We start from the raw sequence: 65222 nt of genomic DNA, 5'->3' as shown, positions 1-65222 counted from the left end.
GGCACATTGTGTCAATTAGGGAAAATCTTCAGTAATTGATGTTATTGGCCTTTGCACAATTAGGTTACATAACTCAATATTATACTAAATAAAGCCCTTGAAGGACTTAAAAAACTTGGTTGAAGATTTTTGGCAACTTTGGGTTTTAACTCAGATCTAAAGTACTGTTCATTCAATGGCCTTCACACTTGACACAGTAGCCACAACTCCATATTCACCCTAATAGTTTTGACAAGGTTTTCACAAAGTAACAAACTTACCTATGGTACTGAATTCCTTAGTAAGGTTTGACATAAAGTTACCAAACTTCGTATTAGGAAGAGTTTATGGTGACCTTTCATGGGATTACTTTCGGGACCCTAGGGTCATGGTAAAGCTCATTGTTACTAAAAATAGAACGTGTTGGTACTGATTAACAAAAAGTTAGGGTTGACATATTGCGATAAAACTTGGTTTATTGGAAGAGTTAATGGACCATTAATTAGATTGCGTTTGGGTTCCCTAAGGTTAAGGTCAAGGACACTTCACTAAACACAGATAACTGTTTGGTACGGAAAAAATTTAGTTATGGATTACATATTGTAACCAAACATGGCATGTAGGAAGAGTTTGTGGAGAACTTCCATGCGAGTGCATTTGGGGCACCTAGGGTCAAGATCGATGTCACTGTTACTAAAAATAGAAAAAATAACAGTTGAATCTGAATCTCACAACGAAGGCTCAAGTTCTTCAGTCAATCAGTGAACACATAGTTTTGTAACATCGCGGTGTTACATGTTACTCTTTTTGATTTGACTTTATATTGCTTTTGACAGGCACATATTACATAATTATTGTATTTATTTCTAAGACAAAGCGGCGTATAGTCGAGCGCGCGCTGTTCTACGACTCCTCCTGTTGTTGTTTTCATGGCAGTTGGACTTTTATCATGGAACCATGTTTGAATGTTAATGTTATAGATACAGTAAGAAGCCGTTTCGCTAGGATGAGAACCAATTTTGTCCGAGGCGAAGCCGAATGTAAAATTGGTGTTCGTCCTAGCAAAACGGTTTCTTATGTCTGTAAGAGGACATTTTTGAAGAAAAAAACGAGTGACTGTGTCTTGACTTATACGACGATAAGTGTATTGCATATATTAGTGATCAAATAAATAAATAAATATAAAAAGATAAATAAAAATATTTTTCCGACAGATAAACATCAGATTTTTATCATGGCCTTTCTAAATACAATGTATCGGCTAGAGGGATTACTCGAAATTCTCGTGCACGGTCCGCTTACTTGTAACCGTAAGAAGACACTCGACTGGGGGTATAATGGTATAAACTAAAGCCTTGGACGTTCTGTTTTATGAACTGTAGTGTCTTCGCATTTAACTCGTGAGTTACACTACAGTTAATTTAGTCAATGTTTGATGTCATCGAATTTGTTCAATTTCGAATGGCTGCTAAGGCCACAACAAATTGATCATTTGTTCTACGGATTTTGCCCAAAAAAAGTAGGAGCGAGCGAGCGAAAAAAAACAAAAAAAACTTTTTTTTGAATTTAAGGCAAATCAGAGGCGAGCGCAAGGCGAAAAATTAAAAAAAATTAAAAAGTATATTTGTTACCAAATTTATCATACAATTATGTCAAGAAATGCTTTTTAATTGCAAACACATGTTCAGTTATTAATGAAAAGGTTTTGATTGTATCACAGTGACATGAAAATCTCTCTCAATATTTAACAAATGGCAATAAGGTCCAGTGCTTAAATATTAACTTCAATTTAAACGTGGATTATTGTAAAGACAACATTCCTCATAGTAAGATACAATTATTCGAAGACCAAAAAGAAAACTATTGTATTCATTCCGTAACTTACTATTACAAAAAAAACATTTTAGACTTGAAAAAGTTATTCATGATTTGAGCATTTCTAAATATTGGGTCAGGTCTAAATTTGAACCTCTTGAAGCACATGATTAAATTGGTGTCAACTACTAGTGACTTTGACATTTCAGAAGATGAAAATGTAAATAACACAGAGAACATATCTAAAAAAGACACTGTGGATTAAATTGCGGGACAACATAAATGAAGCAGTATCAAACAAATCTGCAAATGTGGCACCAGTCATTATATTAGAGCAGGTGGTGGAATAAAGATATTTCCCTTTAAAGAACCCGCCTTTACCCCGAACCTATGGTTTATAGGTCCGTGCCTTGAAAAAGAATATCATGTCGGCCTCCATAGCTTCAATGCCCATAAGAGGGTGAGAGTGGTCTAGTGGTATAGGTGTCCGCCTCTCACCTAGGAGGTTGTGGGTTCGATCCCCACCAGGGGTACTTTCTCATAGCTTCTCAAAAAAAGGACACAGTACTGGTTTCTGCCCAGGAAACGGACTCAAGAGTGATTCTATAAGCTATCAGCTTTCGTCACAATCGAGCTAAAAAAAATAGTATAAACCAATGCCCATAAGAAACAGGCCACTTTAATTACAGGCCATTTTATACAAATGGATCAAAGAAAACAAGTGGATAAAAACGAAGAATTGAGAAAATTAAAACAGTCATTTTACTTATAAAATGTTTTATTTTCTGATTTTACTGATGTTTTTTTATACTGTCCATGTGTATGTAATGCACTAGTCAATTGTAACCACGCCCCAAGGTCCGGGGAATAGCGGGGACTTTGATTTTCAGTCCAGCCAACCCCGGGTATATCCACTGCATTCACCCGGCACTGTGGGGCCACCTGGAAGGTAAAAACTTGGCCCATTTCCCCGACTATCCCTGGTATACCCCAGGACCTGGGGGGGGAGGGGGCGTGGATTGACTGGTTCATAAATTCAATGTACAGGCTGTTTCTAAAACATTTACAAGTCCTACTATTTTTATCTGTTTATAACGATTATGATTATATGAAAACTGAGAAATGCATTTTAGAAAATTTAAAAAATAACTCACCAAAACATGTCCAATCTGTTAAGTCGTGTGTCCGTGTATTTTAATATAAGTTTTGCACTCAAAATCCGATTTAGTTATTATTTAACACAACATTTTGAGTACAAAACAATGAATTACTTAAAACACACATAGATAATTATTGACTTCGACGCTGTGAAACTGTTGTTGTTTACTGAAGACTGTAATCCATTGACTTTGACACTGATTTTCATTCAAAACGTGTAATTTTACATTACGAAAACTGAAAGTAACCCGAAAATTAATACACTGACAGCAAGCTAGCAGCCAATAACAGCATTCGGAACTCCTCGGCCATTTTTTTCAAAAACAACCTCGGATGTATTTGGACGGTTTACATACTAAAAAAGTGGTACGTTTAAGTCCGCAGCAAGTAGATCGCGTAGTAATTTTATTTAGCAGTTAAACTTTGTGACTTAACTCTTGTGATATTTAATTATGTTTGCAATAAAACAATTCAATGGCAATCAATTTAAACTTAGATCAATAAATACAACTCTAACACACTACATTTAATTAATGATATAATTCAAATTTTTACGAACTACTTCAACTGATATACCTGCATACATCCGAGGTTGTTTTTGAAAAAAATGGCCGAGGAGTTCCGAATGCCAATAACAGCAGCCAATAAGGGACTTAGCAGCCAATAAGTACTTTTACCACGAAACACGAAATGTGAAAGGAATCTACTATTTTCCAGCAGCCAATAAGAACACCTGCCACACAACAACAATGTTTCAAAGAAAATATCATTAACGCAAATGGTTTATATAAATAAAACACGATGAAACATAATCAAAAAGAACCAGTACGAACAAAAGTAAACCATAAAATTAATATGTACTACAGTACTCAGTAGAGGCTACCCGCGGCTAAATAGTATCCGGGATAACCAGCTAATATGTTGATAACACATGGGGGAATAATTTAAATTGGATTTATTTTTGGCCCCAGATAACATAAACATTTAAAATATTACATCAGCTTTTTAAATATTATTACTGGCACAGTTTACCCCCATTCCCCCAATAAATACTGTACTTTATAATATTTGGTATTTGGTTTTTAATCCGAAACACCCGCTATATTAAGTAAAAATATGTATAATATGAATAGCGTTCTCGTAAAATTTGGTATCAAAATATTTAACCAACATTCTTCAATCGTTTTACTATGAGTTGCATTCTGGTTGTTTAGTCAGTATTTATATAAGAGCAATGCGATTGTTTACCCTCGCAATCAAGTAAAATCCTGTCCGCGAGCACGGTTTAATCTACTTCTTCTATTCTATTTGTACCACAAATACCTAAACATCTCGGTTTTGCCGAATTACGGCGATTTGCCGCGTGCATTTATACGGAATTAAGTCGTACGCAGAAACAGCAGTAACAGCAGATGATTGCGGTGACGACGCGCACCACCGCGTTGGCTGCGGTGGAATATATCGTTGCGATATTCCGCGATGACGCATTCTCTCCCGCGGTGGCAACGCTTTTTTTGAAAGAAAAAATCCCGCTTTGTTGATAGTGTAATTATCTAAGATTCATGCTGATCATATAAAGACTCCAGAAGACAGGGTAAGCATACGACGCAGACCCTTTAAAAAGACTATTCCCTGTAATCATTTAATAAGCGTAGTACTGGGGTTAGGAAGACCATATGTATCCTCCGAGACGGGGTCAGTGCATGGCAAAGAAATTAAGGAAATTGTGTTGTTAGTACGACAGCAAGATGCCGCACCTAAATCCTTGGGACCCCTTGTTACGACCAGAAGGAGGCAATTTGACGCTCTAAGACAGGGTACTGGCAATGGCTATGAACTGGCACCTACAAATGACTTCCATCTTAGGGTCAGCTTGAATAAATTGACCCCAACCTCTTGGGCCCTTTTGATTGAGTTAAACAAACACATTAAACTACTTTGGGTTGCTAATACGACCAAAAGGAGGCGATGTAACGCCATAAGACAGGTAACTGGCATAAAATGGACATCTGGGCTATCACCTAGCAGTGCCGCATGACTTCCATCTTAGATTCAGCCTAAACACAATTAACTTAAACGTAAGGGAAACTCATATTTGGTTAAAACAAGCACATTGACCTACTTTGGGTTGCTAATACGACCAGAAGGAGGCGATGTGACTCCACAAGACCGGGTACAGACATGAAGGGGACATAGAGGGCTATCACCTAGCACCGCCCAATAACTTCCATCTTGGGGTGAGCTTGACCAAAATCGACCCCCAACGTCCAGGGCCCCCTGTTTGGGTAAAACAAGCACACTGATCTACTTTGGGTTGCTGGAACGACCAGAAGGAGGCGATGTGACGCCCTAAGACCGGGTACTGGCATGTAGGAGACATCCAGAACTATCATCTAGCACCGCTCAATAACTTCCATCTTGGGGTGAGTTTGACCAAAATCGACCCAAACGTCCAGGGCCTCCTATTTGGGTAAAACAAGCACACTGACCTACTTTGGGTTGCTGGAACGAACAGAAGGAGGCGATGTGACGCCCCAAGACCGGGTACTAACATGAAGAGAACATCGAGGACTATCACCTAGCACCGCTCAATAACTTCCATCTTGGGGTGAGTTTGACCAAAATCGACCCCCAACGTCCAGGACCCCCTATTTGGGTAAAACAAGCACACTGAACTACTTTGGGTTGCTGGGACGACCAGAAGGAGGCGATGTGACGCCCTAAGACCGGGTACTGACATGAAGGGGACATCTAGGGCTATCACCTAGCACCGCTCAATAACTTCCATCTTGGGGTGAGCTTGACCAAAATCGACCCCCAACGTCCAGGACCCCCTATTTGGGTAAAACAAACACACTGACCTACTTTGGGTTGCTGGAACGACCAGAAGGAGGCGATGTGACGCCCTAAGACCGGGTACTGGCATGTAGGGGACATCCAGGACTATCACCTAGCACCGCTCAATAACTTCCATCTTGGGGTGAGCTTGACCAAAATCAATCCCCAACGTCCAGGACCCCCTATTTGGGTAAAACAAGCACATTGACCTACTTTGGGTTGCTGGAACGACCAGAAGGAGGCGATGTGACGCCCCAAGACCGGTTACTGACATGAAGGGAACATCCAGGACTATCACCTAGCACCGCTCAATAACTTCCATCTTGGGGTGAATTTGACCAAAATCGACCCCCCAACGTCCAGGACCCCCTAATTGGGTAAAACAAGCACACTGACCTACTTTGGGTTGCTGGAACGACCAGAAGGAGGCGATGTGACGCCCTAAGACCGGGTACTGGCATGTAGGGGACATCCAGGACTATCACCTAGCACCGCCCAATAACTTCCATCTTGGGGTGAGCTTGGCAAAAATCGACCCCAACGTCCAGGGCCCCCTATTTTGGTAAAACAAGCACACTGACCTACTTTGGGTTGCTGGAACGACCAGAAGGAGGCGATGTGATGCCCCAAGACCGGGCACTGGCATGTAGGGGACATCCAGGGCTATCACCTAGCACCGCTCAATAACTTCCATCTTGGGGTGAGTTTGACCAAAATCGACCCCCAACGTCCAGGACCCCCTATTTGGGTAAAACAAGCACACTGACCTACTTTGGGTTGCTGGAACGACCAGAAGGAGGCGATGTGACGCCCCAAGACCGTGTACTGACATGAAGGGAACATCCAGGACTATCACCTAGCACCGCTCAATAACTTCCATCTTGGCGTGAGCTTGACCAAAATCGCCCCTAACGTCCAGGACCCCCTAATTAGGTAAAACAAGCACACTGACCTACTTTGGGTTGCTAGAACGACCAGAAGGAGGCGATGTGACGCCCTAAGACCGGGTACTAGCATGTAGGGGACATCCAGGACTATCACCTAGCACCACCCAATAACTTCCATCTTGGGGTGAGTTTGGCAAAAATCGACCCCAACGTCCAGGACCCCCTATTTTGGGTAAATCAAGCATACTGACCTCCTTTGGGTTGCTGGAACGACCAGAAGGAGGCGATATGATGCCCCAAGACCGGGTACTGGCATGTAGGAGACATCCAAGGCTATCACCTAGCACCGCTCAATAACTTCCATCTTGGGGTGAGTTTGACCAAAATCGACCCCCAACGTCCAGGACCCCCTATTTGGGTAAAACAAGCACACTGAACTACTGTAGGTTGCTGGAACGACCAGAAGGAGACGATGTGACGCCCCAAGACCGGGTATTGACATGAAGGGGACATCCAGGGCTATCACCTAGCACCGCCCAATAACTTCCATCTTGGGGTGAGCTTGACCAAAATCGACCCACAACGTCCAGGACCCCCTATTTGGGTAAAACAAGCACACTGACCTACTTTGGGTTGCTGAAACGACCAGAAGGAGGCGATGTGACGCCCTAAGACCGGGTACTGGCATGTAGGGGACCTCCAGGACTATCACCTAGCACCGCTCAATAACTTCCATCTTGGGGTGAGTTTGACCAAAATCGACCCACAACGTCCAGGACCCCCCTATTTGGGTAAAACAAGCAGACAGAACTACTTTGGGTTGCTGGAACGACCAGAAGGAGGCGATGTGACGCCCCCAGACCGGGTACTGACATGAAGGGGAAATCTAGGGCTATCATCTAGCACCGCTCAATAACTTCCATCTTGGGGTGAGCTTGACCAAAATCGACCCCCAACGTCCAGGACCCCCTATTTGGGTAAAACAAGCACACTGACCTACTTTGGGTTGCTGGAACGACCAGAAGGAGGCGATGAGACGCCCTAAGACCGGGTACTGACATGAAGAGAACATCCAGGACTATCACCTAGCACCGCTCAATAACTTCCATCTTGGGGTGAGTTTGACCAAAATCGACCCCCCAACGTCCAGGATCCCCTATTTGGGTAAAACAAGCACACTGAACTACTGTAGGTTGCTGGAACGACCAGAAGGAGACGATGTGATGCCCCAAGACCGGGTACTGACATGAAGGGGACATCCAGGGCTATTACCTAGCACCGCTCAATAACTTCCATCTTGGGGTGAGCTTGACCAAAATCGATCCCCAACGTCCAGGACCCCCTATTTGGGTAAAACAAGCACATTGACCTACTTTGGGTTGCTGGAACGAACAGAAGGAGGCGATGTGACGCCTTAAGACCGGGTACTAACATGAAGGGGACATTTAGGTCTAACACCTAGCACCGCTCAATAACTTCCATCTTGGGGTGAGCTTGACCAAAATCGACCCCCAACGTTCAGGACCCCCTATTTGGGTAAATCAAGCACACTGACCTACTTTGGGTTGCTGGAACGACCAGAAGGAGGCGATGTGACGCCCCAAGACCGGGTACTGACATGAAGGGAACATCCAGGACTATCACCTAGCACCGCTCAATAACTTCCATCTTGGGGTGAATTTGACCAAAATCGACCCCAACGTCCAGGACCCCCTAATTGGGTAAAACAAGCACACTGACCTACTTTGGGTTGCTGGAACGACCAGAAGGAGGCGATGTGACGCCCCAAGACCGGGTACTGGCATGTAGGGGACACCCAGGACTATCACCTAGCACCGCCCAATAACTTCCATCTTGGGGTGAGCTTGGCAAAAATCGACCCCAACGTCCAGGGCCCCCTATTTTGGTAAAACAAGCACACTGACCTACTTTGGGTTGCTGGAACGACCAGAAGGAGGCGATGTGATGCCCCAAGACCGGGTACTGGCATGTAGGGGACATCCAGGGCTATCACCTAGCACCGCTCAATAACTTCCATCTTGGGGTGAGTTTGACCAAAATCGACCCCCAACGTCCAGGACCCCCTATTTGGGTAAAGCAAGCACACTGACCTACTTTGGGTTGCTGGAACGACCAGAAGGAGGCGATGTGACGCCCCAAGACCGTGTACTGACATGAAGGGAACATCCAGGACTATCACCTAGCACCGCTCAATAACTTCCATCTTGGCGTGAGCTTGACCAAAATCGACCCCAACGTCCAGGACCCCCTAATTAGGTAAAACAAGCACACTGACCTACTTTGGGTTGCTAGAACGACCAGAAGGAGGCGATGTGACGCCCTAAGACCGGGTACTAGCATGTAGGGGACATCCAGGACTATCACCTAGCACCACCCAATAACTTCCATCTTGGGGTGAGTTTGGCAAAAATCGACCCCAACGTCCAGGACCCCCTATTTGGGTCAATCAAGCATACTGACTTACTTTGGGTTGCTGAAACGACCAGAAGGAGGCGATGTGACGCCCTAAGACCGGGTACTGGCATGTAGGGGACATCCAGGACTATCACCTAGCACCGCTCAATAACTTCCATCTTGGGGTGAGTTTGACCAAAATCGACCCACAACGTCCAGGACCCCCTATTTGGGTAAAACAAGCAGACAGAACTACTTTGGGTTGCTGGAACGACCAGAAGGAGGCGATGTGACGCCCCCAGACCGGGTACTGACATGAAGGGGACATCTAGGGCTATCACCTAGCACCGCTCAATAACTTCCATCTTGGGGTGAGCTTGACCAAAATCGACCCCCAACGTCCAGGACCCCCTATTTGGGTAAAACAAGCACACTGACCTACTTTGGGTTGCTGGAACGACCAGAAGGATGCGATGTGATGCCCCAAGACCGGGTACTGGCATGTAGGGGACATCCAGGGCTATCACCTAGCACCGCTCAATAACTTCCATCTTGGGGTGAGTTTGACCAAAATCGACCCCCAACGTCCAGGACCCCCTATTTGGGTAAAACAAGCACACTGACCTACTTTGGGTTGCTGGAACGACCAGAAGGAGGCGATGTGACGCCCCAAGACCGTGTACTGACATGAAGGGAACATCCAGGACTATCACCTAGCACCGCTCAATAACTTCCATCTTGGCGTGAGCTTGACCAAAATCGACCCCAACGTCCAGGACCCCCTAATTAGGTAAAACAAGCACACTGACCTACTTTGGGTTGCTAGAACGACCAGAAGGAGGCGATGTGACGCCCTAAGACCGGATACTAGCATGTAGGGGACATCCAGGACTATCACCTAGCACCACCCAATAACTTCCATCTTGGGGTGAGTTTGGCAAAAATCGACCCCAACGTCCAGGACCCCCTATTTGGGTCAATCAAGCATACTGACCTACTTTGGGTTGCTGGAACGACCAGAAGGAGGCGATATGATGCCCCAAGACCGGGTACTGGCATGTAGGGGACATCCAGGGCTATCACCTAGCACCGCTCAATAACTTCCATCTTGGGGTGAGTTTGACCAAAATCGACCCCCAACGTCCAGGACCCCCTATTTGGGTAAAACAAGCACACTGAACTACTGTAGGTTGCTGGAACGACCAGAAGGAGACGATGTGACGCCCCAAGACCGGGTATTGACATGAAGGGGATATCCAGGGCTATCACCTAGCACCGCCCAATAACTTCCATCTTGGGGTGAGCTTGACCAAAATCGACCCCCAACGTCCAGGACCCCCTACTTGGGTAAAACAAGCACACTGACCTACTTTGGGTTGCTGAAACGACCAGAAGGAGGCGATGTGACGCCCCAAGATCGGGTACTGACATGAAGAGAACATCCAGGACTATCACCTAGCACCGCTCAATAACTTCCATCTTGGGGTGAGTTTGACCAAAATCGACCCACAACGTCCAGGACCCCATATTTGGGTAAAACAAGCACACTGAACTACTGTAGGTTGCTGGAACGACCAGAAGGAGACGATGTGATGCCCCAGACCGGGTACTGACATGAAGGGGACATCCAGGGCTATCACCTAGCACCGCTCAATAACTTACATCTTGTGGTGAGCTTGACCAAATTGACCTCAACGTAATGGCAACCTCTATTTACGTACAAAAAGCAAATTAACTTACTTTGGTTGTATGTTACGGCTAAAAGGAGGCAATGTGATGCCCAAATACCGGGTACTGACATGGAAGGGACACCCAGGGTTTTCACCTAAAAACGCAAAATAACATCCATATTCAGGTCAACTTGACCAAAATTGACCAAAAACGGCGTTGGATCCCGTAATTGGGTAACACAAGCTCATTGGACTACTTTGGGTTAGCAGTATGACCAGAATGAGGTGATGTGACGCCTTTAGAACAGGTACTGACATGTAGGGGACGACAGTATTTAGCACCGCCCATTAACTTTAATCTTGGGTCAGGTTTGCAAAACTCCACCAAAAACGTCTGGGCCGATTATTTGGATAAAACATGTACATTGACATACGTTTGGCTTCTGGTACGACCAGAAGGAGGCGACATGACGCCCTTAGATCCAGTACTGGCATACAGAGGACATCTATGGCTATCGCTTACACCGCCAAATAACTTCCATCCTGGGATCAGCTTCACAAAAATTAACTCCAACGTCTTACGAACCCTTATTTGAGTTAAGCAAGCACTTCAGATTGCTGTTACGACCAGAATGACGCAGGTGACGCTCTAAGACAAGGTGCTTGAATGTAGGGGACATCCAGGATTATCACCTAGCAATGCCCAATAACTTAAATCTTTGATCAGCTTGACCAAAATTGATCCAAAACGTCAGGGGCCCGTTATTTGGGTAATACATGCATATTGACTTACTATCGGTTTCATGTACGACTAGTAGGAGGCGATGTGACGCCCTAAAACCGGGAAAAGGTTTGTAGAGGATATCTATAGCTATCACCTTACACCCAAATAACTTCCATTCTGGGGTCAGCTTGACCAAAATCGACCATAAACGTTTGGGGATCCGCTTTTGGGTAAACAACCACATTTAACTACTTTGGGTAACTGTTACGACCAGAAGGAGGCGATGTGACCCCCCTCCCCCAAGACCGGGTATTGGCATGTAGGGGGCATTCAGGGATATCACTCGGTACCGCCGAATAACTTCCAACTTATGGTCAGCTTGATTTTGACCCTCAACGTCTGGGGACCCACTATTTGGGTAAACCAAGCACATTGACTTACTTTTAATGGCTGTTACAATTAGAAGGTAGTTATGGGACGCACTAAGACTGGGAACCGGCATATATCAATATAACTTTTGGAAAGCATTTTTAAAGACACTTTAATAAAGTAAAATAGATATACCTGTTTTATATTTTGATGGTATTATCCACGCATATTAACTTTGCCAATGATTATTAATAAACATTTGTTATTTTGTTTAAATGCAGAAAAGCCTTGCATGTCAACCAAACCTCCTGACCATATTTCATCAATAAAAATAACTCGTCTGATTCGAAATGTTCATTTAATTGGTTTGTGTAAATCATTTGCTAAGGTATCAGCTTACTTGGACTCTAACAAATCTACCTTGTTATAGTCATTTTTCCGGGGGGGGGGGGGGGGGGTTGTTACCGTTTTGTCACAGACCTACATTATACTTTGCATTAATAACTGGTGTGACAATTAAATTATATGCAATCTTTGCTTATTTTATTTCCCTCAAAATTGGCCCACAGTTCTTATTTCACGGTAAGTTTAATTTTTAAGAAAGCAATGAAAAAATCGCTTTATGGATGTCTTTTCTCTACCTTTTTTCATTAAAAAACGGCAACGGATTATTTTTAGAAAAGACATACTAAGGATTTAATAATTGTGTAAGCTTTTGTTTCTCTTTTATGCAATATGATGCCATTATACATTTTTTTTTATAAACGTCTTGATGTTTATCCGCCGTGATTGCCACCAACTTTAATAATTCGTCAATAATTGCAATAATCACATGCAAACTATTATTTCCTGCAGCATTCAAATCTATAGTTAATTCTATAAAGTCAAATAATTTATCCCGATTATTGTACAAATTCTTTCTGCATCCACCTTAAGAATATTAGATTCAAGATTGAAGATTCAACTTATTTATTAAGTAACTTGAACACAAATGCTCCTCAATACATGATAAATATAATACATTCAATTAAACATATATAAAACGATAACATGATTGGTTTGAAATCTCAGACATGAGAAAAGAACTTATAATCAATCTTTTAACATGAAACTTTAACATTAGATACTTTTACATTTCACTAACATTTCACTTACACAGTGAGGATGGCCTAACAACTAATTAGTAAATATTTATATAATAATTTTCATGATGAAAGCTAGATTTTTAAAGGTATATTATGGTATGCAAAAAAGCCAAAATGTAAACCTTCAATAAAGATCAACAAACAATATTTACAATGTTATGACGATGTTCAAATGCTTTAGAAATAAATTTGCACAAATTAAGCTGTTCGGAATAATTCGTACCTTGCATAAGATCAATAAATTTGATCATGCTAGGCCTAACGATATATTTTCTTCTCAAATACATTCTATATAAATTATCATATACATCACACACACAAACAAAATGAAACTCATCTTCAATGTCACCATTATTACATATGGTGCAATAACGTTCATGATGATCAATGTTATTTCCATTACGCCCAGTTTCAATACGTAACTGGTGAGACGAGGGTCTCAGTTAAGTAAGAGGAATTCGATACTTTGAAGAAAATGTATCCAGATACAAGCGTTCGAAAGAAGTTTTAAAATGTTTGTAAGTACACAAGACTGGGCTGTTATGTATATAATTATACCAAGATTGTTTAAATTGATCAATAAGGCGTTCTTTTAAAACTAAATAGAACCTGTTCACATCGACACAGCTAGGGTTTATCCACACATTTGAAAAACCAGTTGTGTTAAGCAACAGTTTTAAATTACTAGCCCAATTAGTTTTCCCTTTCGCACAATCTGATAAAAGATTATTATACAATGTACTTACGATAATATTATCGCTATTTAGTGTTTTACACCAAAATTTTATAATTCGTGTATGTCTTGTTATATACAATGGATATCCTCCTAGTTCACCATAAATTGACACTGTCGATGTGGACTGTTTAACATGTTAATAATAACAATAATTTACAAAACTACAGATGAACCCTTTCGATTTCCTTATTTTTTTCCAAATCCCCAAATTTCGCAAACGTAATTAAGAACTGATGAGACAAATGCATCATACAGTTGACATACTGTACTTGGTTTTAAAGGCTTATTTTTAACATTTGAAAGAAGGACATTAAGAGCCTTTAAACCTTAACCAGCAAGTGTCGATTGATTCAATATAAAACTTCCAGTATAACTAAATACCGTTCCAAGATAATTTGAAATCATCAACAACTTCCAAGTTACAGTCATTGTAAGTCCATTTTTCAATAATTTTAATAGGACCTCGTTTTCTAAACACAACTATTTTACTTTTATCTGGATTTACTTCTAATCCCCAACATTTACAATATGAATTCAACAAATTTAAGCTTTTTTTGCAAATCTTCTGGAGATTGTCCCATTATAACCATATCATCTGCAAATAACATAATATGAAAGATATTTCTTCTAAAGTAATACCTGAATCAATACTATCAAATGAATACAACTCTAGATCTTCTAAAAATAAAGAAAACAATATCGGAGACATGACTTCACCTTGCTTTAAGCCTACAGAACATTTAAAGAAATCAGAAAATGAGCTACACTTAGTAACACGTGCTCTTACCTTGGAGTACATATCGCGCATATTTTTCAACGTTTTTCCACGAACACCTACATTATATAACTTAACCCAAAGACCATTTCTATAAATACTATCAAAGGCTTTCGTAAACTCTATAAATTCACAGGCTAAGCGTTTATTTTCATTCAAACATTTACTTATAGCAGCATTCAGCACAAAAATGCATCAACTGTTGGGCGACCTTTTCTAAAACCGAATTGGGCATCACTTATAATATTATTATATTTAGCCCAATCTGTAATACGTTTATTAAGTATTCCTGATTTGTTTTTAGAGAAACAACTGACAAGCGTAATACCTCTATAATTATTTACATCAAGGGTATCATTTTTCTTAAACAAAGGAACTATAAAACCTTCCATGCATTGGTCGGGAAAACCCCCGGTATGAAGAATACCGTTAAAAATGTCTACCAAATAAGACGATAAAACGTCAATAGTTGCAACGAAGTATTCATTAAACAATTTGTCACCGGCGAAAGCTTTATTTTTCTTTAATACTTTTGTATATTTTCAATTTCCTGCACAGTGGTTGGAGTATCAAGCTCTTCAAAAATACAATCATTATTATCAAAATCATGATTATTACAGAACTTCTCTGCATTTACATTTGATGCAAGTTGGCATATCATCGTTCAAAGTTGAAAAGAAGCAAAAGAATTCATCAGTGCTGTAATCATTATTAGATTTCATTTTACTGAAATGCCTAAAAAATATTTTGGTTAACAGTGCCTTAGCTTTTCAATTGCCTTTATCTTATTAATTTTCAACGTCTTTTCTTCTTTTTAACAAGGCATTTATAAAGCTTTTCATTTTCACAAAATGATTGCCTATTTATTTCATATTTACAACTATTATATTTATTCAGTGCATTGATATACAGACGTTAAGCATTAAATCATTCTTCATCAAACCAGTCAGCCTTTTTACATACGCCTTGATCAACAATAGGCTTATCGGATACAATGGCTCTGCTACAGAATTAATGACATGTGTAAATGTTTTTATACAATCATTAACTGCAATACGACTATCAAATGTAACATCATTTACAATAGAGTTGAAAACGGGCAATTTTGCAATACTATTGCATCGATAAAAGTCACAAAGTGCATCATTCCATCGAATACTAGATTTGACATATTCGTGAGAATTATATATTGACCAATAGGTATACATGCTAAAATAAATCGGGGCATGATCTGACCACTCGTTAAATACACCAATGGTAAAATTATGTGCCAAATTAAAATCATGGTCACTTAACAGTAAATAGTCGATAACACCTGTTGAACATACGTATGTGAAATCCCCATTATGAAAATCATTACTTAATCTACCATTAGCAATGCGAATTGAACATGATTTACATAAGTTTAATAATTTAATACCATGACCGTTACAAATTTGGTCTTGTGAACGGCGAACAATGGGCCAATCCGGACAATACTCGTCATCATCAATACTGTGCACAAAACGATCACAATCAATGCAATCCCTTTTGTCCCCGTTTCCGACCCTCGCATTCCAATCACCTATTAACATAGTTTTACCAAGCATTTGATAATAACTAATATCATTTTGAACAATATCAAATAAATCTTTATTAATAAAATTATATGCAGGGAAACTCTCGACCCAAATATACACACCGGCAAGATATAAATCAGCAAGTTTAAAATACGTTTTGTCCAATTTTAACCAAACAATGGTATCAAAATGTTTTTTGACAATATTTACACCTTTTGAAATATTATTGCGGATATAAACTACAACCCCGCCACTATTTCTCTTCGCTGGACGATTTTGAAATATTCTAAATAAATTGAAACATTTAAAGCCACTTAATTCAAAATTAGAATTTTTATTTCCCCAAGGTTCAAAAAGAAAAATAATGTCATATTTGCAAATTAGATTAAGTTTTACTTTTAGTGGTTACATTCCAAAGAGTTGTGTTTAATCTTTTAAACATATGTTAGGCTTATTTCGAATAATCATTGTTTGGAATAAATTTGTTTGTTAATAGATCAATCAAATCAGAATAAACTTTTACATTTAATACAACATTGTCGCTGTTTTAGCAATTAATTCATTATTGTTAACTTGTTTAGAAATGTAATTGATAAACCGAGATATTGTTCACCATTTGTAGTTTTTGTGAGGCCTTTGCTATTTTTTTATTTTCATGCTGTTAAAAGCTATGGTGAAGATTAATCATTTCTTTTAATTATTTCATTTTTTAAATTATCACCTACTTTTAGTGGTTTAAAATTTGCAAATGTAGTAGTTTCTGCTGCATTTGTTTCTATACCAAGCAATATCCTGAGATAAACTTTTTAAATCATTACCAACATGTTTTTAACGTTTTGTTTTGTTTTGTTTTTCTCTCCATTATTCTTTATCGTATTTGGACAATAGTGTAGATAAGAAGGGTAATTTATAATGTTCAATCACATCTTTGTCAATACCATCGTTGTCACCTAGTACTGCTATCAATTCTTCTTCAATATTTTTTTTCAATCAGTTTCTTCTTCTGTTACTACTCCAATTTCTTCTTCTTTTTGTCCTTCATACTCATCTGATATTTGTTAAGATTCTCATTTGTCTTATGTTTCTTCATTTTGTTTATTTTGGTTCATGTCAATATATTCTTTTTATTTTTCATTCTCTTTAAACCATTTTAATATGCGATTGAATTCTTTAACATCACTGGGATAGGCAATAGGTAAACGAGAGGTTGACGATTTATTGCTTTGGGAATATCTTTTATTTGTTCACTTATTAAAATGTTTGCACTAAAACACGACTAAATGATATCAATAAGATAAACTCTGAGAAGTATTTCTCAACAAACCGAAAAATGAAATTACATTCTCTGCCCCAGTCCCACGGGTAGCGGCGTAACAAACAATCTTTTCAAAAAGGGGTTATACGAAAATAATTCAAAATACCAATAAACGCCATAAATTAGTATAAAACATAACAAAACATTTAAACTTCATGTAGCTTCCCTCAATAAATAAAATCGGTTTGTTCCCACTTTCCAAACCGTTTCTTTTTCTCACTTTATTTTTTTCAGCTACTAGTATCGTGTTTCATCCTGTTTAAAAATACTGATTGTATAATATAACTATATGTTTGTCACATGTTTTCAATGCATATCTAAACATACAAAAGTCTAAAAACAATTATGATGAGTCCCAATTAAGTTAACATTTCCGATAATTAACAGCTGGACACCAAGAAAGGGTCACTAACTGTAAGTCATAATTACACATAGTATATAAAGATGGTCAGTCTCCTCAGCATCCGTAACCCACCTAAAATGGCAATCGCTAGTAAATATACGGTTCATAAAGAATAGCAGAAAAACTCTAGTTGTCAATGGCTACATGTACAGCCTGAAAACCAGAAAACAGGAGAGACACTACTGCAACTGTTGAAACAAAATATCCGATGCGAAAGTCAACACTAGCACGTCCAATGGTTTACCGTGAGTAAAGGATCATTAATAGCTGCAAACTGGCGAAATAGACAGAATGCCATAATGTTGATATTGCTTCCCATTTAGTAAAACTAAAGATAATATAAATGAATGGGTTACATTAAAGTGTACGTTGTGTTATGAGTTAATAAATGTTTTATTTTTATATCAGTAAATACATTTATTGTAAATATTATGCGCTATTCATTTTAAATACCTTTAAAATGTGTCATTAAAAAGTAATTATATTTATTATGGCCAAAATGTTTATATTGATATAGTTATATCTACATTGTGCTATGTATTTATGTATTCATAATTTAGTATCATTTTTTCGTATTTTGTGTTCTTATTTAAAATTAACCCATTTATGTATTTTTTTGTTATTCTTAAGTTTCCGTCATAGTTAAGTACATTCTTGTATTTTTAATTGTATGCACTATTGTGAAATACAAATACCAATCACCTCTATAGTTGTGTTATTTTATGAAATTTGAGAACCACTTTCTTAAAATTGGAGAGGCAGTCAGACAGAGTTTGTTTATTGTTGTACACATAACAGTCTCTTGACAAAACATGACATGCCAAATACTAAATATGGCAACAGTGAAACATGGCAAATAACTATAAGGACAAATCAATTATATTACGGCTATATCGGCCTATTTCAATATGTAGTATATTTGACGACAATCTTAGCTTAGACAAAGCCATTCTTATTTTTGTGTGTAAAACATCTAGATATAATTCGTATATATATATATATATATATATATATATAATATATATATATATATATATATATATATATATATATATATATATATATATATATACATAGGGTATTACTGTTGTGAACATTTTCAGACCATAACTGTTTAAATTCATCGAGCACTCTATTCTTAAACACAATATGAAACTTGTCAAATTAACATAGTTTTGGTTTATCCACTCATACGAAAAAACAACATTTGACAAAGTCTTTACATCATTAAACCAATTATTACGATTAGCAAGACTGCCTAACATATCATTGTATAGCTTATTTATAATAATGCTATCTGAAATAGTCTTTCACCAAAAGTTTATTATTCTAGCATATCTATGTACATATAATGGATATCTACCTAATTCACCAGAAACGGCCATATTGCATGAGCTCATTTTAACCCCTTGTATGTTTGCCAAATATTAAGTGAATACGCTTCTTTTGATATGGAAAAACCCCACACTGCACATCCATAATTCAAGGTGATACTTACAAAGCGTCAAACAATTTGACCAAGGTAATAAAAAATATCAACCGTTTAAAGGTATTTATTGTCGTATAACCATTTTTTATTGTTACGTAGTTTCCTTAATACGAAAAGCCAAGACCTTTGTTTTATCTTAAATAACTTCTAGGCCCCATTTAACACAATATTCATGTAACGTAAAGTTATCAATGAAAAGGGCCAATAGTATTTGGGACATTAGCTCCCATTGCTTAAGGCCGACGGCACAATCAAAATATTCGGACAGCTTCATTTTTTACACATGAATTGACAATTGCATACATATTCTTATCAATTCCGAGCATTTTTCCATCAACTCCTGATCTACATGTATATAACTTTAACCAGAAGCTATTTAAGCTAGCACTATCAATGCGCGTTTCATATCAATGAAGGAAAAATCCAATCTTTGTTTATCATTAACATATTTTGCACAATTGCATTGAAAACAAAAACTGCATCTGATGTAGACCGACCCTTGCGAAATCCAAATTGAGAATCGCTCAGTACGTCATGATTTTCTGCCCAAAATTATCCAGTTCCTCAAACCTGCGATTTAAGTTTTCAAAATCATGATTGTAAAATCGCCTGCTTCATAGTTTTCAGCAGAAGGTTTATCATTTTGCAATGATGAAAAATAATTGTCAAAATCTCCCATACAAACATTTGTTATTTATATCCAAGCACGAGGCTTAGAATATCTTAGCCTTTTTATTTCTTAATTTTTATTTTCATATTGTCTACGTTTTCGCTTAACCAAACGCTAGTAGGATAGTCTGTAGTCTAACATAAAAAGCCTGTTATCATCATTTTTTGTTACAGTTTAGTACATTCAAAACATTTTTATACAAGGTTTTTGCCTCACTGCACTTTAAGTAAAACCAGTCAGACTATTTTTAAATGACTATTTTGTGGGCGGGTTATCTTAGGTCTGGTTGTGTCTTGTAATATGACTGGGAAAGATAAACAGGCACAGTTATTTTGATGCATGTCCCGAATAACATAATAAATTATGTCGTTTATATTTGTTTTCTAAAACATAATCGACTAATAGTATTTCCTTCTGTTGATCACAATCCCTTTCTGTAACAGGTATTAATTGTGATTATTCAATACAATTGCATTGAAATTAATTATTTTATTATAATAAATTAATGGCTTAAGTAACATGTGAATGGGCGTGTTTGTTTTACCAGAACCACTATTTCTAGATGTATTGTTCTGAAAGAAATTTCCAAGTTTATTAAAAATCACTAATATCTGAAATGCAGGACAAAATGCGCATGGATAAAAGATAGAATACAACAAAATGAGGCATTACAAACATATTGGACATAATAGTACATATATTTTTTCAGAGTTTCTAATACTTACTACATTTTTGAAACTTATTATTTCTGTTCAAACATTATTTACTTATGGAGGAGGACATAGTGTTACACTCTTAATGAATTTACATATTTATATGATTTTGTATTATCTTTTTCAATGTTTTTCATAATTTCTTTAAATTTCAAACCATTAGGATATTTCTATAATTTTCTCTCGATAAATCTTATTCTGTATTCTGTAAAAAGCTACATTCTAGTACATTATGGAATTCTTCACCAATACTGTTTTTATCACAATGTCCACATTTCCTTTCATTTAGTTGTATATTATTCCAGCTTCCTACTTCAGATTGTAGTCGATTATTTTTTTGTTTTCAACTTTACTAAATATTTCCAAAAAATGCAGTTTTTTACTAAATATTCTTCCAATTGGAAGCGTTTTTATACAGTCTATAGCTACTTTCTTAATGTATTTAAAGTAGAATACCAATCATTTATTTATAAATCATATAGTTTCATTTGACCGGACCTTTGAATATGTATGTGAAAAATTACAGAAACAAGTTCAGTAGCCAAAATATTAATCATAAACCTCGTTTATTGGCGTAATGTGCTTGGGAATTTATGATTATCCCAAATATTAATCATACAACAGTTTCCAGATATATTTTATGTGTTTTATCCATAGTTTTTTCTATCATCATGCATATACATGTATCTACTAAGCATACCAAAATATATCAACACTGGGAGTTGAGTATGGGTAATGTGGGACTATTAGCTTTGACCTATAACTGATCGTTTGTGTATCAATTTCCATTTGGTATCGCAATAAACCATACACTTTAGTATACTGCTTAACATATTCAATACATACTTAAAAAAATAACAGTACTTTTTCTAATATATGATTATTTCCGTAGCTACGCACTTCACATACATATACTGTAATCGTTTGTTCATTTTTCTTTAAAACATCATTTTGTAAGGCAATATATAGACATAATTGTTTTGCTTTTGTGAACAAACTTAACGTGGCTTTTTAGCTTGCTTTGCACTATATTCTTAAGCTTTACAAAAAGAGCCAATTCTAGCAAATAACACTTCTAGGTACTTATATTCAGACTCTATCAACGTTAAAAATAGCATTACAAGAGTGAATTCGTGTCGAGAAAATCTACCTCTAAACTCAAAACTCTTGGTTTGAGAGGTAATAACTGTGAGTCTATTTTTCGTCTGTATCGTTGCGGGGGCCTTTCACTTAAGTCTCTTCATTGGCGTGAAGATACCTGAAAAGGGGTTTGTTTCTCACTGGGACGTCACTTATATTGGCAGAAAGTGTTGCATATCTGTTAGGCGTCGTGAATTCAAGGTCCTCCCGTGTGTTATATGTTCTTTTAGGCAACACGAGCGTATCACTTTCTGTGTCATTCCGTTTATTCCCAACTTATAGATTAAAGAGAACTATTTTGCATTTTTCTCTGCAATTTGGATTCAATTAAAATCATTTCATGACGGGGAATAAATATCTTCGACGTTCCTCTATTTCTGAAGGAAACTGCTCGTTAATGTAAAGTCCTATTCGACGTTGGTTGAGTCTTTCTCCTGCACCAGGCACAACCTCACGATCACTGTATCGCTCTAACTTTGCAGTATTGGGTCTCGGTTTTCCCTGTTCAAAACAAGACTGAGGATGTAAAAAAATGATTTGTTTAATGTGATAGTTATAATAATAAGTGACGGATGAGATTAAATATTATTGTACGTTAATAAACATGGCAGATTGTATTCAATATGTCGGTCACATGGGAGTTGATTGAATGTTTTAAGTTTGCTAGTGTGAAAGCGCAAAATAAGTAGATTCACAAATCAATCACATGGCATAGTAGCAAGTCAGAAAGGGATTCACAGGGCAGTTGTCGCTCAATACAAGTGAATTCAAAATGGATCAACTGGTCTTTGACAAACATATTGAATACTACTAATCCGTGTGCATTCTAAGTCATGAAATTTAAAAAAATGCCATAAAGAGGCTAATATCAGTAATTTAAATGATCATTTCTATGGGTATGAAACAGTTTTATGGGGGATGGGGTCTCGGCCAAGGGCACTGACAATAAAAAATGAAAAAATGGTGTCCGCCTAATAACTTCAGTAAGAATTGATGGATAGTGCTGAAAGTTGGAGTTATGAAGATTATGTGAAGAGCTAGCTTGGAACTGCTTTTGAGAGGCTTAAGGTCAAGGTCACTGTTACTGGAATTGGTTTCCGTACAATTGCTAAAGTATGTATTGATTGATAGTTGTTAAAGTTGGTTTGTAGGTAGCTTATGTGTTAAGCTAGCTTGGGATTGCTTTTGAGGAGCGGGGTGAGGTAAAACTGAAGAACACTGTAAAAATATAAAAAGTTTCCGCCCGATATCTTAAGTGAGAATTGATGGTTAGTCTTGAAAGTTGGTGTGTAGATAGAAAATGTAAAGAGCTAGCTTAAAAATGCTTTTGAGGGGATAAAGGTCAAGGACACTGTTACTGAAATTCGTTTCTGTCCAATGATTTAAGTAAAAAATTAAGGATAGTGATGAAAGTTGTTGTGTACGTAGCTATGTTAAGAGCTAGTTTGGGATTGTTAAGTAGGGGGTAAATGTAAAGGTCACTCTTACTAAAATAGAAGAAACCGATTTCCGCTCAATAACTTAAGTAAGAAGTGGATAGATAATAATGCAATTAATGTGTAGATAACTTTTGTGTTAAGCTAGTTGCTTTCAAGGGAGCGAGGTCAAGGTGAAGGTAACAGTTACTAAAAATTAAGGCATGGTTTCCGCCCCAAACTAAAGTAAGAAATGATGGATATTTATTGATCAGTTTAAGTGTAATGAAGGTTGATGTGTCGGTACATTATGTGACAAGCTCGCTTAGGATTGCCTTTGACGGGGTGGGGTCAGGGTCAGATTAAAAGTCACTGTAACTTAAGATAGAAAAAATGGTTTTTGCCCGATTGCTTTAGGTTAATTCATACAAGAAAATAATTAGCTATAAATAATGACCGCAGATATTAAAGTCTTGATATCGCATTGCGGCGTTTTAAGTTCAATAACAACATGGTTGGCCAACTAAACAAAAATATGTGTAGAATTATTTTTGTTTATGATTGTTTTTGGAAATATTGTTTCTTATTTATGGATGTTCAATAAGAAACATGACAGACATACGCTATGAACTATCCCGGGTAGGAAATGTCGTTTAGCGTTCATTGATGTCATATCCTGGATTACAACACGGTTTATGTGACATAAACATATATCTATATATATATATATATATATATATATAATATATATCCATGTATAACGAAAGTCATAATGCATGTATGTATATTAATGTCAAAGTCTTTGAACTATCCGGGACTACGGCGATGATCTTTAGCGATCCATGATGTCATATCCCGGATTACAATGCTGATTTGTGATATCTACATATGTATACACTTGATGAAAGATTATTAATGACAGAGGCTTTGATAATTACCGCTTCAAATGGCAAAATTCGGGAAATGATACTTACACATTTATAGCTTTACAAAATATTATTCTATTTATTTTATTTAATTTAAATAATTAATTAAATTTATGAAAATATGTACATAATTATCTGTGACACTAGTTTATAAACCTAAAAATAAAAGCTATGTTAGCTCATTCAAACTAAAAGTAAACATATTCGATACTCAACAATACTTCTTATCGAAAAAACCTTGTTCCCCTCAAAGTTACCACTATTTACTCTAAGGTACCTCTTATCCTAACCTAAATGTTACCCCTGTGTAGCCTCCGATGATACGGACATCTGCTAGCACTCAATAGTTTGGTCATAGTAAGATGCTTTAATATTGGGGATCATTAGATGCGATTTGGGGATCCCAAATTTCAATCTATAAAGAATTTGAGGTAAATTTGGGGATTTTCTGTTTCTAAAAACTATATAATGCGACTGTTTCTGCTAAACAACTACTCTTTTGCTATTGTTTATTTTATTTTGGGCAATTTTTATTCGAAATTGGTGGACACACCCTCAAATACAAATCTGCGTCTAGGCTTCAAACCTGTTGTCTGCTAGCCGGTGTAAATCAATCTCCTACGCAGTATTCCCCCTTGACAAGCAGAAAAGATATCTGCTAGGGATGCAAACGAATGGCAAAATTGATATTCGAATATTCGGTTATTCTTTCGAACGAATATTCGATTATTTGATTACCAAAATATACCTTGTAAAAGTTGTTGTAAACTATTACAATATTCGCTAAAGTACTAGACGGGGCATTTCAGCTCTACTTTGTCGCAACCACTAAGCGCGGCGGACCCTGAATTTCACCAATTGAGCCTCTGAAATTCCTCATTTCAGAAAAATAAAAAGTAATACTTTATAAACAAAGAAAAACACAAAGAACTTTTAATTTATATTCCCCTGCCTTCATGTTTGTAAAAAACGTGAACTAAGATGGATTTCTGGTCAATTGGCGTTATGCGCCAATCGATGGTCTTTCCGTACGACGAGCATCCTCGTTCTGGGCTTGACCTCTAATTAAAAAAAATGGAAAAACCAAACCAACTTGGGAACTAGTTTATTTTAGAAATTTTAATTGATAGAGGCAATTTATCGAAAATAATTGATTTTTTTTTGTGTCAAGTGTCTTTCAGCCGGTTATTGTAAAGTTACGGGGACTTTTTATAGGACCCGACGATATGACGCGTGTTAAGTGTATTGTCATCATATTCACACCTCTGGCATTATGGACCAATCGTAAAAAACAAGACAACCGAATCTTAAAAACAACAACAGCGTTGTAGGCAAAATATTCATTACTATATTTATTAAACAAAAAAAAACACCTAACCGATTTTGACATTCGAATACCAAAAAAAAACCCATCGAATATTCAAATATTCGTTTGCATCCCTAATATCTGCATAAAGCTGGAATTCAGCGACATACACCTTTTAAATGCTTTTTCTTCCCCCTTTTCTTCCCCCTTCATTTGGTAGTTTTGACCAACTTGCAATTAGCCAAAGGATTTAGTTTAACTACAGATAGAAATACATAATTTACAAATAATTTCATTTATCGAAAAAATATTCTATTTTTTGTCCTTGGTCACGGGATTTGCATAGTGTATGTTCAAACAATATAGCATTGCATAAAAAATGATAATATGTTTAATGTGGTCAAACCAAACTTTTTCGACCACAATAGCCCATGTGTGATTGAAGAAATTCCAAATGCCTACCAACCTTGGAAAGTGGCATTACCAATCATTGATTTATATGTAAGTGTCAATGCTTCGACTACTCAAAAATAAGCTCCAGCGATCACATCGCCTCCTTCTGGTCGTAACAGCCACCCAAAGTAGGTCCATGTGCTTGTTTTACCCAAATAGGGGGTCCTGGACGTTGGGGGTCAATTTTGGTCAAGCTCACCCCAAGATGGAAGTTATTGGGCGGTGCTAGGTGATAGCCCTGGATGTCCCCTACATGCCAGTACCCGGTCTTGGGGCGTCACATCGCCCTCCTTCTGGTCGTAACAGCCACCCAAAGTAGGTCCATGTGCTTGTTTTACCCAAATAGGGGGTCCTGGACGTTGGGGGTCAATTTTGGTCAAGCTCACCCCAAGATGGAAGTTATTGGGCGGTGCTAGGTGATAGCCCTGGATGTCCCCTACATGCCAGTACCCGGTCTTGGGGCGTCACATCCGCCTCCTTCTGGTCGTAACAGCCACCCAAAGTAGGTCCATGTGCTTGTTTTACCCAAATAGGGGGTCCTGGACGTTGGGGGTCAATTTTGGTCAAGCTCACCCCAAGATGGAAGTTATTGGGCGGTGCTAGGTGATAGCCCTGGATGTCCCTACCATGCCAGTACCCGGTCTTGGGGCGTCACATCGCCTCCTTCTGGTCGTAACAGCCACCCAAAGTAGGTCCATGTTGCTTGTTTTACCCAAATAGGGGGGTCCTGGACGTTGGGGGTCAATTTTGGTCAAGCTCACCCCAAGATGGAAGTTATTGGGCGGTGCTAGGTGATAGCCCTGGATGTCCCCTACATGCCAGTACCCGGTCTTGGGGCGTCACATCGCCTCCTTCTGGTCGTAACAGCCACCCAAAGTAGGTCCATGTGCTTGTTTTACCCAAATAGGGGGTCCTGGACGTTGGGGGTCAATTTTGGTCAAGCTCACCCCAAGATGGAAGTTATTGGGCGGTGCTAGGTGATAGCCCTGGATGTCCCCTACATGCCAGTACCCGGTCTTGGGGCGTCACATCGCCTCCTTCTGGTCGTAACAGCCACCCAAAGTAGGTCCATGTGCTTGTTTTACCCAAATAGGGGGTCCTGGACGTTGGGGGTCAATTTTGGTCAAGCTCACCCCAAGATGGAAGTTATTGGGCGGTGCTAGGTGATAGCCCTGGATGTCCCCTACATGCCAGTACCCGGTCTTGGGGCGTCACATCGCCTCCTTCTGGTCGTAACAGCCACCCAAAGTAGGTCCATGTGCTTGTTTTACCCAAATAGGGGGTCCTGGACGTTGGGGGTCAATTTTGGTCAAGCTCACCCCAAGATGGAAGTTATTGGGCGGTGCTAGGTGATAGCCCTGGATGTCCCCTACATGCCAGTACCCGGTCTTGGGGCGTCACATCGCCTCCTTCTGGTCGTAACAGCCACCCAAAGTAGGTCCATGTGCTTGTTTTACCCAAATAGGGGGTCCTGGACGTTGGGGGTCAATTTTGGTCAAGCTCACCCCAAGATGGAAGTTATTGGGCGGTGCTAGGTGATAGCCCTGGATGTCCCCTACATGCCAGTACCCGGTCTTGGGGCGTCACATCGCCTCCTTCTGGTCGTAACAGCCACCCAAAGTAGGTCCATGTGCTTGTTTTACCCAAATAGGGGGTCCTGGACGTTGGGGGTCAATTTTGGTCAAGCTCACCCCAAGATGGAAGTTATTGGGCGGTGCTAGGTGATAGCCCTGGATGTCCCCTACATGCCAGTACCCGGTCTTGGGGCGTCACATCGCCTCCTTCTGGTCGTAACAGCCACCCAAAGTAGGTCCATGTGCTTGTTTTACCCAAATAGGGGGTCCTGGACGTTGGGGGTCAATTTTGGTCAAGCTCACCCCAAGATGGAAGTTATTGGGCGGTGCTAGGTGATAGCCCTGGATGTCCCCTACATGCCAGTACCCGGTCTTGGGGCGTCACATCGCCTCCTTCTGGTCGTAACAGCCACCCAAAGTAGGTCCATGTGCTTGTTTTACCCAAATAGGGGGTCCTGGACGTTGGGGGTCAATTTTGGTCAAGCTCACCCCAAGATGGAAGTTATTGGGCGGTGCTAGGTGATAGCCCTGGATGTCCCCTACATGCCAGTACCCGGTCTTGGGGCGTCACATCGCCTCCTTCTGGTCGTAACAGCCACCCAAAGTAGGTCCATGTGCTTGTTTTACCCAAATAGGGGGTCCTGGACGTTGGGGGTCAATTTTGGTCAAGCTCACCCCAAGATGGAAGTTATTGGGCGGTGCTAGGTGATAGCCCTGGATGTCCCCTACATGCCAGTACCCGGTCTTGGGGCGTCACATCGCCTCCTTCTGGTCGTAACAGCCACCCAAAGTAGGTCCATGTGCTTGTTTTACCCAAATAGGGGGTCCTGGACGTTGGGGGTCAATTTTGGTCAAGCTCACCCCAAGATGGAAGTTATTGGGCGGTGCTAGGTGATAGCCCTGGATGTCCCCTACATGCCAGTACCCGGTCTTGGGGCGTCACATCGCCTCCTTCTGGTCGTAACAGCCACCCAAAGTAGGTCCATGTGCTTGTTTTACCCAAATAGGGGGTCCTGGACGTTGGGGGTCAATTTTGGTCAAGCTCACCCCAAGATGGAAGTTATTGGGCGGTGCTAGGTGATAGCCCTGGATGTCCCCTACATGCCAGTACCCGGTCTTGGGGCGTCACATCGCCTCCTTCTGGTCGTAACAGCCACCCAAAGTAGGTCCATGTGCTTGTTTTACCCAAATAGGGGGTCCTGGACGTTGGGGGTCAATTTTGGTCAAGCTCACCCCAAGATGGAAGTTATTGGGCGGTGCTAGGTGATAGCCCTGGATGTCCCCTACATGCCAGTACCCCGGTCTTGGGGCGTCACATCGCCTCCTTCTGGTCGTAACAGCCACCCAAAGTAGGTCCATGTGCTTGTTTTACCCAAATAGGGGGTCCTGGACGTTTGGGGGTCAATTTTGGTCAAGCTCACCCCAAGATGGAAGTTATTGGGCGGTGCTAGGTGATAGCCCTGGATGTCCCCTACATGCCAGTACCCGGTCTTGGGGCGTCACAATCGCCTCCTTCTGGTCGTAACAGCCACCCAAAGTAGGTCCATGTGCTTGTTTTACCCAAATAGGGGGTCCTGGACGTTGGGGGTCAATTTTGGTCAAGCTCACCCCAAGATGGAAGTTATTGGGCGGTGCTAGGTGATAGCCCTGGATGTCCCCTACATGCCAGTACCCCGGTCTTGGGGCGTCACATCGCCTCCTTCTGGTCGTAACAGCCACCCAAAGTAGGTCCATGTGCTTGTTTTACCCAAATAGGGGGTCCTGGACGTTGGGGGTCAATTTTGGTCAAGCTCACCCCAAGATGGAAGTTATTGGGCGGTGCTAGGTGATAGCCCTGGATGTCCCCTACATGCCAGTACCCGGTCTTGGGGCGTCACATCGCCTCCTTCTGGTCGTAACAGCCACCCAAAGTAGGTCCATGTGCTTGTTTTACCCAAATAGGGGGTCCTGGACGTTGGGGGTCAATTTTGGTCAAGCTCACCCCAAGATGGAAGTTATTGGGCGGTGCTAGGTGATAGCCCTGGATGTCCCCTACATGCCAGTACCCGGTCTTGGGGCGTCACATCGCCTCCTTCTGGTCGTAACAGCCACCCAAAGTAGGTCCATGTGCTTGTTTTACCCAAATAGGGGGTCCTGGACGTTGGGGGTCAATTTTGGTCAAGCTCACCCCAAGATGGAAGTTATTGGGCGGTGCTAGGTGATAGCCCTGGATGTCCCCTACATGCCAGTACCCGGTCTTGGGGCGTCACATCGCCTCCTTCTGGTCGTAACAGCCACCCAAAGTAGGTCCATGTGCTTGTTTTACCCAAATAGGGGGTCCTGGACGTTGGGGGTCAATTTTGGTCAAGCTCACCCCAAGATGGAAGTTATTGGGCGGTGCTAGGTGATAGCCCTGGATGTCCCCTACATGCCAGTACCCGGTCTTGGGGCGTCACATCGCCTCCTTCTGGTCGTAACAGCCACCCAAAGTAGGTCCATGTGCTTGTTTTACCCAAATAGGGGGTCCTGGACGTTGGGGGTCAATTTTGGTCAAGCTCACCCCAAGATGGAAGTTATTGGGCGGTGCTAGGGTGATAGCCCTGGATGTCCCCTACATGCCAGTACCCGGTCTTGGGGCGTCACATCGCCTCCTTCTGGTCGTAACAGCCACCCAAAGTAGGTCCATGTGCTTGTTTTACCCAAATAGGGGGTCCTGGACGTTGGGGGTCAATTTTGGTCAAGCTCACCCCAAGATGGAAGTTATTGGGCGGTGCTAGGTGATAGCCCTGGATGTCCCCCTACATGCCAGTACCCGGTCTTGGGGCGTCACATCGCCTCCTTCTGGTCGTAACAGCCACCCAAAGTAGGTCCATGTGCTTGTTTTACCCAAATAGGGGGTCCTGGACGTTGGGGGTCAATTTTGGTCAAGCTCACCCCAAGATGGAAGTTATTGGGCGGTGCTAGGTGATAGCCCTGGATGTCCCCTACATGCCAGTACCCGGTCTTGGGGCGTCACATCGCCTCCTTCTGGTCGTAACAGCCACCCAAAGTAGGTCCATGTGCTTGTTTTACCCAAATAGGGGGTCCTGGACGTTGGGGGTCAATTTTGGTCAAGCTCACCCCAAGATGGAAGTTATTGGGCGGTGCTAGGTGATAGCCCTGGATGTCCCCTACATGCCAGTACCCGGTCTTGGGGCGTCACATCGCCTCCTTCTGGTCGTAACAGCCACCCAAAGTAGGTCCATGTGCTTGTTTTACCCAAATAGGGGGTCCTGGACGTTGGGGGTCAATTTTGGTCAAAGCTCACCCCAAGATGGAAGTTATTGGGCGGTGCTAGGTGATAGCCCTGGATGTCCCCTACATGCCAGTACCCGGTCTTGGGGCGTCACATCGCCTCCTTCTGGTCGTAACAGCCACCCAAAGTAGGTCCATGTGCTTGTTTTACCCAAATAGGGGGTCCTGGACGTTGGGGGTCAATTTTGGTCAAGCTCACCCCAAGATGGAAGTTATTGGGCGGTGCTAGGTGATAGCCCTGGATGTCCCCTACATGCCAGTACCCGGTCTTGGGGCGTCACATCGCCTCCTTCTGGTCGTAACAGCCACCCAAAGTAGGTCCATGTGCTTGTTTTACCCAAATAGGGGGTCCTGGACGTTGGGGGTCAATTTTGGTCAAGCTCACCCCAAGATGGAAGTTATTGGGCGGTGCTAGGTGATAGCCCTGGATGTCCCCTACATGCCAGTAACCCGGTCTTGGGGCGGTCACATCGCCTCCTTCTGGTCGTAACAGCCACCCAAAGTAGGTCCATGTGCTTGTTTTACCCAAATAGGGGGTCCTGGACGTTGGGGGTCAATTTTGGTCAAGCTCACCCCAAGATGGAAGTTATTGGGCGGTGCTAGGTGATAGCCCTGGATGTCCCCTACATGCCAGTACCCGGTCTTGGGGCGTCACATCGCCTCCTTCTGGTCGTAACAGCCACCCAAAGTAGGTCCATGTGCTTTTTTTACCCAAATAGGGGGTCCTGGACGTTGGGGGTCAATTTTGGTCAAGCTCACCCCAAGATGGAAGTTATTGGGCGGTGCTAGGTGATAGCCCTGGATGTCCCCTACATGCCAGTACCCGGTCTTTGGGCGTCACATCGCCTCCTTCTGGTCGTAACAGCCACCCAAAGTAGGTCCATGTGCTTGTTTTACCCAAATAGGGGGTCCTGGACGTTGGGGGTCAATTTTGGTCAAGCTCACCCCAAGATGGAAGTTATTGGGCGGTGCTAGGTGATAGCCCTGGATGTCCCCTACATGCCAGTACCCGGTCTTGGGGCGTCACATCGCCTCCTTCTGGTCGTAACAGCCACCCAAAGTAGGTCCATGTGCTTGTTTTACCCAAATAGGGGGTCCTGGACGTTGGGGGTCAATTTTGGTCAAGCTCTCCCCAAGATGGAAGTTATTGGGCGGTGCTAGGTGATAGCCCTGGATGTCCCCTACATGCCAGTACCCGGTCTTGGGGCGTCACATCGCCTCCTTCTGGTCGTAACAGCCACCCAAAGTAGGTCCATGTGCTTGTTTTACCCAAATAGGGGGGTCCTGGACGTTGGGGGTCAATTTTGGTCAAGCTCACCCCAAGATGGAAGTTATTGGGCGGTGCTAGGTGATAGCCCTGGATGTCCCCTACATGCCAGTACCCGGTCTTGGGGCGTCACATCGCCTCCTTCTGGTCGTAACAGCCACCCAAAGTAGGTCCATGTGCTTGTTTTACCCAAATAGGGGGTCCTGGACGTTGGGGGTCAATTTTGGTCAAGCTCACCCCAAGATGGAAGTTATTGGGCGGTGCTAGGTGATAGCCCTGGATGTCCCCTACATGCCAGTACCCGGTCTTGGGGCGTCACATCGCCTCCTTCTGGTCGTAACAGCCACCCAAAGTAGGTCCATGTGCTTGTTTTACCCAAATAGGGGGTCCTGGACGTTGGGGGTCAATTTTGGTCAAGCTCACCCCAAGATGGAAGTTATTGGGCGGTGCTAGGTGATAGCCCTGGATGTCCCCTACATGCCAGTACCCGGTCTTGGGGCGTCACATCGCCTCCTTCTGGTCGTAACAGCCACCCAAAGTAGGTCCATGTGCTTGTTTTACCCAAATAGGGGGTCCTGGACGTTGGGGGTCAATTTTGGTCAAGCTCACCCCAAGATGGAAGTTATTGGGCGGTGCTAGGTGATAGCCCTGGATGTCCCCTACATGCCAGTACCCGGTCTTGGGGCGTCACATCGCCTCCTTCTGGTCGTAACAGCCACCCAAAGTAGGTCCATGTGCTTGTTTTACCCAAATAGGGGGTCCTGGACGTTGGGGGTCAATTTTGGTCAAGCTCACCCCAAGATGGAAGTTATTGGGCGGTGCTAGGTGATAGCCCTGGATGTCCCCTACATGCCAGTACCCGGTCTTGGGGCGTCACATCGCCTCCTTCTGGTCGTAACAGCCACCCAAAGTAGGTCCATGTGCTTGTTTTACCCAAATAGGGGGTCCTGGACGTTGGGGGTCAATTTTGGTCAAGCTCACCCCAAGATGGAAGTTATTGGGCGGTGCTAGGTGATAGCCCTGGATGTCCCCTACATGCCAGTACCCGGTCTTGGGGCGTCACATCGCCTCCTTCTGGTCGTAACAGCCACCCAAAGTAGGTCCATGTGCTTGTTTTACCCAAATAGGGGGTCCTGGACGTTGGGGGTCAATTTTGGTCAAGCTCACCCCAAGATGGAAGTTATTGGGCGGTGCTAGGTGATAGCCCTGGATGTCCCCTACATGCCAGTACCCGGTCTTGGGGCGTCACATCGCCTCCTTCTGGTCGTAACAGCCACCCAAAGTAGGTCCATGTGCTTGTTTTACCCAAATAGGGGGTCCTGGACGTTGGGGGTCAATTTTGGTCAAGCTCACCCCAAGATGGAAGTTATTGGGCGGTGCTAGGTGATAGCCCTGGATGTCCCCTACATGCCAGTACCCGGTCTTGGGGCGTCACATCGCCTCCTTCTGGTCGTAACAGCCACCCAAAGTAGGTCCATGTGCTTGTTTTACCCAAATAGGGGGTCCTGGACGTTGGGGGTCAATTTTGGTCAAGCTCACCCCAAGATGGAAGTTATTGGGCGGTGCTAGGTGATAGCCCTGGATGTCCCCTACATGCCAGTACCCGGTCTTGGGGCGTCACATCGCCTCCTTCTGGTCGTAACAGCCACCCAAAGTAGGTCCATGTGCTTGTTTTACCCAAATAGGGGGTCCTGGACGTTGGGGGTCAATTTTGGTCAAGCTCACCCCAAGATGGAAGTTATTGGGCGGTGCTAGGTGATAGCCCTGGATGTCCCCTACATGCCAGTACCCGGTCTTGGGGCGTCACATCGCCTCCTTCTGGTCGTAACAGCCACCCAAAGTAGGTCCATGTGCTTGTTTTACCCAAATAGGGGGTCCTGGACGTTGGGGGTCAATTTTGGTCAAGCTCACCCCAAGATGGAAGTTATTGGGCGGTGCTAGGTGATAGCCCTGGATGTCCCCTACATGCCAGTACCCGGTCTTGGGGCGTCACATCGCCTCCTTCTGGTCGTAACAGCCACCCAAAGTAGGTCCATGTGCTTGTTTTACCCAAATAGGGGGTCCTGGACGTTGGGGGTCAATTTTGGTCAAGCTCACCCCAAGATGGAAGTTATTGGGCGGTGCTAGGTGATAGCCCTGGATGTCCCCTACATGCCAGTACCCGGTCTTGGGGCGTCACATCGCCTCCTTCTGGTCGTAACAGCCACCCAAAGTAGGTCCATGTGCTTGTTTTACCCAAATAGGGGGTCCTGGACGTTGGGGGTCAATTTTGGTCAAGCTCACCCCAAGATGGAAGTTATTGGGCGGTGCTAGGTGATAGCCCTGGATGTCCCCTACATGCCAGTACCCGGTCTTGGGGCGTCACATCGCCTCCTTCTGGTCGTAACAGCCACCCAAAGTAGGTCCATGTGCTTGTTTTACCCAAATAGGGGGTCCTGGACGTTGGGGGTCAATTTTGGTCAAGCTCACCCCAAGATGGAAGTTATTGGGCGGTGCTAGGTGATAGCCCTGGATGTCCCCTACATGCCAGTACCCGGTCTTGGGGCGTCACATCGCCTCCTTCTGGTCGTAACAGCCACCCAAAGTAGGTCCATGTGCTTGTTTTACCCAAATAGGGGGTCCTGGACGTTGGGGGTCAATTTTGGTCAAGCTCACCCCAAGATGGAAGTTATTGGGCGGTGCTAGGTGATAGCCCTGGATGTCCCCTACATGCCAGTACCCGGTCTTGGGGCGTCACATCGCCTCCTTCTGGTCGTAACAGCCACCCAAAGTAGGTCCATGTGCTTGTTTTACCCAAATAGGGGGTCCTGGACGTTGGGGGTCAATTTTGGTCAAGCTCACCCCAAGATGGAAGTTATTGGGCGGTGCTAGGTGATAGCCCTGGATGTCCCCTACATGCCAGTACCCGGTCTTGGGGCGTCACATCGCCTCCTTCTGGTCGTAACAGCCACCCAAAGTAGGTCCATGTGCTTGTTTTACCCAAATAGGGGGTCCTGGACGTTGGGGGTCAATTTTGGTCAAGCTCACCCCAAGATGGAAGTTATTGGGCGGTGCTAGGTGATAGCCCTGGATGTCCCCTACATGCCAGTACCCGGTCTTGGGGCGTCACATCGCCTCCTTCTGGTCGTAACAGCCACCCAAAGTAGGTCCATGTGCTTGTTTTACCCAAATAGGGGGTCCTGGACGTTGGGGGTCAATTTTGGTCAAGCTCACCCCAAGATGGAAGTTATTGGGCGGTGCTAGGTGATAGCCCTGGATGTCCCCTACATGCCAGTACCCGGTCTTGGGGCGTCACATCGCCTCCTTCTGGTCGTAACAGCCACCCAAAGTAGGTCCATGTGCTTGTTTTACCCAAATAGGGGGTCCTGGACGTTGGGGGTCAATTTTGGTCAAGCTCACCCCAAGATGGAAGTTATTGGGCGGTGCTAGGTGATAGCCCTGGATGTCCCCTACATGCCAGTACCCGGTCTTGGGGCGTCACATCGCCTCCTTCTGGTCGTAACAGCCACCCAAAGTAGGTCCATGTGCTTGTTTTACCCAAATAGGGGGTCCTGGACGTTGGGGGTCAATTTTGGTCAAGCTCACCCCAAGATGGAAGTTATTGGGCGGTGCTAGGTGATAGCCCTGGATGTCCCCTACATGCCAGTACCCGGTCTTGGGGCGTCACATCGCCTCCTTCTGGTCGTAACAGCCACCCAAAGTAGGTCCATGTGCTTGTTTTACCCAAATAGGGGGTCCTGGACGTTGGGGGTCAATTTTGGTCAAGCTCACCCCAAGATGGAAGTTATTGGGCGGTGCTAGGTGATAGCCCTGGATGTCCCCTACATGCCAGTACCCGGTCTTGGGGCGTCACATCGCCTCCTTCTGGTCGTAACAGCCACCCAAAGTAGGTCCATGTGCTTGTTTTACCCAAATAGGGGGTCCTGGACGTTGGGGGTCAATTTTGGTCAAGCTCACCCCAAGATGGAAGTTATTGGGCGGTGCTAGGTGATAGCCCTGGATGTCCCCTACATGCCAGTACCCGGTCTTGGGGCGTCACATCGCCTCCTTCTGGTCGTAACAGCCACCCAAAGTAGGTCCATGTGCTTGTTTTACCCAAATAGGGGGTCCTGGACGTTGGGGGTCAATTTTGGTCAAGCTCACCCCAAGATGGAAGTTATTGGGCGGTGCTAGGTGATAGCCCTGGATGTCCCCTACATGCCAGTACCCGGTCTTGGGGCGTCACATCGCCTCCTTCTGGTCGTAACAGCCACCCAAAGTAGGTCCATGTGCTTGTTTTACCCAAATAGGGGGTCCTGGACGTTGGGGGTCAATTTTGGTCAAGCTCACCCCAAGATGGAAGTTATTGGGCGGTGCTAGGTGATAGCCCTGGATGTCCCCTACATGCCAGTACCCGGTCTTGGGGCGTCACATCGCCTCCTTCTGGTCGTAACAGCCACCCAAAGTAGGTCCATGTGCTTGTTTTACCCAAATAGGGGGTCCTGGACGTTGGGGGTCAATTTTGGTCAAGCTCACCCCAAGATGGAAGTTATTGGGCGGTGCTAGGTGATAGCCCTGGATGTCCCCTACATGCCAGTACCCGGTCTTGGGGCGTCACATCGCCTCCTTCTGGTCGTAACAGCCACCCAAAGTAGGTCCATGTGCTTGTTTTACCCAAATAGGGGGTCCTGGACGTTGGGGGTCAATTTTGGTCAAGCTCACCCCAAGATGGAAGTTATTGGGCGGTGCTAGGTGATAGCCCTGGATGTCCCCTACATGCCAGTACCCGGTCTTGGGGCGTCACATCGCCTCCTTCTGGTCGTAACAGCCACCCAAAGTAGGTCCATGTGCTTGTTTTACCCAAATAGGGGGTCCTGGACGTTGGGGGTCAATTTTGGTCAAGCTCACCCCAAGATGGAAGTTATTGGGCGGTGCTAGGTGATAGCCCTGGATGTCCCCTACATGCCAGTACCCGGTCTTGGGGCGTCACATCGCCTCCTTCTGGTCGTAACAGCCACCCAAAGTAGGTCCATGTGCTTGTTTTACCCAAATAGGGGGTCCTGGACGTTGGGGGTCAATTTTGGTCAAGCTCACCCCAAGATGGAAGTTATTGGGCGGTGCTAGGTGATAGCCCTGGATGTCCCCTACATGCCAGTACCCGGTCTTGGGGCGTCACATCGCCTCCTTCTGGTCGTAACAGCCACCCAAAGTAGGTCCATGTGCTTGTTTTACCCAAATAGGGGGTCCTGGACGTTGGGGGTCAATTTTGGTCAAGCTCACCCCAAGATGGAAGTTATTGGGCGGTGCTAGGTGATAGCCCTGGATGTCCCCTACATGCCAGTACCCGGTCTTGGGGCGTCACATCGCCTCCTTCTGGTCGTAACAGCCACCCAAAGTAGGTCCATGTGCTTGTTTTACCCAAATAGGGGGTCCTGGACGTTGGGGGTCAATTTTGGTCAAGCTCACCCCAAGATGGAAGTTATTGGGCGGTGCTAGGTGATAGCCCTGGATGTCCCCTACATGCCAGTACCCGGTCTTGGGGCGTCACATCGCCTCCTTCTGGTCGTAACAGCCACCCAAAGTAGGTCCATGTGCTTGTTTTACCCAAATAGGGGGTCCTGGACGTTGGGGGTCAATTTTGGTCAAGCTCACCCCAAGATGGAAGTTATTGGGCGGTGCTAGGTGATAGCCCTGGATGTCCCCTACATGCCAGTACCCGGTCTTGGGGCGTCACATCGCCTCCTTCTGGTCGTAACAGCCACCCAAAGTAGGTCCATGTGCTTGTTTTACCCAAATAGGGGGTCCTGGACGTTGGGGGTCAATTTTGGTCAAGCTCACCCCAAGATGGAAGTTATTGGGCGGTGCTAGGTGATAGCCCTGGATGTCCCCTACATGCCAGTACCCGGTCTTGGGGCGTCACATCGCCTCCTTCTGGTCGTAACAGCCACCCAAAGTAGGTCCATGTGCTTGTTTTACCCAAATAGGGGGTCCTGGACGTTGGGGGTCAATTTTGGTCAAGCTCACCCCAAGATGGAAGTTATTGGGCGGTGCTAGGTGATAGCCCTGGATGTCCCCCTACATGCCAGTACCCGGTCTTGGGGCGTCACATCGCCTCCTTCTGGTCGTAACAGCCACCCAAAGTAGGTCCATGTGCTTGTTTTACCCAAATAGGGGGTCCTGGACGTTGGGGGTCAATTTTGGTCAAGCTCACCCCAAGATGGAAGTTATTGGGCGGTGCTAGGTGATAGCCCTGGATGTCCCCTACATGCCAGTACCCGGTCTTGGGGCGTCACATCGCCTCCTTCTGGTCGTAACAGCCACCCAAGTTCCGTGATGTTTGGTTTCAATTGGTTAGGCTGTGGTGGCCTGTACGTCAAAACAGATATTGATCATGATTGTATGTTTATTTAATTTTTCATTAATATTCATTTAATATTACATTTATTGCATCATACAGAATGTCCAGTCCTCGTTTATTGGTTACAAATACATCTATACAGCGATCTATGTTATTGATATCAAACCAGACTTGTTGTCTTCTTTAATCGATATTCTTTCGTCATTTTATTTATTGCATTAAACTGAATTACGTCCAATTCTTATTCAGCGTTCACCAATAAATGTGTTTTATGTTTCCTTTTACTTCCACAATCTGGTGCATTTCAAGAATTTTCAGTGCAAAATTTATTACGGTTATGATTAAATTCCTTATTGGCTGCTGACTTAATGTATTTGGCAATTTTCTCTATTTCGTCGTATCTATTTCCGTAAGTCTACGCAAACACTTATTGGCTGCTAGCTATTGGCTGATGGCTTGGCGTTAGCTAATAATACCGGAAATAAATAACAACGGTGTGTCCTGCAAAATATTCCCGACAAAAAAGACTGTCAACAAATATCGGCTGTTTTGCGGTTACCCGGACCTGATTTTGTCCTGACACGAGGAAATTTTGCTCGCGAAGAATGTAAAGCATGGAAATACCTTCAAAAAAGGCGAAGTTGACGTTGAAGGATTAAATTCTTAGTAAAATAACTTCAGAAAATAGAGGAAATTCAGAAGTAAACAAAAAAAAAATAATATGCGCGGCCAAATAGTAAGTGCGGGCGCAAAAAAAGAGTTTTTTTTTATTTTTTTTTCGTTTTTCGAATTTTAGGTGCGGCAAATCCGACGAACAAATGATCAATTTGTTGTGGCCTAAGATTCAAACTCTATTGGTGTTAGGTGGGAAATGGAAGGAAAACAAAAACGGAAATCTTGAGACTTTTCTTGAAGCAAAGGTAAGTAACAGATATTTGTGTATATACAAGTAATGTTTTTCTAAACTATTAAAAGGTTATTAAATAAACTTTAAAGCTTCACTCTCACAGACGTTTATATTTATGTTAAAACAATGATGTTTCACGCATTTTTCTTAAACTGTAAGTTACAGTTTAAGCCTTAAATCATTTATTTTCGAACGGAAATATGAAATCTACGATCTGAATATTTGGTAGCAATCTTATAGTATTGGTTTGCAGATATTTACGCAAAAATTTACTCTTTCCACGACAAAAAATGATAAAGTTGTTATAATGGTCAATCTGTGCGAGTGCAGCTTAAACAGACATTGCAACATTATAATGATTCTAGTTTACACGGCTGCTAATCACGTGATACATTGATTTGAAGAAGTAAAAAAACAACTGTCATCAAAGTCGGTATTTCTGTTCGTACAAACACCGAACTATCACTTGAAAATTGCAACGAAGGATACCATTTGCAAATTGAATCAATATTTGTAGACATTTGTTTCATATACCTGCTTTTTGCGCTAAAATACAAGGAAAACAGACTTATTCGGACAATGTTCTAACAGAAATAAAATCTGTATCGAATTACAGGCTTAAGTAAGCAAACCTCCGAAAAACAAAAATCACGCGAGTTAACTTTGTTACAATGCGGGTACTCTGTGTCTATTCTAAAGGACCTAACTTAACATTCACCATCCGTAAAAGCCGAAATTATAGGTTGAATCGGGCGAATAATTCGCCATCTTGTTCGGCCGATGTTCAATAGCAATCACGTGATACTCCCCTGTGTAACAGTTCTGATTTTATAAAGTTGTAAACGTATCTTCTTTTTTCAAACACCCATTCTTATTATTACGCACCATAAATCATTTCATTATTACAATATAGACATAACAATTGGTTGAATTATTGTGTTACTTTTCAACATACAACTCTTATCCAGAATTAAAAATAACCATAAATGAGTTCGAACAATATAATTGCACTATAAACATGTTAATATAAGTAAATATTGGCTTAACCTGGAACCGATTTAAATATTATGCTACCATACCTAAAGTGGACGATTCCTGGTTCGACTAAATGTCATTGATAGTTTGTAGGTTTGTATTTGTTGCAGATGGGCAATGTTTTGTTTGGTTCGGTGTTGAATTATATTTAACGTACATTGCGGTACATGTATATTTCATTTGAACAGCCAATTTCTATTGAATACTAAATTGCTTTGTAATAAAGTCACGAACTTTGACCTTTCACAAGTTAACTGTAACAACATAACACCATGAGCTAGTCACATGTAGGCTGAGCCCGGGACATGTATGTGAGCTCGATCTGTTGGCTTTGTTGTGATGACTGGCACCTGACTTAACACACAAATTATTTTTTCAAAAATCAAAAACAAATCCTTAATTCCAAACTTGAAATAACGCTTTCAATATCTTTTTTACATTTTTGGCATCGAATGTTTAAGTTGGAAATTAAAAGACTGTTTTGATTTAAAAAATAAAATAATTTAAGTTTGAAAATCCCGTGCGAGTGGTTGTGATGTGCTTTGTACGTGTTGTATCGTAGCCAATGCGATGGTAGTGTAAGTTGTTATTGACCTCTAAATAATATTGACTTAATAATTGAATGATGTTTGTAACGGATCGTTTTTTATTGGGCTTAGTTATTGACCGTATAACGCAAACGAAGACTTTCGTCATCTCGTTTTATTATCGTAACACCAGGCATCTATCCTATATTGTAACCACCTCGTTACAAGGCGTTTAAAGCAAGTTATTTATTGGCCTTAGAAATAAACTATTCTCATCTATTGTAACCACATCGTTGATCAAAATAACGTATTCCAATACTTCCTTCATCTATAGTAACTACCTTCTTACAATGTGCTTTATTAACTTTATAAAATACTTCCCACATCTATTGTAACTTCCTCGTTAATTTTTATTTCAGTTTCCTTATCATTTAGCAAAGTAAAGAATAAACAAAACATGTCGTCACCAACCCTCAAAACGAAAACAGACAATTTTTGGATTTGTTTTCGTTTTTCGAAAATTATAGATTTAGATAGCTCTGTAATAAAACGGTTAAGACTAAATAATCGAACTGTGCACTGTTTACAAATACACACATGCCATTTGACAAACATCTTTCACAACTACACCGAAGAACAGTCAGTAATATTATGTCTACAAGCTTTAAAAGAAAAAAACATGCACTAACTGTTACTTAACACCATATCGACATAAATTCATCTAATTTCTTATTTCCATGGCAAGCTCATTCCAGAATGCCTCAAGGTCATTGTCGTTCTCAGATTCGGGATACTCTAGCGATCGTTCATTTCGCAACAGCCTAAGAACTTCAATTGACAGTCGGTCCGCATTAAGTCCTTCCATCAGAACAACAATTATCAGCTTTCTTTGTGTCTCCACAGATTCCACCAAAGCAATGTTCATGTCATACCCGCACCAAGAGTCAGTAAGATATTCGTTGTCAATAAAGAGAACAGTTGTACGGCTCGTACAAATTGCATGTGTAATATTCTCGGCAACAGATTCACCCGCAGCCGAGTCTCTGTCATGTATCCAAAGCGAGAGATCACGGGTGTGCTCTAGCGAAGGTACGACGGAGCTCTTGATAAAGGTTGCCTTTCCCTTGGAGTAAGAAATCATGGCGTCATTTGAAAACAGTCGATCAAATCCTGCTTGCACATATCGACGCTTTCTGCTATAATAGACATACCGCAGTTTCCATCGATTTCGGTATACAATGGTGCTTATGATTAGTGTTAACAATACGGCAACGAGTGCACTGCTTCCAGATATGGCCCACGTTATCCATCTTCGGTCTATGCATTCAACGTGTTCCAATGTGTTTACAACCTTTAAAAAGACAGTTGGATATTCAACCCGTTGTGGTTTCCCATTCAGCATGCATCGATTGGTTTTAACCACTTTGTGTACTTTGGTCGTACTCAACCATTTCCAGAATGGCAGATGCTCGCATGAGCATTCAAGAAACATATATGACATATTTAAAGTAACATTATGTTTCGTGACCTGTGCATTGAGATAACTAGTTAAGTTTTTAGGGAGAAATGTAATCTTGTTTCCTGCAATTGATAACAGTTGAAGGCTTACAGTCTTTAGATCAGCAGACCAGACTTTGAGGTAGTTCTGATCAAGCCACAAATGCTCCAGTTTTATCAAATTTTGAAAAATAGACCTCGCTAAAAAACTTATTCTAACTTCAGACATATCAAGGTTTCTCAAGTTTTTTTTTAATTTCGAAATAGCTTATCAGCATTATATTTGTCGCTTGCAGGATCAAAATTCTCCGTGAGACTGTTTTTGGATATGTTTAAGTCTTCCAAGTCTGTAAATCCGATGAAAAACACATCATGTATGTATCTTCAATAGTTGTTTGACAAATCTAAACGTTTCAATGTTGTAGTCCTAATATAGGTCCTTCCCACATGTTCAGAGTATTTCCGGAAAGATCCGCGGATGTAAGCTTTGTAGTATCACAAACAATCATAGGATAAATTTTGGTATAGGCATAACTATTGCTCCTCTTGCATATTTCGATATCGGGTGGTAAGCACAGTACTTTTTTGACGTTTGTTGTTTGCATTTACAGTGTTTTCCCTTTTCGTAGTTATCAACCCAATCGGACGACGACATTTTACTGTAAAACATTTTATCAAAGATTTCATTCACATTTTCTGTCCAAGTTGTATCGCCAATAAAAGATTTCATACCATCAAATAAACTTGAAGTTTGAACTCCGGCTTGTGTTCCGAGTGTAGGAATGGACGCAAGTTGAGATGTTGCCCGGATATATCAACACATGTGATGTTTGATGCTTTGTACAAGTAAAAAATATAATCTCCAGCCACCAGCCTGTTTCCTGCAAGAGTAACCGTCCTGAGTGACCGTGGAAGCATGAATCATTCTTGCAGACGAAGAATAGTCCGTTCGTGAACACCAAAACGACGTGCCACGTCAGCTACGCGTATACCGGTTTTCAGCAATCCTAAAGCGATATTTCTGTTATCTAATGATAAGCCTGGGCGACGTCCCATGATTGTTATCGATATTTTGTGTCCAGATTATTTCAATGTGACCACTATACTATTCATTTGATAAAATTGCCGACAAAATGACCATGCCGATTAACGTGTGCACGTGCACCACGTGAATTTCGAAAAAAAAGCAAAACTACTGTATGTAGTGGAAAATTAGGGATTAACCGATGTATTGATAATAAATAGGTCAACCTCCTGTTGTTTAGACGTATTTACTTAAACTATTTTCAAAATTGTTTACTTAGTTCAAAAATGAAAATACTGACTAAACTTTTTCTTCTGCGTATATATTCTAACTTTAAGCTAGTTAGACTGAAGGCTTTGTTTGGAATATCCGAAATCAAGTTATTACTCAGGTTAAGAGAACATATAGGATCAGAGATATCGGGATATTCCACTGGGATACCGTCAAACAGTTTCCCGTCGCAAGCTAGCTGTTTGCAACACCCGATGCTTTGAAACGAACATGTTGAACCGTTTATGGCAGCTCTTGAGTTGAATGCATCACGTGTACTTTTGGTACAGTCTGTGCTTGGACTAGCGTGTTCTTCCAGCTCAAACAGAGCATTAACTACGACAAAAAACACAATCCAAACGAAATATCCGTAGCACTGAAAATATGAACAACTTGATTAGTACAACGATATCCGTACTTGATACCAGTGAAGTATCCGCACATTTTGTTACCAAAAGATACGGTATTTAGGTTCAAGTTGTGAACATTTTTGCTTTTGTCGTTTTTTCACATGAATCATAGCAGTTGGTCTCTAATTATTTGCACCAGCAACGGAAATGTGTATGCTTACAGCGAAGAACAAATGTCTTAAAAACAAATTAGCGACTCCAGATCTACTCTACCACCGATATGGCCTTACACAAATCATCCCCTGATGAGTTTCTACGATGTTTCCAGTATTAACCAAAACAGCTGGTTCAAGTTCAGTATCCAATTGGTAACGATAATCCATGCACAAGCTTAATCAGACACTGAACGAGAAACAAACAACGTTGTTATAAACCAAAGACAGATAACTTATATATTAAAATATTTTTACAAATGAGAGACATGTTAATTTACCGCCGTGGAACAGTAAGCGAAATAAGAAAATGACTTGATGGAGGGATGGTGTTATTAGTGCCATATGTTGGGCAATGTCTGAAGTTCATTTAGCGAGAGTGATCAACTGGCAAATGCAGGTTATCATGGTAACCAGGACAAACGCCAAGTATCCGCCGTTTTATGAGTCAATTACTAGTTTTACTTTAACTTATTAACACACACACATGTATTGACTTATATGCTTATAACAAGTTATGTACAGATGGCAAGCTTCTCAAACATTGTCCAGAAAGTCACCAAAGGGAAAGGCTGAGGTCAAGATCGAAATTTGAAAAATTGCTGTAAAATCCGTCATTTACCTTCAGTTGTTTTTAATATTACAAACTAATGCCATAATTAATTTTAAGAACATAGGTTGATTTCTCATAATAATATTCCAAAATATGACCCCATACGAAATACCAGCCAAATCCCACTAAATAAATGTCAAGACCAAAGGTCACTATATAAAAACTCTTTATTCTCGAGATTGCTGATCTAAATGTTTTTGTTTTTCTTTAACAATATTTTAATATATATGCAAAAAGCTACAGAAACATGCTCATGTTAAGTTACGTGAAGGTTTAGAGAAAATTCATATCCACGAAAATAGAGTAGCAAATCACTGAGATCACAACCCGATTTATAAGGGAAGGAAGGTATTGGATATTGCATAACCTAAATGCAAAAATGCCTGTGTATGGCACTATGTAGGCTTAATAAAAGCTGTACATGGTTTGTTTTGCAGATTTGTGGTTGCCAACAATGTGGTCTGTTTGGCACTGACAAGTTTTAATTAAAGTTGTACAGGTCCAACATATGGTCCGTTTGACACTAAGAAGTCTAGATAAGAGTTGCACATGTGTTTGTACTGCTCTTGAAGGGCTTAATGGTTGCCAAAATGGGGTTTGTCTGGCACTGATTGGTCTAAATGAGAAATGCACATGGGTTTGTTTGGCTGTATTGGCTTTTGGATTGCCACCATGTGGTCTGTTTCGACACTGAGTAGTCTAAAATGTAGTTGCACTTGTATTTCTTTGGCACAAAATGGGCTTGATGTTGCCAATATGTTGAAGGTTTGGTCCTGATTAGGCTTAATAAGATTTACATATGGTGATTGCGTCTGTTGATCTCTGTGTGCAGCGGCAACCGAAATACCAGGTGAACAATTTCGTCACCCCATTAGCATTCCCCTTAAGTTTCATGGCTGTAGATAAAATAGTTTTTGTCTGTCAAGTCCAGAAATGTCTATTTTTGCTAACTCAATGCACATAATTCTGGTTTTCTACGTGCAGCGGACAAACAAACACCTGGTCCACATCTCAATCACCCTTTTCAAATTCCCCAGACTGTTTCATGGCTCTAGATAATGAAGTTCACCCTAGGTGGATAACCTTATACCATCCCATTAACATTCCTTTATGTAGTTGTGGAGTTTTTAGCGACGCACATCTAAAAATGATAGTTTGTGCAAGTGGGAAAACATAGTCTGGTTTTACTAAGTGCAGCAGGAAACGAAACCACAGGTGCACAACTTCAACATCCAATTAACATTTCCCTAAGGTGACAGCACTCTTGGTAGTATAATTGTGGAGTTTTCAGCGTCCAGAAATGCCAATGTTTGCTATTTCAATGGCCATAACTGTGGTTTTCCTAATATTGGAAAACGAAAAAATGCCAGAGGAACAACATCATCACCCCATTTAAATTCCCAAAAGTTTGTATGATTCTAGGTATTAAACTATTGGAGTTTTGAGCAACACAAGTCTAGAAAAGCCAATATTTGCTAATTCTAGGGCTATAACTCTGGTTTTTCCAAAAACCCATGGTTCACAACTTCATCAACCCATTAATTTTCTTTTAAGGTTTAATGACTCTAAGTGATATAGTATTAGACTTTTTATCGACACAAGTCTAAATATGCGAAAGTTTTTGTTTTATTCAAGTGTCATAACTATGGTTTTCTTAAGTGCAGCGAGAAACGAAACCCCAGGTGTAAAACGTAATCACCTTAATAATGTTCCACCAAGGTTTCTTGACTGATCTTGACATTGAAGAAGTCAGTAACATATTCTAACATTGGTAAATAGATACATGCTGTTGTACTTTTGAGCGTTATTCTAAGTCTAGCACAATTTACAATACGATTTATGATTCTGCCACAAATATTTTATATCCATTGGCCATGAATACATTTCAAAAGAAGAAAGGGATGGAAGATAATACAGAAAGAAGTAAAATGTTGAAATATTTCTCGTACTTAAATCCTGAAATGACATTGACCTTAAAATTGATGTTGTAAATTTTATATGTGAATTTGAACATTGTGTGAGAAGTAATATATGTATCCATTTTTCGCTCGACTATTCGAAGAATAAGGAGAGCTATCCTAGTCACCCAGCGTCGACGTCGGCGTAACCACTTATGTTAAAGTTTGCGTACCACCTGAAATATTTTCAAAGTCCATTGACATATGGCTTTGAAACTTTTCACACTTGTTCAGCATCATGCCCCCAACTTGTACACAGGAGGAGGTAACTCTATCAAGCATTTTGACAAAAGTATGCCCCTTTTTTGACTTAGAATTTACGTTAATGTTTGCGTACCACCTCAAATATTTTCAAAGTCCATTGACATCTGGCTTTGAAACTTCACACGCTTGTTCACCATCATGCCCCCAACCTGTACACAGGAGGAGGTCACTGTATCAAACATTTTGACAGGATTATGTCCCTTTTTCGGCTTAGAATTTACAATAAAGTTTGCGTACCACCTCAAATATTTTCACAATCCATTGACATCTGGTTTTGAAACTTCGCACGCTTTTTCACCATTATGCCCCCAACCTGTACACAGGAGGAGGTCACTGTATCAAGCATTTCCCTTTTTGTCTTAGAATTAACGTTTAAGTTTGCGTACCACCTTAAATATTTTCCAATTCAATTTATGTAAATACCTCAGCACATTATGTATTGCATTGAAATCTAATCTAATAGTGATCCATGCATGTTTCGCCAAAACTTTTCAATCGATATCCTGAAAAGCGGCGGAAAAGTCGAGCACGCTGTCTCTGTGACAGCTCTTGTTTATTCAAATTGCTTCATTCAAATATTGAACTAATGGTGGCCTTCTTTGACGCCATCTTGGATTATCAGGTTTTTATCACGTATGAGAAATTTAAGACACTAATTCTGTATACTCGCCATCTTGGATTATCAGGTTTTTATCACGTATGATACATTTAAGACACTAATTCTGTATACGTTATGCTTTGCAGAAAGACTAATATAACCCTACTAGTTCTATTGTTGGTGCCACTTTTGTTGCCATCCCAAAATCCACTGATTTCACTCAATTATATATGCCTAAAAGGATTTTAACAATTAATTAGAATATTACCTTTAAGTGACCTTAATAGTTGACAATTTGAATACTGCATGCATGCAACATTATCATTTGCCATTTTTATATGATTTTGAAGTATGAACACATATAAATACAACTTTAAAATGCTTAATATCCTTTAAAGTGTTATATTGTTGAAAAATATTACAACAGAAAAATGCTAAATATCCTTTAAAGAAATTTGATTGTTGAAAAATATAGAGGATATTTGTTGAATTCAATGTAAGATCGTATTTTATTTCACGAGTGAAAATATTATTTTTCTGTGACCATGAGTCTAAAATACGACCTTACACTGAATTCAACAAATTTTCTTTTTATTTCATGCATATATCGTGTTTTTTCCCCGCTAGGGTAAATTTCTGTGGCCTCGTTGCGAAGACAGCGAACTAGTTTCATATTTATTAAAGTTGAATGTCATGTTACCGTGTGTTTACGAAGATCCCAGAGGAAATGTCGAGGGTGTGCCCGAAGATGCTTTTGAGAGGGATGCAGCGCAGACATTAAAAGTTTTTAAAAAGAAAAATGAATTATTGAACTGATGAATGTAAACTGGAAATTGGTCAAATTCAAAATGCTTGTGCATACATGTACGCGGTTAGAGTTTGTAGGAAGAAATGATCTATTACTAGCACATGTGGCCAAGTAAATATTCAACCGATACCTACCAATCGAGTTAATTGTAACAGTATGTTCCATGAAATAATTCATACATAAATTAGTAAGCTTGTTCTTTTTAATAGTTATAATAAATCGCAAAAAATGTTTGTTTTATTACAACAATTGCATAATTTAATTTGACAATTCAATACGATTCGGTCAATGTGTATATATTACTGCACTACAGACGACAACAAACATGTATTGTGACATACATGTATTTTTAAAGGTCAAGGGAAGCAATTCTTATAAAAGATGGAAAATAAATAGTCCCGAGTTGTCTGTACAGAGTGGAATGAGCAAGGGTTATCATTTCACTCGAGCCAGAGTGAAATGATCAAGTTATCAATCACTAATATTTTTCACTCTGGCATTGGTATGCATGAAATAAATAACAATCAGAACATTTTCAGCAAAATCATAATAAGGTGGTGATTGGTTGGTGTATCTTTTCAGTACATCGTATGCGGCCCCTTTCTTGATTATTTTGATGTTGAATAAATATGTTATTGAATTATGCTCTTTCAATGCAGTATTACATAAGATCGCAACTGATCATGATCTTAACCTACATTTTTTTGTTTGATAGGTTTGAAACATATGGTAAGACTTGCCATGGGCTAAATAAACGGCGACAATAATGGCAGTTGTTACCCTGGTACCCTGTATGATACAAGCTCTCCACTATGACTAACAGAGTTTCAATTTTTAGCATTGTATTTAAATATATACCCTTTATTTCATTTAAGAAAACCTGATGACAACAAAAATTAACACATCATAAATGAACTCTTTTCAATATGTTTATTTAAGTTGTTCGGGCCCTGCTGACACAATACAAATAATAACAAGATAAACACTTTTCATTTAACATGTATATTGTTATGCGATTATTCGCGATCCGAACATATCCGAAGATGTTGCGTTTATCTGAAATATTCGCAATTGCCGAATGGCAGTTTATTTATGAAATAGAAGTTGAGGTGTTAATATTACAGATGTTAGAGATCATTTTGAATACACTAGAATAGAGTATAACTGGTTTAATAGAACTGTCCATGATTATGGAGATTTTATCCGACGACGCGATTGCTATTATAGGGTCACCAAAACGTAAAAAACTGTGTACTTTTTTAATAGTTACTGTACAGAATCCGACAATGGTATTTACATTAAATGTAATATAAAGACAAACAAAATAACATACGTTTTCTACTTGTCAGTTTCTTTTTAAACACATCGCATTATGCGCTGAACCAGTCTAAGGCTTGATATAAAAATATTTTAACTCAACATTTTGTCTTCCAACCTTCCCTTTAAAAAATAATGTCCGAATTTAAACATATACATTTGTGTAAATGGTTCGTTTATCAAATACCCTATAGACAAACTCAAGGAAATTATTGATGTATAACTTCGTCTTCAAATGAGGATATTTAAGTTAAAATGATTGTTAGGCACAAAAGAAACGCACCGACGCAAGACTCTTTGCTACATGAAAAAGAGTCATAAGTTCCTAAAATATTCAAATCTACAGAAATGCATAAAACATTTTATTTTTTGCCCGTAATATCTTGTACCTTAAGTCTGGTAATGTGAAAGTATAATGTTTGGCTTTGAATGCCTTTCGGTATACATCTGAATATAGGATTATTTTACAGTCCACAAGATAATATTGAATTAAATAAAACAACCGCGTGATAGATAGACCATGTCGTCACTCCTCTATTTTAATCAAAAGTTTGATGGATTGTAACCACCTTGTTGCTATGGGTTTGCACCTGCTTTATTATTAACAATAATAAGGAAAATAACAAAACATGCCCTTAGCAAACCTTTAAAATGAAAACAGATAAAAGAAATCCATTTGTGTTCGATTTTTATTGATAAATGCTTTAAATGGCTAAGACTGATAGAAAGATTGGATTGCGAACAATTTACAAACTTACAAATGACATACGAAAATCATCGTCCACACAAACAACAAAGAAAAGTAAAAACTTCCAGAATCATAATATAAATATAAACTTAATGTTACTGAACACCACATCAATATGAATTTATCTACTTTCTTATTTCAATGGCAAGTTCATTCCACAATGTCTCAAGTGCATTGCCGTTCTCAGATTCGGGATACTCCAGCAATATTTCATCTCTCAGCAGCCTAAGAATGTGAATTGGCAGTCGGTCCGCATTAAGTCCATCCATCAGAAGAACAATAATCAGCTTTCTTTGTGTCTCCACAGATTCCACCAAAGCAATGTTCATGTCATACCCGCACCAAGAGTCAGTAAGATATTCGTTGTCAATAAAGAGAACAGTTTTGCGACTTGTACAGATTGCATGTGTGATATTCTCGGCAACAGATTCACCCGCAGCTGAGTCCCTGTCATGTATCCAAAGCGAGAGATCATGGTTGTGCTCTAAAGAAGGAACGACGGAGCTCTTGATAAAGCTTGCCTTTCCCTTGGAGTAAGAAATCATGGCGTCATTTGAAAACAATCGATCAAATCCTGTATGCACATATCGACGCTTTCTGCTATAATAGACATACCGCAGTTTCCATCGATTTCGGTATACAATGGTGCTTATGATAAGTGTTAACAATACGGCAACAAGTGCACTGCTTCCAGATATGGCCCACGTTATCCATCTTCGGTCTATGCATTCAACGTGTTCCAATGTGTTTACAACCTTTAAAAAGTCAGTTGGATATTCAACCCGTTGTGGTTTCCCATTCAGCATGCATCGATTGGCTTCAACCACTTTGTGTACTTTGGTCGTACTCAACCATTTCCAGAATGGCAGCTGCTCGCATGAGCATTCAAGAGACATATATGACATATTTAAAGTAACATTATGTTTCGTGACCTGTGCATTGAGATAACTAGTTAAGTTTTCAGGGAGAAATGTAAACTTGTTTCCTGCAAATGACAACAGTTGAAGGCTAACAGTCATTAGATCAGCAGACCAGACATTCAGGTAGTTCTGATCAAGCCACAAACGCTCCAGTTTTATCAAGTTTTGAAAAACACATCTATCTAAAAAATATATTCTAACTTCAGACATGTCAAGGTTTCTCAAGTTTTTTAAATTTTGAAATAGCTTATCAGCATTATATTTGTCGCTTGCAGGATCAAAATTCTCCGTGAGACTGTTTTTGGATATGTTTAAGTCTTCCAAGTCTGTAAATCCGATGAAAAACACATCATGTATGTATGTACAATAGTTGTTTGACAAATCTAAACGTTTTAAATGTTGTAGTCCTAATACAGGTCCTTCCCACATGTACAGAAGATTTCCGGAAAGATCCAAGGATGTAAGCTTCGTAGTATCACAAACAATCATAGGATAAATTTTGGTATAGGCATGACTATTGCTAAACTTGCATATTTCGATATCAGGTGGTAAGCACAGGAATTTTTCGACATTTGTTGTTTTGCAGTTACAGTTTAATGTAAAGTTGAAAACTCCTTTTTCGTAGTTATCAACCCAATCGGACGACGACATTTTACTGTAAAACATTTTATCATAGATTTCATTCACATTTACCGTCAAAGTTGTATCGCCAATAAAAGATTTGATACCATCAAATAAACTTGAAGTTTGAACTCCGGCTTGTGTTCCGAAGTGTAGGAATGGACGCAAGTTAAGATATTGCCCGGATATATCAACAAATGTGATATTTGTTGCTTTGTACAAGTACAAAATATATCCTCCACCCACCAGCCTGTTTCCTGCAAGAGTAACCGCCCTGAGTGACCCTGGTAGCATATACGTGGGATATAATATTTGCTTTTCTAAAACTTCAATTTTGTTCAGATCCAGATGTAAATGCTCGATTGCCTTAAATGTTTGAATGTATTGTATGTCATCTTCTTTCACGGCTATACCTAAACCATTGAATTTGTGTATCGCATTTGCTCGTAATGTAATCAATGCGCTGGAGTTTTCCAAGCCAGCCAAAGCGTCGTTCATGCCCGAAAACTGCAAGTTTTTGTTTTGCGATATACTAAGGACCTGAAGGGAACTGTTTAGAGGTTTTAATGCGTGTCGACTTATAGTTCTGATATGGCAATTGTCGAGATTAAGAACTTTCACATATGGGACGTTCTCGAATGCATTGTCTCTTATATTGTAGATATTGCACTCGCCAAGCATATCGTAAAAACTTATGTTCACAAGGTTCTTCAGTTCCAAAAACTCCTTCTCAAAAAAAAGATCTCCACCCTTAGACGATGGACTCATGGACAAACTTCTCAGATTGTTCAGCATTTTCATTTCTTTACCGAATCCTTTGAAGGTACTGAATTTCGAGCCTTGTAAGTTTAATGATTCTAGTCGAACCATCGGTGCGAATATTCCGTTCATAAAACTGTCCGGCCATGTTAGTTTGTTTGCTGAGAGGTTAAGAAACTGAAGATTCGTAAGCCCATAGAATCCTTCGGGACATATGAATTGAATTATATTTGCATCTAAGTACAGATATAAAATATATTCTAACTTTAAGCTAGTTAGATTAAAGGCTTTGTTTGGAATATCCGAAATCAAGTTATTACTCAGGTTAAGAGAACATATAGGATTAGAGATATCGGGATATTCCAATGGGATACTGTCAAACATTTTCCCGTCGCAAGCTAGCTGTTTGCCACACCCGGTCTTTTCAATAGAACATTTTGAACCGTTTAAGGCAGCTGCTGGGTTGAATGCATTACGTGTACTTTTGGAACAGTCTGTACTAGGACCAGCGTGTTCTTCCACCACCTCATTCCGAGCATTAACAACGACAATAAGCAAAGTCCAAACGAAATAACCGTAGTGGAAGCCCTGAAAATATGAACATATTGATTAGTACAAGGATTTCCGTACTGATACAAGTTGAGTATTGGCATTTATGTGTTACCAAAAGATGGTATTTAGGTTCAAGTTGTAAACATTTTTGCTTTTGTCATTGTTTCACATGAATCATAGCAGTTGGTCTCCTATTATTTGCATCAGGAACTTAAATGTGTATGCCTCAGCAAAGGAACAAATGTGTTGAAACAACAAAATAGCAACTCCAGATCTACACTACCACCGATATAGCCTTACAAAAATCATCCCCGGATAAGTTTATGTAATGTTTACAGTGTTAACTAAAACACTTGGTTTAAGATGAGTATCGTCCATTTAGTAACGATAACCATTGCACAAGCTTTACCAGACACTGAACGAGAAACAAACAACGTCGTTATAAACCAAAGACAGATATCTTATATATCAAAATATGTTTACAAATTGGATACATGTTAGGTTTCCGCATTTGAACAGTAAGCAATATAAGAATTCACTTAGGTGGTGGGGGTGGTGGTTATTGGTGCCAAACCCTAAACATCTTTCAAAGTGTATCTATAAAGTGTACGAGATATATACTGCATATATCTCACAGATCAAATCTACAAATTTTTAAATCGAATTCAAAGGGATTGGAAGAACAATCCCCGCAGCTATTAGACACTCGAGGTATTTGTGTGCCTTTTTCCCGAGCGTTATAAGTATTTTTATGTTGGGCAATGTCTGAATCATTTAGCAGGAGTGAACAACTGGCAACTGCAGGTTATCTGATATCACGGTTACTAGGGCAAAAGCAAAGTATCCTACGTTTTTGAGTCAATTACTAGTCTAAGTATATATTAACTATAACTTCTTAACACCAACATGTATTGACGTATATGCTTATAACCAGTTATGTACAGATGTCAAGCTTCTTAAACAATGCAGAGAGAGGTCACCAAAGGGAAAGGTCGAGGTCAAAATTGAAATTTGAAATATTGCTAAAGGATCAGTCATTTAGCTTCAGTTGTTTTTAAATATTACAATTTTGCCATAATTTATTTAAAGAGAATAGGTTGATAAAGATTTTTAATCATAATATTCCAAACGATGACCCCCATATGAAATACCAGCCAAACCGGACGTGATAAATGTCAAGACCAAAGGTCTCTATACAAAATTGCTTTATTCTCGAGATTGCTGATCTAAATGACTTTATTTTTCTTAAACATTATTTCAAGTTACAAGTTTTAGAGAAAATTCACATCTACGAAAAAACAGTACTAAATCAGTGAAATCTCAACCAGTTTTATAAGGCAAGGTATTGGATACAGCATAGCCTTCTCCAAAATGCCTGTGTATGACACTGAGTAAGATTAAGTGCTGTACATGGTTGTTTTGCAGTTTTGTGGTTGCCAACATGTGGTCTGTTTGGCACTGACAAGCCTAAATTAGAGATGCTAATGTGTTTGTGTTGCTCTGATATGGCTTAATGGTTGCCAAAATGTGGATTTAACGGCACTGATTAGCCAAATGAGAAATGCGCATGTGTTTGTTTGGCTTTATTGGCTTTTGGATTGCCATCATATGGTCTGTTTTGGCACTGAGTAGGCTGAAATTTAGTTGCACATTTTATTGGCTCAAAATGGGTTTTTATGCCAATATGTTGTAGGTTTGATCCTGATTAGACTTAATAAGATTTGCATATGATGATTGGGTCTGTTAATCTCTGTGTGCAGCGGCAATCGAAATCCCAGTTGCACAATTTCGTCATCCCAATAAAATTCCCCTTACGTTTCATGGCCCTAGATAATATAATTTTGAGTTTCAAGTCCAGAAATGTCTACTTTTGCTAACTCAAAGGACATAACTCTGGTTTTCTACGTGCAGCGGCAAAAGAAAAACCTGATGTACATCTCCATCACCCCTTTAACATTTCCCAGACTGTTTCAAGAATGTAGTTAAGAAGGTAACCCTATGTGCATAACCTTATCACCCCATTAACATTCCTGTAAGGTTTCATGACTCAAAGTTTTTGGATTTTTTAGCGACACAAGTTCAGAAATGCCAGTTTGTGCAAATTGGATCCCATGGTCAAGTTTTACTAAGAGCAGCAGAAAACGAAACCACACGTGCACAGCGTCAACACCCATTTTGCATTGCATTTAAGGTTTCAGCACTCTTGGTAGTATAATTGTGAATGCCAATAATGCTATTTCAATGGCCATAACTGTGGTTTTCTTAAGAACATTACATTGGAAAACGAAACGCCAGGGGAACAATATCATCACCTCATTAAATTTCCCTAAAGTTTGTATGACTCTAAGTATTAAACTTTTGGAGGTTTGAGCGACCCAAGTCAAAAAAATGCCAAAGTTTTTTATTCAAGGGTCATAACTCTGGTTTTAATCGGGAAACAAAACCCCATGTGTAAAACCTAATCACCTAAAAATATTCCACTAAGGTTTCTTCTGTCCTCGACATTGAAGAAGTCAGTAATATATGCTAACACAAAGCACATTGTAAAATAGATACATTCCATGCTGTTGTACCTTTGAGTGGTATACTAAGACTAGCACAATTTACCATACGGTTTACAATTCTGCCACAAATATTTTGTACCAATTGACCATAAATAAATTTCAAAAGAAGAAAGTGTTGGAAGATAATACAGGAAAAAATCTAATGTTGAAGAATTTCTCGTACTTAAATCTTGAAATGACATTGACCTTAAGTTTGATGTGCTAAATTTTATATGTGAATTTGAACATTGTGGGAGAAGTAATTAATATATATCCATCTTTTATTCCAAATTCCTTCATTCAATTTTTTAACTAATGGTGGCCTTCTTTGATGCCAGCTTGGATTATTAGGTCCTCATCATGTATGGGAAATTTATGACGCTAGTTCTATATACTACACGCTTTGCAAAAACATATATACATACCACTGCTAGATCTGCTTTGGCTCTTCAATTTCGGAGAAATAAAAGAATCTATCTATGCATGCTTCATTACCATGTGTCATATTTATATAATTTTAATGTATCAACATATTTAAATACAACTTTAAACTGCTGAATATCCTTTTAATAGTTTTGATTGTTGAAAAATGTTACAATAAGAACATTTTCAGCAAAATTAGTATAAGGTGATGATTGGTTGGTGTATTTTTCCAATACATCGTATGGTGTCCTCATTTTGATTCTTTTAATGTTTAATATATATTTTATTGAATTATGCTCTTTCAATGCAGTATTACATTAGTTTGCAACTGATTTAAAACAATAATATGTTAGTTACTGATGTTTTGGCACTCTTACACATACCTGCTTTGAAATGATCTTGATCATCACCTACATATTTTTGTTAGATAGTTTTAAAACATATGGTAAGACTATTCATGGGCTAAATAAACGGCGACAATAATTGCAGTTGTTGCCCTGGTACCCTGCATGATCACAGCTTTCCACATACGCTTTAAATAAAATTCACACATCCCCAGACTCAAATATATCAAGAAACGCTCTGGACAAAACATCTGGACAAAAAAAACTAGCAAACGATCAACTGTACGCGTCCGAAAATGTCTCAAATATAGCATTGTAATAAGGATGAACCCTTCATTTCAATTACAGTTATTCTGTCTCACCCATTCTATAAATAAAAGGACCCGACCGTAACCGAAAACAGTTTATCAAATGACGTAACAATAACGCGGAAAAAAATTCGACACAATCATTTTTAAACGTAGAATTGAAACGCTAATGACAGCAATACATTTAACATAGCGTACATTAACATTTTCTAATATGTTGATTTAAGTTGTTCGGGCCCTGCTGGCACAATACAAACAATTACAAAATAAACACTTTTTATTTAACATGTATATTGTTATGCGATGATTCGCGATCCGAACACAATGTTGTTGCGTTTATCTGAAATATTCGCAATTGCCGTATGACAATTCATTCATGAAATGGAATTTTAGGTGTAAATATTACAGATGTTCAGATGTACAGAGATCCTTTTCAATACACTAGAATAGAGTATAACTGATTTAATAGAACTGTCCATGAATATGAAGATTTTTATCCGACGAAGCGGTTGCCTTTATAGGGTCACCAAAACGTAAACCAGTATGGTTTACTTCTTTAATAGTACTGAATCCGACAATGTTATTTGTAGTGTATGAAATATAAAGACACATAAAATAACATAGGTTTTCTTCTTGTCAGTTTCTTATTAAACACAGCGCATTATTCGCTGAGCCAGTCTAAGGCTTGATATTAAGATATTTAACTCACCATTTTGTCCTCAAACGTTCCCTTTAAAACTCATGTCCAAATTTAAACATATACATCCGTGTAAATGGTTGGTTTATTAAAAACCCAAACGACGAACTCAAGAAAATTATTGATGTATAATTTCCCCTTCAAATGAGGATGTTTGAGGTAAAATACTTTACTTATTAATAGGCACAATAGAAACGCACCGATGCGAGACTCCTACCTGAAAAAAGAGTTTAAAATAAGTGCATAGATTACTTAAATTGACAGAAATGCATGAAGAAGATTTTCCTTTTTTTTGCCCGTAATAGTTTGTACCCTAATTCTGGGAATGTGATGGACATAACCAAGTTATTACAAATTAATTGATTAATAACATTTCGGAAATTAACATATACCCAGCTTAAACCTTTTTTACTAATAACTGTTGGTAAATAACCAAAGCAAATAAGGTTATGCGGGTAAAACCTTTGCTATAACATAATTAGAAATCTTTTTAATTGACAGTACTTATTTAAAGATGCAAAACATCAACCTTAGCAATAATCAAATACACGTTTTCAAAACAGCACCATTCATTTAATTTCTTAGGTGTAAGCCTAAATCCAAGTGGTAGCCAACAACCGATACCATAATGTCGCACTATAGTGGGAGTAATCCGTCAAGGCATGGTAAACCACACTATGCAATAGGGGGAATAAGTCGCCTAAATAATGATGTTTTTCGTCTAGTGCGACCACTAGAGCCTCGTTGTATGAACACATATTTATATTTTTTAATTTGCCATTCTTGTGTCCGACATTCCTACAGGAAGTATTTCTGGCACCATTTTAAGAAAAGTAAGGTATAACCAGAACATTGAGATATGCCAAATCTTTCGGTACATCGTGATATTCCGGTGTTGGTTGTTGGCTTGTTTTTAAGTATAATACTTGGCATTGAATGCCTTTCGGTTTACATCTAAATAAAGGAGATTTAAAAAACAGAATAATAAAACTATTTTTATTTTATTTTTGTTGAAGCATGCTAACCTTTATTAGCTCCGTACATACGCTATGCATGGTTCGGGACACACCTCGTGAGCCTACCTTTCAAACAGCTTCACAAAATATAAGCTTATGACTGTAATAACTTACTCTAATTTCTACAAACACATTGTCATAGACTTGTTTAGTACAGTACTGGTAACAAACGACCGCCTCCGCCAATATTTTCACTTTTATACACCTGAGGGTTCCACAATTCCAACCACTTTATATACTTTTAGAAACGTCATTGAACAAAATCAGTATTATTAGCTACGCATATGCAAACATTGGTTTCCGCCAAATAACTTAAGCTGACATTGATGGACAGAATTGAAAGTTGGTGTGTAGGTTGCTTATGTGAATAGCTAGCTTGGGATTTCTTTTAGGGAGGTTGTGCTGAGGTGTGTTACATATTTCTTTTTAATAATATGCTGCATGATTTGTTTTAAAATCACAATCTTTGTCTTTTCAAAATTTTATTCTATACATTTTACAGCATGAGCTTGTCACAGATAGCACATAAATAGAATCCAGAGGTTTTAAGAGAAGGTTGTTTAGCACTTTGTGTGTTCGATCCAAAATCGGTAGGTTTTGAATTTGTTATTATTGTGTGATTGCGTGAGTTTGATATTTGTATTTTTGTCAATTTGACTGTACATTTTTTAGTAACCAATGTTTAATTTATTCTGGTATCGTCCACAAGATAATAATGAACTAAATAAAACATTTTGGTGACAGATAGACCATGTAACGTTACCTATGACGTCACTCCTCTATTGTTATCAAAAACTCCGCTAATGTATTGTAACCACCTTGTTGCTATGGGTTTGCAGCTGCTTTATTATTAACATAAATAAGGAAATTAACAAAACAAACCTCTAGCAGACCTTCAAAATGAAAACAGATAAAAGAAATCCATTTGTTTTCGATTTTGAATTGATTTCAAATTATACAGCTTTATTGATATTTATTGATAAAAGACTAAGGCTGATAGAATGATTGGAGTACGCACTATTTACTATTTTACAAATGATATACGAAAATCATCGTCCACACATACAACAAAGAACACTGAAATCATCACTTCTAGAATTATAATATAAACGTGGACTTAATGTTACTGAACACCATATCAATATGAATTCATCTACTTTCTTATTTCAAGTGCAAGTTCTTTCCACAATGTCTCAAGGTCAATGCCGTTCTCAGATTCGGGATACTCCAGCAATATTTCATCTCTCAGCAGCCTAAGAACGTGAATTGGCAGTCGGTCCGCATTAAGTCCTTCCATCAGAACAACAATAATCAGCTTTCTTGTGGTCTCCACAGATTCCACCAAAGCAATGTTCATGTCATACCCGCGCCACGAGTCAGTAAGATATTCGTTGTCAATAAAGAGAACGGTTTAACTGCTCGTACCAATTGCATGTGTTATATTCTCGGCAACAGATTCACCCGCAGCTGAGTCCCTGTCATGTATCCAAAGAGAAAGATCATGGATGTGCTCTAGCGAAGGAACGACGGAGCTCTTGATAAAGCTTGCCTTTCCCCTTGGCGTATGAAAACATGGCGTCATTTGAAAACAATCGATCAAATCCTGCATGCACATATCGACGCTTTCTGCTATAATAGACATACCGCAGTTTCCATCGATTTCGGTATACAATGGTGCTTATAAATAGTGTTAACATAACGGCAACGAGGGCACTGCTTCCAGATATTGGCCATGTTATCCATTTTTGGTCTTTGCATTCAACGTGCTCCAATGTGTTGACAAACTTTATAAAGTCAGCCAGATATTTAACCCGTTGCGGTTTCCCATTTAGCATGCATTGATAGACTTTATCCGCTCGTATGTGTACTTTGGTCGTACTCAACCATTTCCAGAATGGCAGCTGCTCGCATGAGCATTCAAGAGACATATATGACATATTTAAAGTAACATTATGTTTCGTGACCTGTGCATTGAGATAAGTAGTTAAGTTTTCAGGGAGAAATGTAAACTTGTTTCCTGCAATTGATAACAGTTGAAGGCTAAAGGTCTTTAGCTCAGCAGACCAGACATTGAGGTAGTTCTGATCAAGCCACAAACGCTCCAGTTTTATCAAGTTTTGAAAAACAGACCTCGCTAAAACGTTAATTTTAACTTCAGACATGTCAAGATTTCTCAAATTCTTTGAATTTTGAAAAAGCTTATCAACATTGTATTTATTGCTTGCAGGATTGAAATTCTCCGTTAGACTGTTTTTGGATATGTTTAAGTATTCCAGGTCTGTAAATCCGATGAAAAACACATCGTGTATGTATGTACAATAGTTGTTTGACAAATCTAAACGTTTTAAATGTTGTAGTCCTAATACAGGTCCTTCCCACATGTACAGTATATTTCCGGAAATATCAATGGATCTTAGGTTCTTATTAGCGCAGATAATCATTGGATAGATCTTGGTATATATATGACTATTGCCCCATTTTATTTGTTCAACATCGGCTGATAAGCACACCAGTCCACTTGCATGCATTCTATCACATCTACACTTGAATGTAAAGTTAAAATCTTCTTTATCGTAGATATCAGCCCAATCTGACGACGCCATTTGACTGTAAAACATTTTTACAAAGTCTTCATTCACATTTATTGTCCAAGTTGTATTTCCGGTAAAAGATTTGAAACAACCAAATAAACTTGTACTTTGAACTACAGCTTGTGGTGCGTAGTGTGGCAATGGATTGTAATTAAGATGATGCCCGGATATATCAACACATGTGATGTTTGTTGCTTTGAACAAGTAATAAATATAATCGCCAACCACTAGCCTGTTTCCTACAAGGGTTACTGTCGTGAGTGATCGTGGTAGCATATACATAGGAAATAATATTTTCTTATCTAAAACCTCGATTTTGTTTAGATCCAGATACAAATACTGCAGTTATTTAAGTGTTTTAAGGTATTGGATGTCTTAAACTTGCAGGGCTATACCTAAACCAGAGAAATGGTGTATCTGATTGGCTCTTAACGTAATCAATGCGCTTGAGTTTTCCAAGCCAGCCAAAGCGTCGTTCATGTCTGAAAACTTGAGGTTTTCGTTTTGTGATAAATGAAGGGCATGAAGGGAACTGTTCATAGGCTTAAATGCCTGTCGACCTATTGTTTTGATATGGCAATTGTCGAGATTAAGAACTTTCACATATGGGACGTTCTGGAATGCTTTGTCACTTATATTGTAGATCTTGCAATCGCCAAACATATCATAAAAACTTATGTTTACAAGGTTCTTCAGTTCCAAAAACTCCTTCTCAAAGAAAAGATGTCCAGCTCTAGGTGATGGACTCATGGACAAACTTCTCAGATTCTTCAGCATTTTCATTTCTTCACCCAAGCCTGTAAAGGTACTGAATTTTGAGCCATGTAAGTTTAATGATTCCAATCTAACTATCGGTGCGAATATTCCATTCATAAAACTGTCCGGCCAAGTTAGTTTGTTTGCAGAGAGGTTGAGAAACTGAAGATTCGTAAGCCCATAGAATCCTTCTGGGCATATGAACTGTATCATGTTATCATCTAAGTACAGATTTTAAATATTTTCTAACCTTAACCCTGAGTGATGGAAAGCCTTGTTTGGAATATCAGAAATCAAGTTATTACTCAGGTTCAGAGAACATATCTTTACATCCAAGATATGGGGGTATTCAACTGGGATACTGTCAAACAGTTTCCTGTCGCAAGCTAGCTGTTTGCCACACCCGATGCGTTGTAAAGAACAGGTTGAACCGTTAATGGCAACTGATGAGTTTGATTCATCACGTGTACTTTTGGTACAGTCTGTGCTAGGACCAGCGTGTTCTTCCACCACCTCATTTTGAGCATTAACTACGACAAAAATCAAAATCCAAACGTTATATCCGATGGGGAAGGCCTGAAAGTATGAACAAAGTATGTACAACCAGAAAAGTCTTCACACTCGTTTCTTACCAAGGAACTCCGGTATCAGGGTTCAAGTTGTACAGTAATTTTGCTATTGCCTTGATTATCTCACATCAATCATAGGTTTATGCTTTACATATATGAATCAGGGACTAAAATGTCTACGTGTCGCCTTAAGAACTAATTTCTTCAAAACCAAAATAACAGCTCTATCTAACATTCCACCTGTATGGTATCATACAAAACAAGTGTTTTTTTCTATGATGTTCCAAGTGTTAACGACAAAAATAAGATCAATACCAGTTTTCAAATGTTAAAAGAAAAACCATGCACAAGCCTTTTCTGACACTTGACGTGAACCACATAACGGCTCTATACAACAAAGCTAAACAACTTATATATTAACATAACTTCATTAAATAAACTTTGGGGTTACTGCGTTTGAACCGTAATCGAATAAAGAACTTCAGTGGGGGGGGGGGGGGGGTTATGGGTCAAACGCCTCAAACTCGTTCTATTTTCTTTTAATGAAGAATGTTTTTACTCGATTGATCTCAAAGATAAAATCTTCAGAGCTTCCAATCAAACTAAATGAGAATGCAAGGACAAGCCCAGCAACTCATGAATCACCAATGATCGGCATTACGATTGCTAAAATGGTTTAACCTTCAGCATAATTTCATTTCATTTGAATATAGATGTAATTTTATTGCAAGTAGTATGATTTGTTCAAACGAGTCGTTCATGATTTTAGAATTGTTTATTTGGACAGGCGGATAACTTTATAGCTTTACCAAGACGTAAACAATACGTTTTACTTCTTTGATAGAAAAATATCCGACAATGTTGTATATAGTCAATGAAGTATAAAGAAAATAAAATTAATGCGGATTTCTATTTTTCAGTTTGTTTAAAGCACATCGCATTATTTGCTGAACTACTGTATTGCTTGATATTAAGATCTGTTAACTCACCATTTTATAATCCATCGTTCCGTTTGGTGTAACCTTGAAATAGCCCCAGTATTCAACAGACAGAAGCAAGAAAAATAAAGATTTATATTTTCCTCTTCAATGGGGATGTTTTCGATAAAACCTAATACCCATTGTTTCGCACAAAAACTAACGAAACGCACCTATGTAAAACCCGTGCGACATAAGGAGATATCGAATTCTTCCGCTTTTTGTGCGTTAAGTAATTGAATAGTCTTACGATTTCGGTAAAGAAATTGTATGAGGAAATTTTATATGAAATTATTGTCTAAATTAAATAAAATTGCATACAAATAAGTTTCATAGTATACATGCTTAAAACAGTTTTCGTTTCTGCCAGTAATAAGTTAAGTCTAGAATTAGAAGGGGCATGACCAAGATTACACAAAATATTTGATTACATTTCCGAAATTAGCATTCACCAAGCACATACGTTTTCACTAATAACTGTTGGTGATTTTTCTGTGTATAATATTGCTATAGCAGAATAAGCAGTTATTGTAAATAAGCATTATAAAAGGTGCAATATATCCACCGTTGCAAGAAAAAACAAACAAAAAACACAACAACATTGATTTTATTTCTCAGTAGTAAATCTTAACACTAGTGGTAACATCTTGCTGACCAATAGTAGATACTGCAGTCTGAAGGCGAAAACTGTATGGTTCATAGTCTTTGAAGTTAGAATTTGCGTAGAGATATAATGAGAGGTTATCATAAAACCGATGCCCGGTCCTATGTTACTTGGGGGGTCGAGCATGGGGTGAAGGTTAGTTTCTTTTTTTAAATTGTGTTTTAGAAAAGGAACTAGGCATTTGGTGCTACATGACTGTAAGAGGCCCTTAGAGTTTAATGTTCGTCTGCTCAGTGCGGTAACAAGAGCTTCGTTGTATGAACAAAATGTTATATATTGATTTGCCATAAATTGTGGACCATACTCTTAAAGCATGTATTTCTGATACCATTTTAAAGAAATGTAAGGTCTTATCAACACATTGGGCGGAACTCTTTGTCTGTTTAACTGAATTCACTTTACAGGTTAAGCTGGTCACACCGAGACAGAGATGTTTGAGAGACGGTGTTTAGGGCTATCATATAATTGCGAGATCCACAATTAGTATATTTTGCTGTGAACCTTTGAACTTGAAATTATAATGTGCTATGCAAGGTTTTATATTTGTATTGTTGCAAATGCGATTTTAGTTTTATTTGTAATCGACAGTTCATTTATACATGTTCTGGTATAGTCCACAATATTTTATTGACGTGATCATACAGGCATAAATGTATCCAAATAATTTCCTCATCTAATGAAAGAACCTTCTTACACTAAACCATGTTATTTAACCCATTACTTCCTCCATCCATTGTAACCAAAAACTTCCCTTAGCTAGTGTAATCAAAGACTTTCCTCATCTATTTTAATCACCTTGTTACAAATAAACGTAGCCCAGGACATTCCCCATCTATTCCAACCAAAGTCTTCCCGCATCAATTGTTACCACCTCGTCAATATGTGTTTGCAGTTTCATTATCATTAAACGTTAAAAATTAACTTAACATGTCCTCACTGCCCAGGACAATAAATGCATGTTTGTTTAGGATCTGTATTCGTATTGTAATAATTATTTTATACA

General features: G+C 39.8%; 2 protein-coding genes and 1 pseudogene across 2 annotated transcripts; all 3 read right to left on the bottom strand.

The window, feature by feature from the left end:
• Window positions 1–41541: 41541 nt before the first annotated feature.
• Window positions 41542–43235, bottom strand: LOC128205854 (toll-like receptor 4; annotated as a pseudogene).
• Window positions 43236–50406: 7171 nt separating this feature from the next.
• On the bottom strand, window positions 50407–57854 carry LOC128242879 (toll-like receptor 4). The gene is made up of 2 exons (XM_052960278.1): window positions 57659–57854; window positions 50407–53367 (listed from the first exon to the last, which is right to left on the bottom strand). The coding sequence occupies exons 1-2, from the start codon at window positions 57659–57661 to the stop codon at window positions 50605–50607; spliced, it is 2766 nt and encodes a 921-aa protein (XP_052816238.1). The 5' UTR covers window positions 57662–57854; the 3' UTR covers window positions 50407–50604.
• Window positions 57855–58835: 981 nt separating this feature from the next.
• Window positions 58836–63718, bottom strand: LOC128202949 (toll-like receptor 4). The gene is made up of 2 exons (XM_052904151.1): window positions 63568–63718; window positions 58836–62585 (listed from the first exon to the last, which is right to left on the bottom strand). The coding sequence occupies exon 2, from the start codon at window positions 61533–61535 to the stop codon at window positions 60162–60164; it is 1374 nt and encodes a 457-aa protein (XP_052760111.1). The 5' UTR covers window positions 61536–62585; window positions 63568–63718; the 3' UTR covers window positions 58836–60161.
• Between the last annotated feature and the right edge of the window lie 1504 nt (window positions 63719–65222).

Source organism: Mya arenaria, chromosome 2 (genome assembly GCF_026914265.1).
Source record: "Mya arenaria isolate MELC-2E11 chromosome 2, ASM2691426v1".
Lineage (NCBI taxonomy): Eukaryota > Metazoa > Mollusca > Bivalvia > Myida > Myidae > Mya > Mya arenaria.
The sequence above is the reverse complement of the archived record's forward strand: the minus strand, read 5'-3'. Positions and strand labels throughout refer to the sequence as shown.

Coding starts and splice junctions, on each gene's coding strand:
- LOC128202949 (XM_052904151.1), bottom strand. CDS start 61,535: ATGTATATGCTACCACGATCACTCACGACAGTAACCCTTGTAGGAAAC.